Source organism: Rhamphochromis sp. 'chilingali', assembly GCF_963969265.1.
Source record: "Rhamphochromis sp. 'chilingali' genome assembly, chromosome: 3".
In the NCBI taxonomy this organism is placed as follows: domain Eukaryota; kingdom Metazoa; phylum Chordata; class Actinopteri; order Cichliformes; family Cichlidae; genus Rhamphochromis; species Rhamphochromis sp. 'chilingali'.
This window is the reverse complement of record NC_137931.1, coordinates 40195694-40267305: the sequence shown is the minus strand read 5'-3', so window position 1 is coordinate 40267305 and position 71612 is coordinate 40195694. Positions and strand designations below refer to the sequence as shown.

Sequence of the window (71612 nt, the reverse complement as noted above, 5' to 3'; positions counted from 1 at the left end):
CATGTTAAAGGCATTTGTGAGCAATTTATAGACATTAAAGGCATACTGTACAATTCCAGGAAGCCTTCTGCTGACTAAAATAATAAAAACTGGTGGACCCCCTTAGAGCTGTTGTTAATGCACTGTCAAAAGAAAAGGTACAGTCCCTGTAGACATTGGATGCCACTCTAGCTTTTTTTTTTTCTTTTCTTTTTTTGGGAGAACGTTGTAGTCTCAGTTTCAGACAGGCAGTTGAGTTCTGTCTATGAGTGTTATCTTCATAATAAGTGAAGTTTGAAAGAATCAGTTGAGATTACATTAGAAATCGAGTTTCTGTGACTGCCGTGTTAATCAGTGGCAGATGCACAGAATGATAAAGATACTACAAGAATGTATGTGGAAAATGCTGAACACTAATCATGCAAATTACACATAAGTATAAGCACGGGCTTGACTTGCATCTTTGTACATCATTCACAGTGTTGGCTTCTTTGTCTTTTTACCCTATCTTGCACAGACACATATGGGTTAGATGCTTAATGATCTCTTGAGACCTTTCTGCAAGAGACCATGTTCTGCAAATTTCACAGAGTCAGAGATCTGTGTGTGCATGGTTAAGGTCAAGTGCATTACATCAACAATAGAAACGGGAGTGCTTAATGTACCTATAAGTAGAAATGATTTCATTCGCTATCTCATATAATGATGTGGCTTTTCAAAGTGTAGCCTGCAGACCAAAGATGTATGTAACACAATCTCAGTGGTGATAGGATTTAGGACAGGACCACCCTCCCCCAGAGTCTAAATGGTGGTGGTGGTGAAGATGAAGACTGAGGTTTGAATGGACCTCTGGTTTAGGTGTCTGAGGGGAGGTGGGGGAGGGGGGGGGGGGGTCTGAAAGGGAGATTTAAACCATGTGAAGCACAAGCTCCAAGATGATGGGTGAGAAGATTTGACTACAGTACTGATGTCAGTATTGTGATTGACAGCGTGGGAAAGATGTAGTCATGTAAGGAACAGAAAAGCAGCCAAACACCCAGGAAAGCAGGCAGATGAGTGATTACAGATCTACCTTATTAAACTTCATAAAATAGAGATAGTATCAAGAATTCGACCAGCCATCTCAACTAGTGGTTAAAAAACCCCCCAACAACACATGAGCACCAATATAAAATACTAAAAGTGCAGGCATTTTCCCCACGCAGCCTTTACTCATATGCTCATACCACTCAGTCATAAATGAATAATTAGAAACTTGAGCTGTATTTCAGGAAGGCAACTTTAAGTGTGATGATTTTATTGATAATAAATGAGAAAAGAGACAATTTGCAATGTTACGGGAAACATTTTGATTGCTTTTACCAAATGTAAGACTGCTGCACCTGTGCAGTTTGGTGTCTTATAAATCCTTTCATATATGGCACAGCATTTAGAACAATTTAACTCCTGCATGGCTCAACAATGGCACAATTAAAGCCAGTGACAAAAGTCCCTATCGTTTTAAAGTTTGTAAGATTAAGTAATTTAGGACTAGTGTTTAGTTATTCAAAACTTGAACTAATTAACTTGAATATTAAGTAGTATGAAAAGGTGAAGGAAATGCCTTATTAATGTTTATTATTATTATTATTAGTCAAATTTGTCAGTGCAACCTGTCTGTTGAGAATTTTTTTTTTTTGCCCGCCCCGTTTGGCTATTTTGCCATCAGAATTATTGTCTAAAGGCGTCCGTTGAGATTTTGAGATGAGGGATGTTGACATGACTGTAAGTAAATAAGTCTGTCCTACACTATTTCTGCAATAACTCAGAGGTTAACAATACTGATAAATTGTAGCTAAAAGTGGGATGGGTTTTTCAGATCACAGCTACATAAATCAACCGTCAGTCAAGAAAAGACCACAACAATGGAATGATTGCATTCAAATCTGCCAGTCATATTGCTTTTACTTTTTTGATATCACAGAAACCAACCTTTATGCTGTGGGAGGGTGATATAACCAAGTTTTTGTTTACTGCTGAGTAAATGAACCGTTTAACTGTTTTAAATGTAATTAGTGGTGGGCCCCAAGTGAAACCTAAAGGGCAAATAAACTCACTGTTCAACTAAGAAGGTAGTCCCAGCTTTGACGTTACTCATTTTTCATGCTAACGCAGACACACACTGACAAGGTGAAAAAAATCCATACACGTGCTCACACACACCTTCACATATCTTAGAAACATTACGCATCATTTAGAAATGATTTACAGCAACAGTGGGGATCTCAGGTCTGTTTTGACCTCCTTTCAGTTTATTCTTTTTTTGGCTAGGAGAAAGATAAAATCTGTACATCGAATATGAAGAGAGACATTGTTAGCTTAGTTGGAATTTAAAAACTGTCATTATGTGAAATTGCTGCCCTGTAACCAAAACCCCAAAGCCCCCAAATTAATATTTTATATCTAATTTGTTACATCTATATGAAAACCAAAGTTCAATCAAGAGCAACATGGCTGCATAAACCTTAACCCGTAGTTAGAGTCAGGCTATTTCTGACCCACCCTTTGAAATCTTGAGTAAAAAAAAACACAAATAAAATCAGTGATTAAACTAGCAGGTGAAAGCAGCAGCTTCTTCTTTTTCCATTTTTTCTTTTAGCCAAAAATCTTTAAAGTTTAATTTTGGCTTTGATAGTCTGTTGTTTTCTCTTAAAAGCTGAAGTCTTTTTGTTATCTTTGTTAATTCCTTTAATGCCATTTTCCAGGGCTGACAATTAGACTCCTGCTTTGGATATAGCTTACAATCCAGTTCTAGAAGTCAGAATAGAAACGGAGACTATTTTTGTTGCAGGTATTCCAGAAAAAGATACTACGGATGTGGGTGGCATGGTGGTGCAGCGGTTATCGTGCGAAGCAGGCTATCACTTTCCTGGCTGTCTAAGGCCTTCTTCTCCTTCTCTGGAGTTCCTTTTGGTATTCAACCTTCAGTCCAAAGACAATAATGTTTGGTTCATGAGTGACTTGAGATGACTTGACTGTAGATGTACAGATGTATAGACTTCTGTATAGCTTGGCAGCCTTTTCAGGCTGTAGCCCTTCTCTCACCCTGTGACAGCTGAAAGAGACTCAAATCTCCCCATGACCCTGATTTGGATGAGTGTTAAATGAAGGAAAACTGTTATCTTTGCTTGAGTAAATAAAAGAAACCCTGCAATAACAGAAAGCCCACTAATTAAAATGTTGTATCTGAGTTACATTTGTGTGAAAACCAAAGTGTAGCAACAAGTAGCGTGCATATTCTAACATAACTTTGATATTTCTGTTTTTGTTTTTTCTGGGCAATCCTGCTTCCTCTGGGAATCTATAGAAATCGATGTTTGGTTATTCACTGACTCGAGGAATTTACTGCAGATGTGGATGTGAGAGTGTGTGGTGTGTCTCTATTTCTCTTTAGACTTGCAACCCCTGCAGGGTATTAACATTTTGCAGACACATGACCACTAACCAAGAGACATTAACTTAAATTTTGAACAGGTGATAGTCAGGCTGACAGTTTATGGTAAAGTGTCATGCAGGCCTGCAGGCTTTGGTCAGCGGTCCCCTGGCAACCACCCCTTGCTGGAAAAACATGCATTGCCCAACTGGGTGGAAAAACCTTACATTGCCTTGGTCATGCTATCATATTGCTGTGGTCGTAGTTTAAATGAAAGTGATGGATTTTTCTGGAAACTCTGTCCAGCTACACTCCAAGCTGAAAAGTGCAGCACAAACAGGTAAAAAAAAGCAAAAAGTATGCCTTTTGAAACACCTTCTCCGTTATTTATTTTGTGTTGCACTATTTCAAGTTTAATAGAATAGCCTATTATTTTCATTGTAAATGTTCAACAGTTACAGCTGTTGAACATTTACAATGAAAATTGTAAATGTAAAAATTGTAAACCCCCCCCCCCCCCCCCAAAAAAAACAAACAAACAAACAAAAAAAACAGCATCCCCTGTTTCATCCAAGAGTCAGCAAGCTCCATAAAGCACTGGCAGATAGTCTGGAAAGCACATTTTTCCCGGCAACAAGTGGTTGTGTCATGAGGGCCAACTCTTGAGCAAAGTGCAAATTGACATGAGAAATCTCAATATCCCACCTCTATCTATGTGTCACACACACACACAAGCCCCCCACACACACACCCACGCACAGGGCTAATACGTAAGGCTAATTCTTACCTGCTGTTATGAAATACCTTATGATTTTTTTTCTTTAAAGTTTCATTTTGGGATTTTAAATGTAAACATGAATTTTTGTTTAATGACTTACAAAATTTAGTTATCTCTGTTATTTTGTAAAACACTGAATTGTTGTGTGTAATGTCATTTCACATGGCAAACAATAAATACATTTGGAGAACTTCTAATCTTGTACAAACTTGTTCTTGTTCTTGATGCCACAACAGAAAGTGAGAGCATTGGCATGTCAGGTATGCCAGTAAAATATGTTACTGTTGTTTTTGTGGGTTACTCAGTTCCTGGTTTCACCATCCTGGTGGTCTGGGGCCTTTCTATGTGGAGTATGCATCTTTCTGTGTCTCTGTAGATTTTCTGTGAATATTCCAGGAAATCTACAAATACCAGAGGAATAAATGTTTGATTAGTCAGTCATGACTAATCAGTTGATGAGTTTGTAAACTTTAAACTTTTCCTTGTGATTTGGTCTCTTTTCTTTTCACATGGAGATAAATCCAAGTGAACTCCAAGTGAACCAAAATGCACCACTACAAGCCACTAGAGAATGTTCGGCTTGCTTATTGGCCAGGTGTGTAGGACAGGAGCAACAAAAGGTAATACAGGAAGAAGGTGCTGTGTTCCAGACAACTGGAGAAGATGGAGAATTTACATTTATTTCATGGCTAGCTGCCCGAACAGACCTTTGCACATCTATAGTACCTTGTCGTATTCAGAATTAAAAGCATATGTGTCTACAGGAAGTCTTTTTTTTTAGCTCATACTTGCAATGTACACTTGGTAGTTGGGTTGGATCAAAGTAAACAAACAAACCGCACTGAACTTCATTTGGAGGAGACCACCTCCTCCAAAGGGTCTTGGTGCGGTTGTTTTTGTTGGCACCTGAGTGCGATTACTGTGTTCACACATACGCAAGCGAACCACACCAATGGGGAAAATTCACCAGTGACCACAGACCAGCAACACAAGTGACATCACACCAATGACCAAATGACCACTGGCATGGATGTAATTGTGTGTGGTTGACTCTCTCTCTCTCTCTGTTAGCTTGTAATGGACTGCCTACCTGTCCAGGATGTATCCCACCTCTTGACCTATGACAGCTGGCAGAGGCTGTTTACTTTTTGCAACCTACTTTTAGTCTATTGTTATTTGTTGTGAAACTTCAAATTGAACTGAGCTATATTTTGAACAATATTTTTCTGGATGCACACATGTCAACCCACGCTAATGATGTCAAGATCAAAGCTCGGAAAGTTCCAATTCAAATGCCAGATGCTTATCTTAATAATAACCATCTTTATCTTAAAAAGCATCTTTATCTTAAAAATCCGTATTGCATGACTGAAAAATGAAGCAACTCAAATACTAAAAGACAAAACAAAAACTGGAGCTGCAAGCCATAGCAATGGTCGAGCAGAGCTATGGCTCAGGTGTCATGCACACTTGGGGTGCACCGATACACAAAATTCACGGTTCGATATTTTTTTGATACAAAAGAATGTTCATGCCTTTTTAATTTGTCATTTATTAAAATTACAAATATATATTTTAACTCAAAAGTACCGTTTTTAAATTTAATGTTGCTGAAACAACAAAGTAATAAAAAAAAAAATCTATCTGATGGAGAAATCACTCATCTTTGGAAAAGAGAGTTTATTACAGAGAAATGGCTCTTTCCAAAATAAAAGCTATACTATATGCTTCTTCTGGGCTATATTCTCAGCAGCATATTAAACATATCAGGTCCCCATAAGGAGAATCATGTGCTAACGGCTGTCTAAATGACTCGGGTAAAGTTTGTAGCATGCGTGCTTGTTGTTTTTGTCTGCTTCCACTTGTCTTTGCACTAGGATGATGTCGGCGTAAATGTGCCGTCATATTCGTTGTGTTCCCACTAGTGCTGTCAGCGTTAATCTGAAATGACGTTAACGCCACAACACGGCAAATCTCTGTTAAAGAACTACCGCGGATCGCCCCGTGCGTGGGGCTGGACGGCCAACACCTTAACAAGCTAACTGCGCTAACGCACTAGTTCCCACCAATGTAATTGAGCATTGCGTGGCACATCCGACATGCTATTTTACTTTTGTCCATGACGCGCTTACCTTCAGGGTCATACGTCACATGAAAACCAAAATAGTTCCAAACGCCAGATCTGAATGAGGGTGGGGGAGGTTCAATTTGCCATGCTGCAAGGAGAGCTTAACTTCTGTCTCGCTAGCTTGCCCTGTGCTCAGTGAATCTGCGTTGCATCCCTAATTATCACCTACAGTATATTTCTTGTTGCTACTAGGTGGCACTATGACTCTGACAAAATATTGACACCTACACACCTTCACATTTGGAATCTGGAAAACCTATACTTGAGACATAAAATTTCGGATACTGCCACAAATGACCCAACTACCGCCATTACCACATCCTTTCATTCAAAATTTAACAACACTGAGATCTTTAAATTGAACTCCCCAAAGATCATGTTGATTAAATTAAATCTCCGGGAGGATTTTGTTATAGTACAAGGCCTGAGAATGGCAAAAATGTTGGCAGCATTACAAAATTTAAATCAAAATGGCTAACTTCCTGTCGGGTTTAGAGTATAGCTCCAAGAGACTTTTTTTTCCAACCTTAAGACATTACATAAGGCTGCTGAATCTCAGAGACCTTGATTAAACTAATATATATTTTTTTATATTGTAGGTGGCACTATGGAACCAGTTTGCAAAACCCAGAAAAAGCCACCATAAATTTTTAAAGCCATACACTCCCAGAGGGTGTGTGCTAAGTTTCATGACTTTTTAAGCTTTCCAGTCCTCTCCACAACAACTTCTTTTTTCATGGCAAATCGCCATACCACCAGGGTCTGCTGTTAAATAAAAATTCAGAACTTTCACACTGAAGCGCTGCAACTATAGTTAACTATTATCATAGTCATTTGTTCTGGACTGGACAGGTTATCACACTACTATGAGATTTGGGCCTGATTGGATAATGTACATGTGAATGATAGCAACTTAAAATTTCATGGCTGAATGATCAAAATTTAACATTGTGCATTGGACACACTCTTCAATAAAAACAGAAAACTTTCCCAATTTAGATTGATTAACTTAAGCTGATAAAATCACGGGGCCTTGGGATTATTTTGTACATTGGCATTTGTTTACCAAATTTCATGTAGCTCGAACTATGTGTAGGTTATATTCTAGAGCAGTGCTCCCCAGCCCCTGCACCACAGACCGGCACCGGTCGTTTGGTACTGCACAGCGAGAGTTGAGGCTCAGGTGTAAAATGAATGTTTTTCAGGGTTTTTATCAGTTTTTAGCGTCATTTTTAAAAATAAAAAATCTTTTTTATCGTTAACTCTGTTTCCCTGGTTCTTTCCCCTTGTGTTATGAATAAATCTTCTCTTTTTTTGTTGTTGCATTTATCCGCGACATTTTAAAGGCCGGTCCATGAAAATATTGTCAGACATAAGCCGGTCCGTGGCACAAAAAAGGTTTGGGACCATTGTTCTAGAGTCATTGCACAAAGCCCATTTCCAAAACCAATGAAGGAGGTAAAATTTCACCAGACCTGATGTGAACTTTTATGAGTTTCTAAGCATGGTTAGGCAATCTAAAAGGTGATGAGTTATTCCATTGATGTTTAACCCCACACACTGCACTACAAACTGTCATCAAGACAGCAGTTTTATATCTGAGTGTGTGTACAGTAAACATATAGTATCATCACATTTAGTCAAACTCAACATGTCACATACAATTTACATTAAATTTAAAGTTGAAATTGAACATTAGAATTGGAATTATCGGAATTAATACAATATTTATGAAGTAATTTTACATATGCAAAAGAGTTACTTGTGCTTCCTAAATACTGGCTGGCAGTACCAAGGAGTGTTATAAAATGATAATTTGGCGCCCTCTAGTGATAGAACCTGAACTTGCATGTTGACATAAAGTGAATCCAGCGGTGGGGAACCCCAGGCCTCAAGGGCTGGTGTCCTGCAGGTTTTAGATCTAACCCTGGGTCAACACACCTGAAACAAATAAATTACCAGGCCTCCAGAGAACTTCAAGACACGTTGAGGATGTAATTTAGCCATATAAATCAGGACACATCTAAAACCTGCAGGACATCTGTCCTTGAGGCCTGGAGTTCCCCCAGCCTGCATTATAAAGAGCAAGGTTCTGGAATATTACACATTCAATTATTTATTTATTCATTTATTTCAATTTTTAAGTAATTTATGACACATTTCATTAATTAATTATATATGTAATTAATTATTGGCACATTTAATTGTGGGGTTTTTTTTTTCCAAATTTTAATTAATTATTGACACATTTAATACATTATTTAATGATGTATTTATTTAATTCAATTTTTCATTTCTGGCCCTCCATACTGGAAATTTATGGAGCATAGTTATAAAAGGTCCTCTGCTAACTGCCGCTGACAAAATAACATCAGCACAAAAAGGAGCTTCAGGGCAAGGGTTTCTATGGCTGAGCAGCACCTGTAGGCTGTGTCCACATATAGATAATATAGTGGCTAAATATTATTATTAATGCACAGAAAGAAAATTAAATTCAGTTTAAAATTGCACATGCGCTTGTATGTGATAAATAATCACGTTCCAATATTGTCTGTGGCTGAAGTGCTGTGGTTTCTAAACGCTTCCACTTTGCAATATTACATCTTATGGCTGGTTGCGAAATGTCTAGGAGGGAAGATTTAATAGACTGACATGTTGCAATGATGACACCTTATTACAGCACCATGGTTAAATGTAGCAACCTCTTTAAAATAACCTTTACAAGTTGTGTAAAAACAGAATGCATGGACTACGCTCTTCCTCATATCAATGGGAAAGATTCCAAGATAAAACATCTATACATTTATATCTTCAGATTTGAGCATTTATTTCACTGGCATTAATAATTATATTGTTATTCCACCAATCCATCCATTTATTTTTATATATTTAGGGTTTCCAGCGGGCTGGTGCCTATCGCTGTTATCATAGGGTGAAAGGTGGGGTATGCCAGGTCACCAGTCTATTCTCACATTCACACCGATTGCCAATTTAGAACTGGAGTCCATGCATATCTTTGGACTGCTGGTTGCTGGTGCATCTGGAATGAACCCATGAAAGCAGGTGGAGAACATGCACTGGCAGGCGGATTAAACGCCCTGTTTTGTTTTCTCTTTTCTTTTCTTTTCTTTTCTTTTCTTTTCTTTTCTTTTCTTTTCTTTTCTTTTCTTTTCTTTTCTTTTCAGGAAGAGGCTTTTCATTTTCACAGTATAGTTTTAGTCTACCGTAGTGTGATGTGAAAGTAGCTCAGTATGTAAGAATTTTTCTGGATGCACACGTCTGTATAAACACCCACACTAATGATGTCAAAAACAAGGCATGGAAAGTTCCAGTGCTTATCGCTCATAAAATCAGTATCGCATGACTGAAAAATGAAGAAAACTCAAATACTAGGAAAAAAAAGGGCAGTTCATGTGTGATAATGACTTGATATGGGGAATTTTGACATAGCTTTGTATCATGAAGGTGGTCCCGAGCAACTGAAACTCTAGATGTGTCAATAACCGCACCACATGAAATTCCCGATTTAGGCTCTCTTTTAAACAATGTTGCTGTTTAACCCCACTACAAACTGTCAACAAGACAACAGTTCTATATGTGAATAAGTTTACAGTTACTTTAAGTGCAATATTACCTGCCAATCATTTTCATAAAAAACTATCAAGTAGCACAATTTTATCTTCCAACTCAAGTTGTACTTCAATGTATTGTTGTGTTCTTTTCGCCACAAAATTATACGTAGTTTAAACATGATTTTCACTTGGTTGCACGGTCGGTTTGAAGTTTGGTGACTTCATAGTTTCGTGCAAACATCTGCCCACCTGTGGCTGAAGATGAATTACAATCAGTGCCATGATGTGCTTTTTGATAGAGCCAGTAAAGGGCGCCAAAGTACTACTGTTTGGATTTAATGTGAATCAACCTCTATGTTCAGGAGTAACATCATTACAAGCACCGATATTAATATTCGCCTTAACCCCGAAGAAAATGATTTAGTTCGCCGAAACAGTGTAGTGAGAAAAAATAAAGTGAGCCGTAGCCTTTCACTTCTTGTCACAGCTTCAGCCAAATGATGGTGCCAGGCACATGACTCAGTGGCTGTGTGACTTATTTACAGTAACACAACAGAATAGCAAAAGTTTAGAACAACTGAATATCTGTTCTCAAGATCTAGCCTTTTTTTCTTTTAGTATTAATCCGCTATTATTTATTCATTTTGCTTTGCAAACCCAAAATCTTCTTATTCCGGCTGCTCCCTTTAGGGGTCGCTAAAGTGGAGCTCTAGCTGAGATCCTCCTCTGCAACACCAAACCGAAGGGAGACAAGCCATGCCTCCCTTCACTAAACCTCCCCTGTTGTGTTTTCCTCTTACCTGTGTATCCACCATCTCTCCTTTTCACATTTCCACACCATCTAACCGAGCCTGTCGAACTTTATCAACCTGTGTGTGTATATGTAGTAGTCAGTCTTTTTCTAATGGATGTTTATTTTTTGCTTTTAAACCACTTTAACTTCAGACACACACTCAAGCTCTCCTTTTCACACAGCGTGTTTAATCTATGTCTCCAAACGCGTCAGTTCCTACAGCTATTTAATGGTGAATCACATTCACCGTAGGCTGCGCCTTTCAGTTTCAGTTTCCTTACCAGCTAACGTAGAAGTCTTTTTTCTTAAATCTGATGAGTGTTTAGTCCAATTACTGGCTGCTACACCGCCGAACAGACATCGGGAAAGGTTTATTCCTGCAGGCCTACCTTTGATGACTGCAGCTCTGTCAAGGCCACGTGCTGCCAAAATAACTGCTGCTTGAGGCTTCGGACGAGGACCTTTGTGATGACTTTGTCTGTTGATGACTCTTACAGTGACAAACTGTTTGTGCATCAAAGCTGGAACACGTCTCACGTGTAAGCTAAACCTTCCTGCAGCCGCTTTGAAGTCACAGCTACGTGGTTTTGCTTTGTCTTTCAGCCTGATAGATGTGAAACCTTATGAAGACTCCTTTGATCTTCCTCAGTCTGATTTTTTTTTTTAGATGAGTCCATTGCTGAAGTGATCTGTCTTACAAGTACTGAAGGGTAAATTAAGACATAAGCACATAAATAACCTCATTATGATTTGGGGAAATGCTCTTGTTTGAGTCTGATTGCTACAGGGGTGTGTGTTATTTCTTTTAACCAATCTGGACGCTGCTGTGTAACTATGAGATCAAACTTTATTTGATTGCCTTCCTTACTCTATTAAAAACAAAACCCCCTGCAGTTTACTGAATATCAAGCCTGTGGCCAGAGCCGTGGGTTAACCCCTTGAAGTTAGGGGAACTGAAATAAGTGTCTCTGTATTTGTTCTTGTCTGGTGTGTAAAACAGGCAAAACTTAAATTACCTGCCCCACACACTCGAGAAACGTATATCATTACTGTGCCAAAAAGGTGATCCACTGCCAAAAAGTGATTTCCGGTATTTGCCAAAAACTGATTGCCTGTATTTAGAATGCTATAAATGAATTGTTGGCCTATAATGTGTGAAGCATATGCCAAATGTATCCCTATAATAATTCATAATATCAATTCATCTTGAGCCACAAACAGCATTCCTGTCACAGGGTAGAAGCCACAATCAAACTTATATACAGTCAAGCGCATAATTATTCATACCCCTGGCAAATTTTGACTTAAAGTTACTTTTATTCAACCAGCAAGTTTTGTTTTGGGGTTTTTGTTTTTACTGGAAATTACACAGGCGTCTCCCCAAAAAATAATAAGACAATGTACAAAAAGCATCATTGTGGAAAAAATATTTCTCAGCTTTTATTTATATTTTAGCAAAAAGTGTCATGTCCAGAATTATTCATACCATTCTCAATAATCAGTTGAAAAGCCTTTATTGGCATTACAGCAATCAAACGCTTCCTATAATTGGAGACCAGCTTTTTGCGTGTCTCCACAGGTATTTTTGCCCATTCATCTTTAGCGATGAGCTGCAAATCTTTCAGGTTGAAGGGTCTTCTTGCCATCACCCTGATCTTTGGCTCCCTTCACAGAATCTCAATTGGATTCAAGTCAGGACTCTGGCTGGGTCACTGCAAAACATGAATGTTTTTGTCTGCTAACCATTTCTTCACCACTTTTGCTGTGTGTTCTGGGTTGATGTCACGCTGAAATGTCCACTGGTGCCCAAGGCCAAGTTTCTCCGCAGACTGCCTGATTTTGTTGTTGCGAATCTTCATGTATTGCTCTTTTTGCATGGTGCCGTTTACTGTGATTAGGTTCCATGGTCCATTGGCTGAAAAACACCCCAAACGCATTAGGTTACCACCACCGTGTTTAACAGTGGGGATGGTGTTCTTAGGGTTGAAGGCTTCTCCTTTTTTACGCCAAATGAAGGAAACATCATTGTGACCAACCAATTCAATTTTTGTTTCATCTGACGTAGGCTGCCGGGGATTCCCATGCATTGAGTTTTTCCTTTCCAGTCACCTTTCTCACTCACTATGTGTTAATAGACCTCGCTGCATTGAATCATATCTGTTATTAACCTCTGTCTCTCTTCCACAGCATGTCTTTTATCCTGTCTTCCTTCTCTCACCCCAACCGGTCGCGGCAGATGGCCGCCCCTCCCTGAGCCTGGTTCTGCCCGAGGTTTCTTCCTTCCTTTTCCTTCCCACTGTCGCCAAAGTGCTTGCTCATAGGGGGTCATATGATTGTTGGGTTTTTCTCTGTATCGATGAAGCGCCTTGAGGCGACTTTTGTTGTGATTTGGCGCTATATAAATAAAATTGAATTGAATTGAATTGACCATAACACAGAAGACCACAAGTCTTCTTCTTTGTCCAGATGAGCATTTGCAAAGGCCAAGCAAGCTTTTGTGTGCCTTATCTGGAGAAGTGGCGCCCTCTGTGGAACACAGCAGTGTGCAGTGTCCGTTGGACTGTCTGCCTTGAGACATTGCCACCAGCAGAGCCCAGATTCACCAGGATGGCCTTGGTGGTGATCCTTGGATTCTTTTTCACCTCTTTCACTATCCTCCTGGCCAGCACAGGTGTCACTTTTGGCTTCTGACCACGTCCTCTGAGATTTTCCACAGTGCAGAACATTTTGCATTTTTTAATAATACTTTGCACTGTAGCCACTGGAACTTGAAAACATTTAGATATGGCCTTGTAGCCCTTTCCTGACTTGTGAGCAGCCACATTGTGCAGCCGCAGGTCCTCACTGAGTTCCTTTGTCTTAGCCATGTCTGTCCACAAACCAACTGCAGAGAGCTGCTGTTTTTCACCTGTTGAGTTGATTAAAACAGTGATTCTCAATTAACCAGGGTACTTAGGATGCTTTAGAACAGCTTGGACTATTTGGAATGATATAGAACTTTGAATTTTCCCAGAGACTGTGACAGTTTGTGAAGCATATGAATAATTCTGGACATGACACTTTTTGCTCAAATGTAAATAAAAGCTAGGAAATTTTTTTCCCCCATAATAATGCCTCTTGTACATCATCTTATTATCTTTTGGGTGACACCTGTGTCATTTCCAGTCAACAAAAAAAAAAAAAAAAAATGCTGGTTGCATAAAAGTAACTTTAAGTTAAAATTTGAATAATTATGAGCGTGACTGTATCCTTTATTTACCCAGTTAAATAAAGTCTTGTTGACATCAAAAATGTAGTTTTGAAATGTCCAAGACATTAACAGAGATTGCAGCTAATATAACATCATAATTCTATAAAGATATTTTAAGTGACCAAAAGGGACTGGATTGATTATAGTGAAGGTACAATAATGCAGTCATAAAGATACCTCTTTCATAATTTCTTTATTTTATATAGAAATTTATTTATAAATCCTGTTCACTATAGTCTATTTACTAATATAAGTAGACAAAACACATATTAAAAAAACACATTAAAACAATTGAAATCACTTTTTGCCCGGCTTACACACATTATTCTAACACAGGTGCGACCTGGCCCTCAGAAGTTTAGGAGATAAATATCCTGAAATATCCAGAGAGGCACCAGCTTGTTCAAAATGTCTGTAAGGACATTCATCAGGGACGGTGTGTGAATCTCTTTTGTGTCATGGTGGTCGATAACCATGTTTTTAATCCCAAATTAGAGAATGATACTCAGATGAGGGGAAAATTCCAAGAATTTCCAGGGGGATGAAGGTCATTAATCTGATGCTTTTCTAACCTTGTAGTTGGTCTTTAGCATGTAACGTCATTTGAATCAGATGTTGTACACCATAGGACGTGTTTCAGCATCTTTATCTACAGTACTATTGTTTTCACTTTTGCACGGGTCTTGTGATGTCTGCCTTTTGCGACAGGGGGTGCTGCAGACCCCCGCCTCCCTCCTTTTTGGGTTCTTGCATGTGGCACTAAAAATATGATGAAGTGTGCAATTTGAAAAAGGTTCTTAGGCTTTGGAAACAGGGGCAGTTGGCAACACAAATGGTAAGGCGGCGAATTGAAGCTTTAATGAAGTGATGCATCAGGCAGCAATTACTCACACATTTAAATTCACTTGATGAATAAGATCTCGGTTTTTTTAAATTTGTTTTTATCACTATGATCATGGGTTTTAGAGCATCACCCTAACGTATGAGACTTATACATTAAAAAAAGAAACTCAAAATCACACCTTTGCGTATTTGTTAAACGTACCACTCCAAAACCATGCCCACTACAATAAAAACTCCACTCATCTCAAGACTCTGGAACTGCAGAGAACAGTGAGGTTGATGGTGATAACGTGAGAAGGTCGGTGTGATGCTTTGCATTCCATCTGAAACTCAGTCGGATACTCAGTGTTGTCAAGTGGGCAGAGCTTGGTTGGAAAAAGGTGATGACAATGGGTATTTTCCTATTTAATCATTAAAACAAACCTCAGTATTTAGAGTCCTTGTTACTTGCATAAATACATCTCAACGTACAAGTTCAATTACTATGAAGCTGTTCTGTGAGTTGGCTCCTAAAATATTTCTATATTGACCAGAATTCTTTCCTTACTTCACATCAGCTTTGGTAAAACCTTTGGCACAGAGAGTGTAACTTCGATCCTTTGATCTCTTGCACTTATTTGGAAAACACTACCACCGTCACTACTAGTATGCATAAGAAAAGTAGAACAGAGCGACAGTGCGCGAGAATTCATAATAGCAAAAAATAAACCAGAGACTCTGTATGGGTGGCAAATAAATTTTTAATCTTTCTAGTCATCTACTTGACTTTAATTTTCAACATGTTTGTGTCAGCCTCTTTGGTGGATCTAAAAGCCACAGGGGATGTTTTGCTCAGGCAGAGAGTAACCGCTTATCGCTTAGCTTGATCGTGTGATTGAGTTATACATATATCTATATATATATATATATATATATATATACAACACTCTTTTGCCACATACTATCTAATCTAGTTGTCAGACGTATAAGGTTGCGATTAAGTCTTACCGAGGAACTCATTTTAATGTGTGTTTTTGTTTGGCAACTTTTTACGCAAAGTTACAAAAGCTTAAACGTAAGGATTTCAGTTGCAGGGCCACCACAGTGAAATGTGTGTACAATAAAGATTATGCAGTAATGCAATAATTTGGATTTGTTTTATAAAGTGCAGCAATTATATTCCTGTCTTCAGAGGTTTAGAGGGCTTTGGAGGCAAAAGCGAGACTTAGTATAGAGTATTGCTTTCAACAGCCAGTATCGAGATGATTATAAACAGTGAATATTGGAACAAGATGAAACCACAAGCCTAGACCAAGGCTTCACCAGACGGATTTATACCGATGAGTTAACGCTGAACACCTTCACAGCAGTGGTTTGAATAACGCTTTCTAGATAACTCTGTACAGCTGCATCTGGAGGTGAGGCCTCAGCAAAGTAGAACAGACGTGGTTCACTAAATGACGCTGAATTTGTTTAGCACAGCAAAAGAAACACAATTAAATGCACTTCACTTGCTCAACTGTAGACTTCCTTTAAGGACTGCACAGTGCATGAAAAATATGTTTCATTTTTGCTCTTACTGATCAATAAAGACTGTGAAAACAGTAACTGCTGAGATAGTTTAATCCAAATTATGATGTTTTAAAGGATTAGTCAGGTCTCATTCACAGTTGTACAAGTGTCTTTTAAGCACAAAGTCTTTCACATAAATCAGGATGCACGCATGCACGACCCTCGTGATAGTCTCACAGGAAGGAAACACGTCAACCCTGTTTCAGTTTTGTCCCTTCATTTGTGCCCAAGCTGCATTTTCTCACATCTACTAACATGTGTGTTTGTGGTGTACAGAAAAAGAACAGAGCAATGAGGGTGCTAAACTGAAAAAAAAAAAAAAAAAGTTGCAAAAATGCAAGTACAGATGCAGCGTGGTCTCTAAATCATCTATGAAACGATTAGCAGGAAAGGAGCTTTTAATGACTGGCTGGTTTTCAGGCTCCTTTTCAGATTTAACTGAAAGCTTTAAAGAAAATCTCCTGAAGTGTTAAACTGATGCTGAATCTGAGTGGAACATATGGAAATGAGGGTCATTATCAGTAGTAAATTCAGGTTGGTGTCTTCATGTGAATACTTTCCAGTGGTCATACTCAAAACTCATGTAGGTGTTCCTCATAAGACAGACTCCTCACACACCAGATGTCAAATGGAAATACTTTATTTATTAACAAATGTTTGCTCTTTCGTCTCCTGTTGAAAGAAAATAGGAGTATATACTTTATCTGTATATACTTTTAAACTTAAGCATAACAACATTAGTTTTATAGACAAATATTTAGATCAAAACCAAAATAAATACTTAGAAAATGCTGAAATTAAATCAGAACTTTAGTGTCAAGTGACTCCCCCATTATCAACAAAACACACAATACTTCTTTCTGCATGTGGTTAATTTAATGTCACTGCCTTTTTTAAGGTGCCATTCACGAGAATGTGCACTATTTCCCTGTTTTTACCTTCAAAGATCATATTATGCAGAGTGCAGTTATTGTGTATGATAGAAATAACATTCGATATATCAGTCAAATAAAGTAATGAGTAAGTTTCACTTCTGCCTGAGTTGTTTACATTCAGTTGCGTACAATTTCAATATAGGACACAATGCCCAACACCCCGGATTCTTTAGATTTTGTATAGACCAAAGAAGTTGCCATAATGCGAGTGACTAAGATATCTTGGGTGGGATACATTCACATAAACTCTGTCATATTTTTCCAAGTGCTCGACCGAGCCGAGGTAACTCTCTGTGGTCCACGAGTAGCTCGTCTGCTGAGGGCAGAAGCCCCCCCTGTGGGCTTTCATCAAAGTCCAAGGTCGGGTATCTGTTGCTCTCCTCACAAACACAGTGTGATCAAATGAGGATGTACGTGAGCATTGCTTAAAGATCAACTCAACCCGTGAGTAAATGTGGTAGAATCCGGTCTCATTGACCTGCAGAGCACCATCTGCAGTGAGATAAGCCACTGCTCCGGAGATGAATGCCCGACTCGCCCTTGAATCCCATCTTAAAGTCATAGGGTGTTCTGTTTTCTCAATTCGCCCTGCCAAATGAAAGATCTGATGTTAACAAATGTGCAGTTTGTAACAATCAAAGAGCATGGCTTAAATTTAAAAAAAGACTTACCTATCACATGTGCTGCAGATCTTTTGCTTTTGTCCTGACCATTAAGGCCAGATTCATCAAGACCTGAAACAACACACAGATTAGAGTCACATCATCTTTTCTTATTCTTTAATGGGAAAAAAAAAAGCTGTGTGATGAGAGAGGCCTACCGATTTGCTTCTGGGGTACACTAAACTCAGCCGCAGGTTGGTTCACCTTCAGTAAAACAAAAGTGACATAGAAGTCTCAATACCACATCATAGACGCTGTGTCTCAGTGCTTATTTCTAAAACTCGCAGAGAGAGGATATCCTGTCTCACTGGACTGGTGACCACAGATGGAACAATGAAGCCCTTGGTATGCCTTTTAAATGTCAAGGCACAGCTAAAGAATAACACATCTGTAAACAGTGCCAAACCGAAGTTAATTAATTAGTAAACTTTGCTGGTCTGCTAAACTTTCCAACTACTCTTCCATTCTCCCACCTTACACCTACCCATCACTCCCCCTCTATGCATGGGTGACAGTAGTCACCTTTTTCACTTTTGGTGCGTGTCACCAATTAACACATCTGAAAAACCAAAACCGAACATAAAGGAATGTTATTAAAATTATGTCTTTGCAAATGTTACTTACTCCCCTGCTTTGTTAAGAGTCATCACATCATTACTGTATCTCTTTCTTGATTGCACTAATCATTAGCTTATTAACTCACTGTAAGATCGTTGGATTTGTTCATTCTTATGAATTTTCCATGTTAGTCCTTACCTCTCCATCACTGTTCCTCAGTTGGTCCTCTATCCTGGAAATCTTAAAGGCTTCAAATCCCAGGGCTGCAAACACGAGCAGAAACAGAAAGAGCACGACCAATGCAAGCCCGGGGCTGATTCCCATGCAGCCCTTACTCTTCCCACGGCTCTTCATTCTCTCCTGGGCAGGCGGGAAGGACCAGCAGGGTATAAGACTTGGAGGCTGAGCAGAATCCTGCTGTCTTCCTCCTCCTCCTCCATCCACAAGAAACATTTGTGGAAATGGATAGTTCTGCTCAAAGTTCACGGTGCAGGCCATACCACTGATCTGTGATGTGTGACAGATATGTGCATCTATGTCCTCTGCAAAAAGGAGGTGTGTGCTTCTGTCTGAGCACCTCTGACTTAAAAGAAGCTGTCAAGGCATTCACCACCCATAACCCTCCCACACATTGAAGAGAGCATGTCATTTTACATGAAAATTTTAACCACTGCTTATTTCCTCTGGGCTGTTTTGTTGTTTTGGGTTCGTTTGTGTTTTTCAAAATATTGCCATGTAACTTTTTATTTAAACGTTATCAAATAATTTGGTTTTTCTATGCTTCATAGGTCACCTATATGAGTGTACTGTGCAACTAAGTCTGAGAAGAAAGGAAGTTAGAGGTTTCAATTGACCCTCACCTCACTAACCACCTTACAAGTCACTTGAGACATGAAACTTTTTCACAAATTCCACAAAAGGAAAGATTGAGCAACTACAATCACCTGCACTGGATGTTAGAAAAGTGTAAAAAGTCTAGCTGCCCAGTTGACATAGTTCTGAGCTTCTTTACTGGCCTTTCTGGTTTGACAAACTGAAACTTGAAATTTGAACCAGAGAGAGATGTCGCACAAATCTGAATCGTTTTAGAGAATAAACACGTCATTATCAAATGGTATTTTTCCTTTGATTTACTCTTAATGAGACACAGTCTGTTAGTAAACAGTGATACAGCAGTTTCAATAGCACACAGAGTATTCTTGGTGGGATGATTGTGCTGCCACATAAAAGAACGCACATCTCTGCACTGGCTTTCCTGCCGTCTGCTTGTGAAGACTTGACAGCAACGATACTTCAGAGGTGAGACTCAACCCCAACCAATACCTCAGAGATGGGCTTCCAGGAAAGCTGAGCACACACCGCTTCCCTCCCTGCTCAGTGCATTGTTAATAGCGTTGTGGTCTTACTGACATTTTGGGTTGGTTTCCTAGGATATGGAGCAAATGCGCCTGCCATCTCATAGTTGTGGGTGCAGCAGTTTCCATTACCTATTATCTTTCAATCACAAAATTCTGCTTACAAGCACAAGTAACCCCTATTAGTGGGCTCTTGGGACAAAAAAAAGTGTCTTTCGAGTTTCGACCTTGCAGCTGTGAGAGCTGCAAGACATTTAGAACTGCATCGAAGCAAACGATTTACATCAGCTGTGAATTTAACTAATAACGCCCATTGTCTAGATTCTGTAGTCTTTATCTTTTTTTGGTATTGGTATATTTTAATCAGTTCGGTGCAAGTCCTCAGTCCTGTCCACAACTGTTTCATTTTTCCAAGTTCATGCAGAGACAGTGGGAACTCCACCATAAAGTGTGCAATAGGTTCGAAGTAAAATGGCAACTACGTCACACTTAACCATAAATTGCACAGACTGCATTTAGTCTACAAGCTGATGTATCTGTTTCCCAGAAGTGTCATGCTGAAAGCGGTCCTCGCAGCAACAGTAGCAACAGCTTTAGCAGCAAAGAATGGGTTAGGTGGGAGGGTGGGGTTTTGGGGTCTAACCAGGCCGTCTACGCGGCTGCTCCAGTTAATATAACCTGAAAGAGAAGACTAAAATGAATCACTGAATCAGCAAGTGACTCTATCAATTAGTTGTCTTCTCACACATTCTTCTTCTGTTGCATAATGGAAGTTGATGTGGTCAGGATGACTGACTTTGCTCAGAAGTGCCTGAAAATGACAATGAACTTCTCTACCTGAAATCAACGACATTACTCATCCTCTTTGGAAACATGCAATTTCCTTACACAGCAGGTTTTGTAACTTTGTCCTAAAATACTTCATAGTTTTCATAAATGAAGCTATTGTTATGACATTATATGACAAGAGACATTTATATGCTAATATAAACTTTGGATGGATGTGCTAAATGAACACAGGAGATGAAAGAGTTTTCAATAAACCATTGTATTATAAAATATGTAATATAAAAAACAAGTTATGTGTCAGAGTCATCATCAGAAGAAGAATAACAGTCTAGTCCCAAGACATGACCAGTCCTTTTCTCCATTGTCTCAATGTTGGATGACTTCCCAGGTATCCTCCCTGCTGCTCCACAGTTTGAGTTATTCTCTTGGAAGGCAGCTTTCTGCCCAACAGTCTCTGATACCCCATCTTTGCTTTTCTCTGAATATATTTGTCTTGAATGGGAATTATTAAGATTTGGCAAGCCACACTGCAGGATCCTGGCAAGACTCTGCGTTTGAGAGGAACTAGGCTGAACTGGTGTTCCTCTGAATGAAGCAGCAGCCACTGCCAGCCGAGTTTGATCAAAAGAAAGCGGCTGGTCCTGAACTGCGCACATGGCCTTTGAGGTTTCAGAGACCAGCTTAGTGGGTGCAAAACATCCTGCCATTCTGCTAATAAAGACACTTTCATTTTGCTGACTGCCATCGTTTTGTGAGTCACAGGTCCGAGGGTTTTTAACTGTAAATAAAAATGAACACACGTGAGATATATGTATGACCAATACCACTGTCTTAAAGCAACAACAAAACACACAATGTTAATTTCACAGGATAACAATTTGTGTTAAAGATGATTATGTTTTAATATAATTTTTTTACGCTACATCTGGCAATTTAAAAATTGTGTTGTTACTGATATAACTGTTTGTTCTAATTTTTATATTATTATTTTTTTTCCAGGTGGTCTCAAAAATATTATAGAATATTTTACTGAGTATCAATATGAGAGATTGAAATGCATTATGTAGCATGAACGTAATGATGCATTAACCTTCTCTTTCATGGCGTGCATTTTTAATTTCTCTTTGCTATTTGGGCTGATTGGGACCTGATAAAAAAACAAAAAAACAAAACAAAGAACTGACTTTTTACCTGACTTTGCTCTACAAGGGCCTGATATCCACATGAGGACATTTGTTTTAAAATTTGATAGAACAGTGGCAGCATAATGTCCTTGTAGAGCCAAATTTAGTACTGTGGTCTAGACCAGCAGTCCCCAACCCCCGGGCCTCGGACCGGTACCGGGCCGTGAGAGTTGAGGCTCAGGTGTGAAATGTGCGGTTTTCAGGGTTTTTATCGGTTTTCAGCGTTATTTTGTTATCGTTTTGATCGTTAACTCGGTTTTCCTGGGTCTTTTCACGTGTGTTATGAATAAATCTTCTTTTTTTCGGTACCGGTACTAGTTTTATTTTGTTGTATTTATCCGCGACACATTAAAGACCGGTCCGTGAAAATATTGTCGGGCATAAACCGGTCCGTGGTGCAAAAAAGGTTGGAGACCGCTGGTCTAGACAACCCAAAATGTGATGTCCACATATGTGGACACCAGGTCCTAGGAGGTTAATATTTACAAGGTAAACACCTTACATTAGTCAAATGTAATGTCAGCTCAAAATAAAAAAAAGATGTATATGCTAACTCACAGATTCTATATTGTTTAGTAAAGTCTTGTTACAAGGCCTTGCGTTACAGTTGTGGTTTGCAGTTTCCATCCAGTCATCATGAGCATGAATGTAAGGATAGTTGTAGGCTCTTCATGATTTCCTTGAATTGTTTTTTTTTTCCAGAGAAGATTAATTATGTAACATTAAAATTAAATGACTTTAAAAAACAGGAATTGGGGCGCAGAAGTTTAAATTATCACTTATTCTAATTATTATTATTGAATTTCTCTAATTCACACAAGATCAAAATTTAGGATGAAATATATAATTTGATAACTCTCGCTGGATGTTTTACCACTGTTCTTGGCAAAATTACTAGAGTTCATTTAAATTGGTTATTTTCATGTCACAGACCTGGTTATTCAATAGGATTGAGGCTGTGGCTTTGGCAAAGCCATTCCAGGATCTAAACACATCAAAAAACATGTGGACACTTGTGTCCATGTTTCAACCATTTGGCTGTTAAACTGAAGGGAAGTTGTAGAAGTTGAATGTAGTCCCCTTTCATTATATCGTCTACTTTGTGTAATGTACCTGTACCACTGACAGCAAAATGGCCCCACAGCTTCATGCTACCACCATTACCAGATTTACCTGAAGGTGCATATACTTTTGACCCTCTGAAAAGAAAATTCAAAATAAACTCATCCTGGAAAAAGAACTGTTCAAAGAAATCATGAAAAATTGCCATTCATGGTATTGATGGTACCATTCATTCCTCTTATTCATGCCCATGTTGAGTGTATACAAACAACTAAGTGTTTTCACCGTCAACATCTTGGAGTTTTGAAACCTGATGCCACGAGCTGGTGATGGATCTGAATGCGAAACTCAAAGAACACACTCACCAGCTCAGCTTGCCCTGGTCTATCCTGCTTTCTGAAACTAATAATGGCCATCATTTACAAATATTTTATTCAGTATGAACTAAAAGTAGCAAAGTTGTTACTTAGGAGTCACTTAAGCTTTAGCTTCACTTTTCAGACTTGGAAATTATGTATATGGTTTATCTTATTTCCACATTACACATTCAGACTGTATTTTTTGTGACATTCTAAGATGAAATATTCTCATAAGTCAAAAAGAAAAACTATTAGTTTCACTCAAAGCAGAAGATTAACTACTTACCAATTGCTGGAGAATCTTGCATATCTGCTCTTCGTTTGCAATAAGCTCGAGGAGTCCATGGCTTGTGTTTACAAGATGGATCAAGAACTCGTAGTTTGGCAATGAAGCGTTTGTACTCTTTCTCTAAGGCCTCAATGTGCAGCTGAAACTCTCCTATCTTCCTCTCCGGGTAATGAGAAAGTTGTGATTGCTGGAAAAACAACAAGAACTTGGTAAAGTATAAATAAATAAATAATAAAATAAACCCAATCTTGCTTTGTTACAAACACTCACCTGTAGATAATACTCAATTTCATTCTTGATGCTGGGGATCCACTTTTTCACAGCAGCAGCTGAATTAAGAGTAGACTGTGAAAGGAAATGGCTTGATGAAATTAGCCAGTTAAGTGAATTATGGTGACAATTTCATGACTTTTGTGTGTTTTGTTTGCTTCTTCATTACCAGCTTTGGTCGACGCTCGTGAATATCTCTGAGGCGTCCCTCTGTAAAGGAAAAGAAACCAGTGTAGCCAAAGTCCATCTAGAACATAAGTGAGCCCCCCAGCGAGGTGCAATACCATCTTAGATAAAGTGCACAAAGTGCCAGTGAATATCTTCATCAAAACATGGTCAAAGGTCACAAGGAAGATATTACTAATAACATAGATAAATTAACTAACGAACAAAAAAATCCTGCTAAATATTCTTTTCAGTAGCACAACAGTTACTTGCCTTGAGATTCTTAGCATAATGTTGCCTCTTATTAATTATTTTGTTTTCCTGCAGAATAGCCCGCAGGCCATATTTTATGTGTCTGTAATCTAGAAACATGTCTAACCACTCAGCCATCTTGGTCGACCTAAAGGCAGTTATTTGGGCAGTTATTCTGCAGCCTTATGAAAATGACCTTAAATTTCATTAGCCATCTGGGCATGAAATATTTATTTACAGATTCACTTGATGAAAATGCTTCTAGTATCATCCACCTAACTTTATAGATAGATATAGATAAAAGTTACTCCCCTCTTGTTTTATATCTGGGGAAGTTTCTGATTAAGAAGTACTTACTTGTCCCTACTGGGAAATCATCCACAATCACCTTAAAGCTTTTATGTAACAGTCATCTTACTCTTCTTTTTTCTATTTTCTAACATAACAACAGGTAAAAATGCAAACTTATATTTTAGTTGCTTTTGTCTCTGGTTATCTCTGGGTTTCAGAAGGGATCGCTTATGGTCGGATATGCGTTTTCACGTGGGCTAAAGCCTGTGTATTAAACCAAGTGAATATGTGAGAATGAGAGACAGTGGACAAATAATGCTATGTAGTCCAGCAAAACTGCTACTTTTTGAGCTTTGGTGAGTGTGTAAACTACAAGATTTCAATGTATGGTTTTAATTGGACTAGCAGCTGAGGGTTAGCACTACTGTAGTTAACAGGCAGAGCTAGCTGCCCCCAAAGCGGCTTGTTTTTATCAACTGAATGCATATCGCACTAAACGTATTACCCGCTTACCCTCTCTTTCTTTCTGGAGCCACAGTCTGTTCAGTCTGCCCTGCTGTTTTTCCTCATTTCTCGCCATTTCCACTTCGTCCACAAAAACCGCTGCGAATAAGGAAAAACAATATCACGTGACACACAACAGCCCTCACGTGATCTCAACCAACATAACGCGAGAGCAGCAGTTAAAATCGCAAAATACATGCAATCCCTCGTAAAACCAAACCCAAAATGTTTGTCTTGTGGTTCGTTGGTAAGCGAACGAAATGAAATGTAATATATGGGTTAAAGCGTGCAAACCAAGTGCATTTCTTTTTCTTTTTATTATTATTATATTATTATTTTTTTAAATATTATTATTATTATATTTTTTAATCTATTACCTGCAAAGGAGCAGGAAATCCGAATATTCAAGCAGAATCTGTGTAGAAAATAGTGTACATAACAATCGCCCCTGTTACAGATTTATTACATGCAAAGTTGTTAGACATGATTAGATATGTTTTGTGCTGGATAATTATTTAAAAAAACAGACATTACTTAAAAATATCTAATAATACTTAAGTAGCTTTAAAAAGTTCGGGCGATTTAAAATATAATTAAGCTACTTAAATGTAGAATTGCACTTTTCATAATCACAGACGTTATACATATTCTTAAATGGAAATTATTCATTCATATATGTGCATATCAATTTAATGCAGCCGCTGATTAGTTTACTTACTCATGTACTGATGAGTAAATGTATCTATAACAATTAAGTTGACATATCTGCAACAAAATGTAAACAATCATTTATACTGTTTATTTTATTTCAAGCAACTAAGACGTTCAAATGAATTATATGGAGTAGAAAGAACAACATTTTCATCCAAAATATAGAACAGGAAAAGTAACAAAAAGCCCCTTTAAAAAAAGACAGTAGCGCAACATTGAAATACTAATATAAATTACATTAAACCTGTACTTCAGTAAGGTATTTGAGTAAATGTACGTTAAGTTACATTCCTAATCGCTGTCATTGATATCCAGTGACGTTTACCACTGTAAGATTAACAGCACTCTAGTCCAGCCTAGTCAAGCACAACAACTACTGGCAATATTTGGGTAACAAAATACATCCTCAAACATATTCTTTAAATTTGTTATTTACATATTTCTTCACAAGCCTTGACATGATAACAGTCTAGCCTATGGGTGTGCAATCTGCTCCATATATGGTGGCCTCCATAATGTTTAGGATAAAGTCACATTTCTATAGTTTTGCCTCTGAAGTGCAGATTTTCAAATGTAATTCAAGGGTTTTTACATAAATCGTGCATGAACCAGAATTACAGCCATTTTTATAAACAGTCCCCCATTTTCAGAGGCTCAAAATGAATAGGAAAATTGACTGACCAAGAGGTTTCATGGTCAAGTGAAACCTGTTTCACTGTTATTTCATGACAAACAAAGCAGACATACATCTCAGCAACACCAAAAGGCCAGAAAGATCACAGAAAACAGAGAAGTGAATAATTTTGTATTATAAATTATTTCCATAGTTAAGAATAACAGCTTTGCAATATCTAACCAAGTCCAGAACTGTCAAGAGACATAAACCATGAAAGGAAATACTGAGAGTGCAAACCACTGATTACACTCAGGAACATAAAGGTCACATTTGAGTTTTCCAAAAAACATCTAAAGATGCCTGCTTAGTTCTGTTTAAAAAAATTCTTTGGAAAGTTGAAACCAAGTTGAACTTGTGCCAGAATGGGAGGAGACAAATATGCTCATGAACCAAATTGTATTATCTTTCAAACATTGTGGACTTCAAGTAGTCATTGACTGCAAAGGGTTTTTTTTTATCCAAGTATTAAAAAGAGTCTATAGTTTTTACATTTATTTTAGTTTGTCCTATTAATTTTGAGCCTCTATAAATGGGGCACTGTGTATAAAAATGACTGTAAATCTTAAATGGTTCATACAAAAAAATTTAACACCTCGAATTAAAGTTGAACATCTGCACTTGAATCAAATATTGATTGTTTGATTTGAATTGAATTTGATTTAAAAGTTGTATCCAAACTTTATGGATGACACTCATTTGGGAGTTTTTTGGAACCTACATTGACTGAAAAATGGCAGTGTGCGGCCACTGAACCTATAGTTTAATTATAAATTTGTTTAAAAAAGGAGCCGTATCAGACTCGATGACTTTATAAAGCTTTTCAACATATTTTATTTACACTTTCCTCACAGTTGCTGTACACACAGTTAGATGCCGCTCTCCCGCTGCCAGCCACACAACTCCACAACAACAACGACATAGGACCCCAGTCAGTCTTTTAACCCGGCGAGGCGTGATTGCGGATGCCGTTGCAGATGCGTTCGCCTACCCTGTAGCGACACCGCCGACCACGACCCGCCACACCGACACTTTCATCGCGCAGCTGGGGTGAAGAAATATAGAAATAAAAAGAAGAATCTGTGAATTCTTTCCGTGAATCAGATTATAGAACTAGTCCAGGCAGTAAAAATGCATTTAAGCTTTTACATTTCCAATATACCCACTTGATGAGACCTGATATTACCTAAACGTTAGGAAAATTTAGTCTAGTTCTTTGAGGACAGAGCAGTTGACCTCTATCTAATTTGCATTGATCTATATTTTGTGTTAGTAAACTTGTAAAACAGGAGCGATGTCATTTAGTTTTACCCAGTGTAGCAGATGGTGTGAGGGATAGCTGAGCAGTGGAAGCACAGATGAAAGGGCCTAAAGATAAAAGGCCAAAACTAAATACAGCAACTAGGAAAATCGTTCAGGCCCAGTTTATTAGTTTATTTTGATGACTACTAATGACGCTCAAGAGGAGTTGAAGTTCTTGCCTAAATAGTCCAGGAAGGACTCTTCCTATTCCTTGAGACCAAGTAACCATAAAGTAAAGTCCTGTGCATAAGTCTTGAGTCACATCTCTCTCTCTCTCTCTCTCTCTCTCTCTTTTTTTTTTTTTTAATTAAAAAAAATTGTTTCCAATGATTCAGTTTTTCTTGTAAAATTTTCAAGTGCTCTTTTTATGTCTACTTTTCCCTCATTTTTGGCCCATTTTCAGATGATTTTTTTGGAACCACTTTACATTGACCTTTGGGTCATTCATCATGAACAATGCACATAACTCAAGGGATGAACCAGTGTTCATCATAACACATAATAGAAAACAGTACACATAATAGAAAACCTAGTAAAGAATCAATTTTCAATTGTATGATTTGCCACTCTTTTTTTTTTTTTTAGCAATTAGACTCTATATGGAATCCTTACGTTGGGTGAGTGCTGAGTGTTTGTGTCTGTGTGTGCCTGTTTGTCTGTGTCTATATGTCAGGTCGGGTCTTAGACTCCACCTCTCTGGGAACTCCCAGGCCCTCCAAGGCCTATCTCCCCTCACCACACTCCCTGCTGGTGACTGATGCCCTCAGGGGTCGGTGTGTTGGTGGTTCTTGGTGTCCGGGGCTGGGCACTCAGGTATGTACCAGCTCACTCCCGGTGGCTACCTGGCGGGGCCTGGCGCCTGTTGCTCGGTCAGGCCTCCTCCGGGGTGCGGGGGGCCCTCGGGCCTCCGGCCTCTGGGCCTGCGGCTCGGTTCACTCTGGCACAGCTGGCTGCCGGCAGAGCCGGCGGGCACGCCAGTGCAGCCCCCTCTAGCTTCTGCTCGGTGGCTACTGGGTTACACCTCGTCTGGGGATCCTCAGCCCTTCCCATGAGGGTGGCACGGATGCCCCTCCGGTGGTCCTTCTTGGGCTCTCGCACTCTGAGGCCTCTGGATGTCTGGGGCCTGGATCTCCTCCATGCCTGCTTCATGCCCTAGGGGACGGGGCTATGGCTCGCTACATCCTCTTGCAGACCATTACATGTGGAAACCATTTGAATACAAGCGCACAGGTATGCACACGGGTGTTCACTGCTCGTAGACTTAAATTACACCTTTCTTGGCTGCTACTTCAAAGCACATTGTGCGCTGTCTGTCCTGCGTGCTGCACAACAACATTGAATATTTAGTATTTACTGCTGTTTACACTTAGCTAGATTAATGCGATGGTGTTGTGTTTAGTATATTGCTTTGTTTTTTTTTTTTACTTGTTCTCTATTCTTCTTCTCTCAACAGGTGATCCAGGAGATTTTTTTTTCTCCCCCCCCTTTCTCACTGTCCCTCTCCCCTTCTGTTTTTCTTTTCCTTCCTCTTTCTTTCTCCCTTTCCTATCTCTCACTCATGTCTGTCCCATCTGTAACATCTGAAAATAAAATATAATAAATAATAAAAACAAAGGTCGATCAAATGGACCAATACGGCAATGCCACGATGATCCATTTGGCAAAATAAATCCATTGGGTATCCTTGTTGGTCTTCAGACAACAATTCTGATGGCTAAAGAACCAAATGGGACAGGCAAAAAAAAAAAAAAAAAAAGACTATGGAATTATTGTTGATCGTCAGATCAGTCTTTTGACCTTGAAGGAGAGGTCAAAGGTTAAATGGAACACAAGCTTTTACATTTGATGTTGTACTTTCTATATGTTAATATTGTGATGTGAGAGTGGCTATAAAACTGACATTTTCTGAATCTCTGAAAAAATCTCTAAAGAGTATACTGATTTAATTGTGTTTTTGTTTTTTTTTTGGACACATTTTCAGTGAATTATTTTAGTTCACTAGTTCCAGGAGGTCAAAGTTCAGACTTGTGATGTCATCAGTAAGTGCAAGAAGGAAAAAAGTAAACAGCGTGTGGAACGTGACAGCATGGGTTGCTGATGATATGCTATGCTGCCTGTAAACTCCAAACCTGAACTGAGGAAAATAAAGTTGCCAAAAGGAGAACGGAGCCATGTCTGTCTGAGGGTGCAACATTAACAATACGCATCACACTTGTGAATGTGAGAACTGAGAAACTTCACAGACATCTTGTGACTTAAAAGGCTTTTTGTAAAATTTCAACCAACAAATCATTAAGTTGACCTTGCAGACTCCGGTGGATGTAAGCCAAGTTTTAATGGATTGTTAACACAACCCCACTATAAACACCCAAAAAGTTTAATCACAGTTCACTCAAATCTATCTTGTTTATAGATGGAATGATGACACGCATTTGTGCTCACATGCCTGCAAGCATACGAGCACACATGCATGCAATAAACGCTATCAAAAACATAACCACTCAGCAGAGATAAAAATCCAGCAAAGATCTGACATGAGTCCCGAGAGCTGCATCTGGCTGTTTCATACGGTAAAACATAACCATACAGCAGGGGAAAAAAGCTGCATCTGGCGCTTCAGTTGAACCATCTACACTTTGCCAAGCCTAATCAGACCTCATCATGCGCTTAGTGGAAGAGCAGCTGTCAAAAAACATTCTTGAAGAAGAGAAACAGGGACAAAAGCTCAGGTGTGCAAAATTAAACACAGAATGAGCTAAAAATCACTGGCAAAAAATACTGTCAAATTGAATCCTTATATAATTTGTTATAATTCTATTACTTAACACCAAATAATACAATACATTTTTATGATGAATATTTTAGCATTGTCCTACGATATTTTTGACCCTTGATGGAAAAAAGTACATTTTACACACTTTAACAGTTGTTAGTGCGAAGTTTCGTTGACATTTCTTATTCATATAACAGCGTTGGAAAAGTAACAGTTAGCCTGATGAGAAGGAAGCGCACATTTTTCCTGTTGTCATTAAACCTCAAAAAAAAAAAAAAAAATCCCACCCTAGTGCTAATAGGTCTTCAGGGGTTTTGCTGCCAGGACCACAATCACACAGGAAGATCTAAATGACGGTAAATGCAGATAATAATCACCGCTGCACAATCATCTACAACATTTTGCAGCTATACCAAGCTTTTGCAAAGCATTTAAATGCATCAAAATCTGTGTGAGTGAAAGATAATCTAGTGTGTGAAATTACTGTTCTTAGAATTTTCAGGTATTTGTATTTTACTCAGCATTGTATTTTCATAGTTTTTATTTTCTCAGAACTTTCCCCCCAAGTTTTCACACAAATTTCTACTCCTACCATTTGCAAAATAAACTCATTGCTTTAGGTTAAAGACATTTGAGGCAAGTTTATATTTATCATCACTGCAGGCCTTCAAACATCAAAGTGATCTGAGCGTGTATTCTCCATCACTGGAGCTTATCAGACAGAAAGAGATAAAATCATATCGTTTATGCATCATTTATAGCAGTTTTAGAAGTGGAGCGAGTGTAAGAAGTAATGTTTTTAAGTGGCAGGTAATTTTAAAATGCAAAGTTTCTAAAACTTCAACAAAAATCAGCAAAATACAGAAAGTAACTCTATTACAGATCTTTTTGGGTTTGTGCCAAGAATTCATTTGTCAAATCAAATATACGAGCTATCTGTTGTTGTGATCCCTTAAGGGGGAGCAGCTAAAAGAATCTAAGGAGGCAGAAAGTAGAGTAACATAGAAACACTTAAGTAAATTAAACCTTTACTTCAGTAAGATACTCAAGTACATGTACTAAGTTAAATTCCTACCGATCCTCACTATTCCATCCAATGATGTTTGTCAAGATTAACAAGTCCAATGTGTTGGATGAGTTGCTTAACCTAGTCCAACACAATAACAGCAACTGGCAACACAAGTGCCAGGAACCAAGCAATAAGACATAAAGACAAGGACAAAGGTATAAAAAGTACTTTTTGTAACTTTAATTAAATGAAAAATTATTAACTGTATCACTAAAATCCAAATCTGTATAGAGAAAGTAGATAAAAGTAAATGCTAAATAGGAGAAAACTCAAAATGAGGTCAACTAAATGAAAACCCTACCCTACCAAGGTTAATATAACATAGCTGACTTGCTTACCAGTTAGTGCACAAGGCAACATTGGCTAGCCTACCAGACACAAAAAGGGGGCTGATGGTTACACAAATACCACATAAATCTAGAAAATAAAAATCTGCACATGATTACTCAATTGTGACTTTATAGTGTTCGAACACTATAAAGTCACAACAGCAAAGAGAAATTAAAAATGCATGCCATGAAATAATTTGGGTCTTAGGAGGCTAAATAAGGCAACATTGTGCCATCTCATTTCAATATTTATGTGAAAAATAACCACTAACCACTAACTAAACAAAAATACTTACACTGAAGGGTGGTGGTGAAGCCGTCCCAATCGAGGTAATTCAAGGGAAAAATGCATTAACTATTTTAGAATTGCAGCCATATTTATACACAGTTTCTCATTTTCACAGGCTCTCCTCTTCCCAAGGAGGCCCAAATCACTGTCACTTTATAAGGACCCTTGATTTTTATTTTATTCAACTCAAGTGCATGTGTAATTTTTTCCATGACTAATTTTTCTATTCTTTCCTTTTCCTAATGCAAAAATGGTATTGCAAAATTATGTTAATATATTTAAGACATGCAAAACTTTACTTTCACATGATAAAGTCCAGGGGTGGGTAGAAATAACAAAAGAACCAAAAAACGACCTGGCCCTAAAAAAGTAATATTTCCCAAGAAACATATTGCAAATAAGTAGCGACTTACTATCTGAAGTTGAGGTGTTGAATTTGTATTTTATGGATTTTCACTGTAATTATGTCATTGTCATTTTAAATGTGAGACCCAAAAGAGTTGTTAATGCAAGCCATGCTGTGGCCATCATTAGGCTGAAAACTCCAAATAAACAGAGAGAGAGCAACAGCGCTGGAAGTGGACGAATAAACAATCTGGTGCATTGTTAAAATGAATGAATGACTGCACTGACCAGCTCAGCAACACTAAAGGGGCTGAAAGACCACAGAAGAAAACCAACCAAAGTGGATGATGATTTATTTCCATAATATCAGCAAATACAGAAGCTGTTTGTGTGCAATTTTTCCACATAATGTGTCTTCTAACTAAAGGTCGAGCTGCTGCATTTCCCAGAAAGAGAAAAGAATGAAAGATAACTTAATTCAGAGATAAAGACAGATAAAACAAGAAGGAGCAGAAGAAGAGAGTTTATATATAAAAGCAAGGATTGCTCAGTGTGTTTTGTAATGTCTTCATTTTTAAATCAAATATTGGATCTGTATATGATGTGAAGTTATTTTTTTTCTATTGTGAAACATCCTTAAAAACAAACTAAGCTATATCACCTTTGGATTATTCAAATTCTCAGCAGTTTAGTGCAGGGTAAACAGGTTAGTTTGCCATATTGTGGTGAATCTATAGCACTGAGCTGTTCAAGGTGGGAGTTAGGATACATCAAGAGTAGCAGAAATGTATTTGAATGTAAGCTGATGATTAGATTCCTTCACTGAAGTTAACCCTTATACCAGCTGTATGCTGTCTTGTAAAGACAGTATAAACAGAATGCTGCCAGTGTTCGGGATGGAGCGCTGGCAACATAGCATGGGAAACGTGCTTACATCTAGCTGAATTCAGCTGTGCAAATCCACAAAAAGCAGCAGCATAACTGCAAAAAAACCTACTGGAGCTCGCATTAGAAATGATTGTGAGTTGTGATCCTTCCCCATGCTGAGCCACTAAAACTGCTCTCTCCCCACCTGTTCCCCACCTTCATCCCTGGCTGTAATCATTTTTCTGGCTCCCTCCGGGTACTCTGGCTTCCTCCCACCGTCCAAAGACATGCAGTTTGTGGGGATAGGTTAATTGATTAATCCAAATTGTCTATAGGTATGAAGGCGGGAGTGTGAGTGCGAATGGTTGTCTGTCTCTGTGTGTTAGCCCTGTGACAGACTGGTGACCTGTCCAGGGTGTACCCTGCCTCTTGCCCCATGACAGCTGGGATAGGCTCCAGTGAAAAGGATAAGCGGAAGCGAATGGATGGATATTATTTTATTATGTTACAGCATGAGGTTCAGTTAGCTTTGCACAAAGTTCTACAAAAGGGTACTTTTTACTTTCTTACTTTCAGTACATTTCAGAGCCTGAACTTCTTCTTTTTTTTACTTTTATTTGAGTAAATAAGTTGAATGAGTACTTCAGTACTATGACTGGAGTATTTTTCTTAACACAAGTATCTGTATTTTTACTGAAGTGAAGAACGCCCGTGTCACTTCTTGTGTCAACAACAAACCACTTGTTTTCAACAACAACCTAAAGTTGCAGATATCATAACACTTCCTTCCTGCTTTTTTTTTTTTTTTTTTTTTAGATTTAGAGATGGATTAATTTAGTGTCAGTAGAAAAAGAGTTAGGTATGCTTAAGTTATACCTACATAGCTTATATATTTTGATATAACAAAAATATCTTGGCATCAGAAACTAACATTTCCAAGCAGAAATAACTTCCAGGGGTTTGCATTACTGTCAACTATTAAGTTTAGTTCAACATTACTTATAGTGGACCAATTCGGCAGTCTTCAGGGAACTTTATGCTCCAAGCTAAACATGGTATACAGAGGAATACCCTCTATTCTCTTCCCTGGGTGGATGGGGGGAGCAGAAGCTAAACAAAATATCTATGGAGAAACAGCAAACATTACCAGATTAGAAAATGCACAAACTGTGCAAGGGACGAGAACCAAAGCTAAATTGTGTCATTTGCAAATAATATTCTCTAAAATTGGTTTGCTTCGACTCCATCAACCAATACAAATTATTTGAAAGGCAATAGATAGACTATTGTGACTTAAGTTAATCTTTTTTTATTATCTTAGATATTCTGCAGTCCTTTTCTAAAGGCCTCGGAGAGCTCTGTAGGTCTTGGCATCACACTACCCCAGACTCTCAGCAGCTTCACCAGCCTCTTCCTAAGGAGGCCCAAATCACTGGCACCTTATGAGGACCTTTGATTCATATTTCATTTAGCCCAAGTGCATGGGTGTACCAACTTTTTCATCACTAATTTTTCTTTTCTTCTCTTACTGCAAAAAGCTATTGCAAAATAAAATTAATATTTTTTTTGAGTTTGAGTCCCATTAAAGCTGGCTTGAACTAAACTTTAACAGTAGTAATGTGATGGTCTGAGGCTGCTTTACTGCTTCAGGACCTGAAAGACTTGCCCTAATTGATGGAACCATGTACCAGAACTCATTCTTGCTAAAGGGGACAATCATAGCTTCTGAGGCCAAAAGCTTGGGTTTTCCTATTACGTCAAATGATATTTTTATAGAGTATTGTTCAAGTAGGCCACCTCCATATACAGACATTAGACCTTTACTTGTCCAAAAAAAACAACAACAAACTGAAATAAAAATAAATAAATGGAGGAATAAAATCGTTATTCAGCTTGCCATGTGCTCTATTCTTATGAAGGATGTGGTTCAAAATAGCTGTCACCAAGCACTGCTGTCTTTCTGTGCTTGGAGTTTGACCCAACGCTTGCAAACCCAGGCTTGCATACAATTTGCATAACCTTTAAAGAGGATCTGCAAAGGTGTAAGCTGGGCTAGATGCTATCAACATACTTTCCTGTATGGTCGTTGAAGTGACTAACTCTAAAACCACAGGTGGGCAAAAAGAAGCAATGGTTAGATTTTTTTTAATGCTTCACCACAAAAAGGTATCAGTCAGCTTAGCCGAAGGTGTATTCGGTAGAAGGTGCTAGGAAAAGTCTGAGTTTCATTTTAATCTGGATGAAAGTAGAAGAGCAAAAAATAATCGACCTTTAGGTGCATGCCTAAGAATAAAATATGAACAGTTGACTGCAAGAATACATAGCAAACAGGAAGAAATACAATGAATCAAGAGCGATATATGCAAAACGAGAAAAATATAACCAAAAATAAGAGAAAGACACACACTAGAGAACAAGTTGCAAAGTGCTTGGATCAACATCGTTCACAAATTATGATGCTTACTTCATAAGAAACATCTTCCTCTTGAGTAAAATTGCAGTGTTCTCATGCTCTGGTGTGTGTTTAGTTTCTGCAACTTGCAATGGTGTCTTCCCTATATTATTTTTAGCCTGCAGATTGGCTTTATTCCTCCATCCTACATTTCCAGCTTGTCCCCAGTTTACAAGTATTTTCATTACTTTGTGGTGTCCACCACGTGCAGCACAGTGCAGAGGTGTGTCTTTATTGTGATCTGTAGCATTTATCTTGGCCCCAGCTTCCAGGAGCCGCAGAGCTACACTATCATGTCCCTTCTCAGCTGCAGCATGAAGTGGTGTTTTCCTCCATGCATTCCTGTCTTCAGTCCCCTTATTGTTGAGCGGCTGAAGAAGGGCTGTAACCACACTGACGTGCCCACCAGCTGCTGCGTAATGAAGAGGAGTGGAGCCATCCATGTCTCTAGCTCGCCTCTTTGCCCTGTGGGAAAGCAGTGAAATCGCCACGTCTACTTTTCCCTCCATAGCAGCCAGGTGGAGGGGAGTTTTTTTCTCATTATCAGTGGCATCTGGGTCAGCTTTGGCTGACAGCAGCAAGTCCACCACACAACTATCTACCTGGGAAAAGGCTGCCCAGTGCAGGGCTGTCCTCCCCAGCCGGTCTTTGACTCCAGGTTCTGCCTTGTTATGAAGAAGTTGGATCACTGTGTCTGTGTGACCCTGCATGCTGGCTATATGCAGAGGGGTCAGACCATCCTGGCCTACTACATTTACCTATAGCAATGACACACAACTTTGCATTAATATACTGAAAATCTACAGAACTGATAGCAACCGTTAATGCTTTGACAATTACCTGTGCTCCACCTTTTAACAGCAGACCAGTTATGTCAGGCCCATCACATTGAGCTGCCAGGTGGAGAGGGGTGTGGCCTTTAGCTCCCTTAATGTTTGGGTCCAGTCCTTTTTCTAGCAGTGTGTGCACTATGGGCTTGCTACCACTGCGAGCAGCCAAGTGCAATGCTGAAGAGAGGTCAGATAAAGTAGCATCCAGTTTTGCGTTTTTTGCTACGAGAACACTAGAATAAAAAAAGCCAAAATGTAAGATATTACATATTTGGCTTAGCTGCTAAAAAAAATACAGAAAAGGGACAGTTAAAATAGATGCATATGCTCTGCACCAAATATGTACAACACAACATAAATGATGATATATATAAAATTAGAAACAAACATGGAAAATACATATTTGTTATAGAAGGACAATGATGAGCATTTTGCCTTTTCTAAACCCATTTGTGTCATTGCGCCTGTACAGTCGTGATTTTATTCTGCTATTTGACTTGGACCAGCATCTGGTGCCACAAATATCTCACTGCTATTTTTTTTTTAACATATACATAAATTATATTTGTGAATATAAACATTTATGAGGCAGGGTGGATTTTATAAAGGTAGTTAGACAGTGTTCTTCTTATTCTAGTATGTTCTTTAAGTAAACTACATAATTACGTGATTCCCACAATGATATGATTGATTTTGTTGAAATGCTCTTGAGTGTGAGTGTGAAGGCCTACGGGGGCTACTTTATTGCCACTGAATTTATTTTGAAAGAGGTCACCTGAAGACTTCTGAGTGTCCCAGCTCAGCTGACAGTAGGAGAGGCGTATATCTGCGACCGTCGCGCATGTTCACATCTGCTCCACTGTCTATCAGTGCACTCACCGCACCATCAAAGTTCATTCGAACAGCTGAAAAGAGAGCAGAGCCCAGGGCATCTTTGTTCAGGACTCCTCTGGCATTAGCTGTGGTTTGAACAAAACTGACCGTGAGCTTGGATGTTTTGCAGGTTTATTCTGTATTTGTGTAACATCTCAAAAACAAAGCAATGAATTGAAATAGAACTGGACCAAACTCACCAAGCAACAGCTGGAGAATTGATTCTTGATGAAGATTAATGGCTTCATATATGACATCATAGTCAGCTTTAGCCCCTGCATTGAGAAGGACAGTCATTGTTTTCTCATTGCTCTCCTTGACCGCATAAAACAGAGCTGCTTTGTTATGGCTGTTTAAGGCATCAACAGTGGCCCCGCTCTGCAACAGCAACTCAGCCAACCTCCAATCATCTTCCATGGCAGCCATGTGCAGAAACATATTCTGTCTGTGACTTTCAGACTGCCTGGCTTCCTCCTCCTCCAGGAGTTTTACAGATTTCAGATGCCTATTTTCTGCTGCCAGGTGAATGGGAGTTTTGCCTTTCAAATCCAGAGTATGTATAGGGGCCCCAGCCTTCACTAGGGTCTTCATGAGCTCTGTGTGCCCTCTGCTGGCTGCTCTGTGAAGAGCTGTGTGGCCAGCGTCATTCTGGAGGTCCAATCTAGCCCCTTTTTGAATCAAGAGCTCAGCGATGGATAAATGCCCATTTTCTGCAGCTACATGTAATAGAGTTTCTTTGGAAGAATTGACAGTGTTGATATCACTGTCTTTTAACAGCTCCTCAAGTAATAAGAGATCCCCTTTTCTAGCAGCCATGTAAATGAGGCTTTCTGGTTTACTTTGAGCTGGTGTATGCTCTGATGTTGCAAGTACTATGGTACCACTTCCTTTCTTTGTAACACTAGATCCTTTTTTAATCCTTTTAGTATAAGTTCTCTGGGTTCCAGTTTGATTTGTTAATTTCCCCCCCCATTCACAATCTCTCTCCAGCAAATACCCAATCAGCTGTCTCCTGTTATCTTGAACTTGCTCGTTCATACTCCTTACATAGGTCTTGATTCGCTGGTATAGTTCAGGTTCTGCCAGCATAAGACACGGATGGAAGAATTTCCGACATGCTCGTTCACCTCTGGCCTCCAGGATGTCCAGGACCCTGGAGTTCTGATCTTTATGGGTCCTGATGGACAAAACAATAGATCTCCTTGCTGTTGTCATAACCCCCTCTGCAACCAAAAGATTCAGGAGATCCTCAGTATGTGAGATACCATAAACCAAATCCCTTCTCTTTGTCCGGATCACATCCACGGCATAAGGGTTCTTAGAATTTGATGCTGCATGGCTTTCAAAACCTTTGACATTATTCCACATTTTAAATTTGCAGGAAAATAAAAAAAATGTTCCTTCAGCCTTCATGCGCCACAGTTGTTAGAATTTGTTGTTCTGATTTCTGTTTGTGTATTTTGTACCATATTGCTTAGTAAAATACCCCGCCCATAGCAACTACAACAGACAGAAGCCTTTCACTGTACAGATTCAGCCGGCTCAACCTGACCTTTGTGCAATTACGTGGTCAAGTTTCCATTAGATGCAGTTAATTGTTTTATCTAGTAATAGCACTTCAATCCTCAATCACTGTGAAATTATTGTATTAGTATTGTATTAGTAAGAGGTGACAAGAATAATAGCTGTGTAAAAATAACATTGTTTTGCATGTTTGTGAAAGCGATAAAATAGATAATGGTGTGTGGGGGAGAAGAAAGATTCTCCCTTATGTCTGAATCACTCTTGGCCTAAATGTCAAAATCGGTTTGATATATAATAATGACAACTTTTGATTTCCTTTTATCATTTGATGAAGAGATATAGAGCTATTAATAATATTTATGAGTAAAATTAGCAGAAGTTTTATACCCTGAAAGAAACTCCCCCAATACAAGTACAGTTAGACTTTATGCAGCAGAATGCTGCTGCATAAAGTCTCATGGAGACAGTCTAACAGTATTTATTAGCATGAAGCAGCATGTTTTTGTATAACAATCCATTTTATTTTATAGATTAGATGCGTAAATTAAAGACTCTATAGTGTGACTAAGGGAGTGGCTGAAGCCTGTACTATAATGCAAACATTTGCGAAGTAACTTTAACTTTCAAATACATGTAAACTTCTTTAGTAAAAATATACATATGCCCCCTTTGAATGTGGGGAAGTTTAGGTATAAAATAGCCTGGATACCAAGCAACTAGATCGATCAACATATTATTTCTGTTCTATTGTTCCTATTATCATTTATGTGAGCTGTTAGTGAACTATTCTACAGAATGCGGATTTTGTTAAAGAACGTTTGTTTTTATTATGATCTCCTGATATTTAACATCTAGACGTCTGCTTTTAGTCGCCCTTGGAGTCATTTGATGGATTTGCCTGTTTAATTAAGTCCGGTCTATTCTTTAGATTACGTCTCAGGACACATCGTATTATGCAAAGAGGAGATTATGTAGTCAGTCGATTCACTTCCCGTAATAAACGCCTCCTCGGTCCTGACGTGGGTCTTCCGAGCGTTCCCTCTCCTTATATGGCAGGGGAGGGCACTGCTTTCCGGAATGATGTCACAATGCCCCAAGTTTGAGAAATCAGAGCAGATTTGTAGAGAAATCGGGATTCCTGAAGGAATAATTAAAGGGAAAGGGAGAAAAGTGTCTATTTGGATATGTCTCCCACAGAGATTGTCTCTATTAAGGAAAAATAATACAAACAATTAAAACAAAGACAACACCTGAATTCCCTTATTTGACGTGTTCAAACAGGTTGTGTTATAAAGATATTTGATGTTTGTTTGTATATAAAAGAATTAAAAAGCAAACAAAAAATAAAATCGGAAAATATAAAGATTGAAAAGAAAGAGAACATTTAATATTCTGTCAGCCTTAGCATCACAGTGTGTCAGAGACTTCGTTAGGTTTTCAGTCAACAACCCGTTCTGTTTTATTTACACTCTATATGACAGTCTCTATTAATTTCCACAAAAATTAATATCTGATAACCCGATATAAATTGCAACAGATCTGTGGAGATTTCGAGCACTTCAGGCAATTTCACCGGTAATCCACCCCAATGTATGTCGCCCTCCAGTGTTTCATTAAGAGCAGCACACGTGCTGATGTCCAGCAGTATTTGAAAGCCCACTCCTTTTATCTGCTGTAGGCCACGCCTGAGCTGCACCTGCTGCGTAAGCATGAACGAGACTCACTTTAATTGCTGGGTTTAGTGAAGACATCAAGAAAAAAAATTTACGCCTGTTTTTTTATAAGTGAAAAATTTGACCCCCCCCCAAAAAAAAGAAAATCCCAATTTATTTCAAAAGTGCTCATAACATATTTATAGGCCCACATTGCTGTACCGTAAATAAGTTAAAGAATATTCAGCACTTTGAGATACTGAGCTCCAGGCTTGTATTTTCTTTTTTCTTGTGGTTAAAGCCATCACCACAAAGCCTTTGTTTGGGTTATTGTTTGTTCTTTTAGCTGGTACTGACTGAAAGATGACTATGTGATTAAAAAAAAAGACTCACCATATATATACATAATCCCACCAAGCCACAGTTTATTGTATTAATTTATCCCATACAGAGATTTGCACTTCAGAACCTAACACTTCTTTTTTTTCTTTGACATGCTGAAACCTTTTTGAATACTTACAAAAGGACAGAGCAATGGTGAATAACTGAATGATGAAATAGCAAGGGAGATGTCGTATTAATCAAATCAGTTCCAGATTTCTTAATTAAGGGTTGCACACCTTAGCCTATTGTGACTGAGTGTTACATGATGTGAAAATGTTACTTATTGCTCAAAGCAATGGGAGACTTTATAGGGCAGTTACACTTTTCTTCTTCTGAGCCTGTGTGAGCTGAGACACAAAAGTGGAGATCGCAAACTCTACAACCCCAATTTGCAGAACTGGCCTCCATCAGGAGTAAGTGAGCCCGGCCTGCCAGCTGAAACACAATCACTCAGCTTCAATCAATACCAGTACTAATGGAATTTAGCTTGAGGTACTCAGCACTAGCAGCTCTTACAACATGTTGCAACATGTTTTATTGTTTGACTTCTTCGTGGCACACCCACTTTTTATGTCACACTCTTACAAGTACACAGAGGCGATGTTGCTTCATTTTATCTGGTTTATTTTCTTAAATATTGATTAATTGCTTAAGTGCTCAGAAAACAAACATAAAAAATTATACAGTATTCTTATTACAAATGGTAAACATAAGTACTCCAAGTTGATCTTATATACATATAACAATGAGTGAAACCCCATTAACAGCTTTAGAAAAAAACAAGTAAATCTTGAAGCTTTTCTAACTTAATTTCTTACAATTAAGAAAAAAATGTACATTGTACTTTAACTCATGAGTCAGGCAGCATTTGTTGCAACTTTTCAGCCGTTTAGAGTTGACCAACACGCCTAAAAAGTGAGGCCATTAATTATGGCTACAGCAAGAAAAGTCTGTATTGCGTGTGATTTAAAAAAAAAAAAAATCCTCTAATACTGAGTTTTTCCATTGATGGTCATGATGAAGTCCATGCAGGGCTCGGTGTAAATCAAGAAAACGTCAGTCCTGTCCAGTTCTGTAAAGAAAAACAGCACGACACAGAAACAGAAGGGGTTTCTGCCTGTTGCCATGTCCCTTCTGGTTCATGGCTATTGTCACAGTCCTGAGCCCATCTCTAGGACGCGCCACTGGGGAGCGCGTGGCACTCAGTTTGGTACCGTCCCCGGTCCCGCCAGTGTCGCGCCACATCATCCCAAATACCGGAACGATTTCGGGAGTCGCAGACACTCACTACCACAGGAAGCGTCCTATTCTTTCAACTACAGTCTTTTCTCTCTCTCCTCTGTCGCTGACACCACCTCAGAAGGTCTGGAGCTGCTGCGTTAACATAAGCTGGCACCCGCTGTTTACGTGGTTCATCACCTTCTGCTTCAGCTGGGCCACCTGCTCGCGCAACATGTTGGCGGTGGATGCGAGCTCGGAGTTCTGTGACTTTAGGGTCTTCACTTTCTCCTCCAGCCTTGAGATCCGCTCCAGCTTCCTCTTCCGGCATTTGGAGGCAGCGATGCGGTTTCTCATCCGCTTTCTCTCAGCCTTGATGCGCTCCTGACTCTCCATATCGATTGGAGAAAGAGGAGGGGTCTCCCCTGGCATCTCGGGCACGGTTTGGGGCTCCTCTTTGAGCGCAGTGAGCCGGGGGAGCTGGGCAGGGGAAGGCTGGCCGTAGATGGGAAGCTGAGGCGGGGCAGCAGAGAAGGACATAGTGGGGGCTGAGGTGGTGTAGTTTGGTGCCGACACGGTACTGATGGCCGGGTTGAAAGTGTTCAAGTCCTCATAAACCGGCGACTCAGAGCGCATGGCAGCATTGTTGTTGTATACGGTGGCACCGGCAACAGATGAAACAGGCGGCAGCGCAGTGTTGACAGTTGCCGGTGGAGTCGAGGTGACACTCACGTTTGTTGTGCCCGGCATGTTCTGGTGGTGGAGCTCAGCCAGGGCGCGCACAAACCCCTCCGCGAAGCCCTCCTGCTCGTCAGTGACATTCTTGGGGCACAGGAACTGGGTCGGGGTCGGCGTGGTGGTGATGAGTCCGTTGCTGGACTGGATGATCAGCCTCTCCAGCTCCGGAGAGGCCAGCTTCAGCAAACCCACGTCGGGGGAGGTGAGGATGTCGCCAGCTTTGGCGCGGAGGTGAGGTTTCAGAGCGCTCGGCGGGTCGGTGAGGTTCAGTGTCATGTTGTGTTTCAGCGCTTTGGGGTTGCTGTATCCGTAGCCGGCGTTGTCGTGCTGGGAGAAAGCGTTGAGTGAGTCGTCATAGAAAGTAGTTTCCATCTTGGTATACATAGAAGAAAAAATAAAACAAAAACCGAATGTAGCTACACAGTCTTCTACAAAAACAGCTTTCCGTCCCCCCTTCTCTTCTTCCTGGTTACCGAGGAGGAAAACACTGGTTTCCAAACGTCCTCTCTGTGCGTAAAAACTTCCAAACTTTGAGAGCGCACTTTTCTCGACACAGGAATCAGAACTTACTTCTTTCACCAAGCGATGGTCGGTTGTTCTATGTTGAGTGGAAATTGTTCACAAAGCTTTTGTCAAAGTATCCAGACTTATATTGAGTCCGTGAATGAAAAGCGCCTCGCGGCTCTAACTTTTCCTGTCAGCCACCGAGCGTCTCCGGTGTGCTCACCGCTTGCGTGTGTGTATACTCTGAGCGGTCCAGCGTGGAGGCAAACCTTATCTGCTGCCGCTGCCTCTCTAAAAATAACCATGATGTCATGACGGGGCTCTCCCATTGGCTGAGGGGCGTGTCTCTGAGGCGGGGCTGAGTCCTCCGATAAGGCGCGTTGCCTAGACGACCACCACCCAGAAGATTCTTAATCTCGCGGTGGATTGTGGGATGAGGTAATGCTGTAAAGGAGAACGTAAGCGCGCTGCATTGTGGGATGACGTATTGTTTTTGAATATTTGGTTACCCGCTTTACTGTCAGTGGCGGGACAGGCAGCGATCAGAGCAGCGCGTCCAGACCTCAGTCTCTCTTATTACGATGATTTTGTTGTGAACCAGCCCAAATACTCATCTGCTAACTTTTACTGTTACTTTTATTTATGCCTTTTTTTTATTTGCTTAAAGTTTTTTGCACACATGGAAGCTTTTCATTTAGTCGTTTAGAACCACGCGAAAGTAAAAATAAATCATAATATATGATGAATTTCATCAGGCTAAACTTTTCAAAGTTTCTATGACTTTAAAATAGATGATACTATGTGGAGAAGTGATATTTTCCTTCAACACTCAAACTGCTTGAAATTAAATACTTGTCTTTTTATATAGGGTAAGAAAGGTGTATGCACTCAGTAATAGCTCTGGTTTACTAATAATGATAAAGAATATATTGCTGAATTTGAGACAAAAAAATCAAAGTTACACCTGACTCATAATATTTTGTAGCAGGCCTGTATTTGTTTCTTGTTTTTATCAGTTTGTAGAGTTTTATTTAATTTTATCTATGTTACTTTATAAAAGTAAATAAATTGTTTAAAAAATAATAAAATAGGGTGGCTTTAAAGTGTTATATATAGATTATTATTATTATTATTTTTATTTTATTTTATTTTTTACAAATTGAACTCTTTTTATTGCAGGTTTCTTTGTAATTAACCTAATTTCTTTTGTTTTTGTTTAAGTAAAACATGGATAATTCTGAAAACTTACAGATGAAATCACCGAAACCCTTTTTGTATGAACAAATTACAGCTTATTTTTCCATGTATATGCAGACTTGCGATGGAAAGTCTTTGTGACGTTTTACTTATTGGTCTCGGAATATTATGGTGGTCTTGGGTTGGTGGTCCCATATAATTTGTCTTACCTAGCACATAGACACACCCTGCATTTCCTTGTGACTGTACTGTGTACGGTAAATGCTGAGGGAGTTAAAATTTGACACCTAAGAAAGGTTAATATAAACACAGACATATTTAGTCACAATCCACCTAGCACTGCACATTCTGGGTGGATTGGCATCAACCAGTAGTCTGACATTTCAAGACAACTGTCTGTTGATTCAGTCATCAAGAGACATGTTTTAATCAAGTCTCTTGCTTCTGCAAAGACGGCACACTGCAAAGCCATATTTAAGACCTTTTATTTCTGCTAAAACTGCAAGTTGTTAAAGAGATCTACAGACGTCTGTTTGTTCTCATAAAGAGCAAGTATATGTCCTATTATCTGTGTCAGGGTGTGTAATTAGTGCAGTACACTCCATTGTCCCATGGCCCTTGGTCAGAAATCAAGCTGGTTTAATGGCAGGAGGTTAACTGGTGTGTCTTATGTGTCTCCCCCACACTCCCACTGTCTGGGTCATCCACTGCCCTGCCAGCTTTACTGCACACTCTCTCCAGCACATCCAGTCTAAATATGTCCCCCTTGTGTGACAAGTAAATCAGTCCCCTGGCGCTAGCTGGCTCAGAGAGGCACCTAAGGAGGCTGAACTGGATCATAAAAAACCACCACCGTCTGACTTTTTATGGCTGCTAATGTTGTCTTTATGTACTGTTGTATGTGTCAAACTCGGGCTATTAATAAAGTCAAATATAATCTGATCTAACTGGTTGGCTTAACAGATCTTATTTTGTTTCAGTTATGAGACAAATTGCTTTTCTTTAAGGCGACGGGACACATTAGGAAACGCTTAAGATGAGTTTTGCAAAGTAAATTTATGCAGTGTTTCCTATTATGTTACGTTCTGTCAGTTTCATTCACTGTTTTGTAGTTTCATAACAATCACTCTAGTAACAAAATAAGAGGAAGCAGAATATGTACGAGTTCTTTAGATGCCTGCTTACGATGTTCAACCAGCACATTCTGAAATATTTATCCATCTTTGCTCATTAATCTATTCATGACTTCTTTTCATTTAAATTAAAGCACACACACACACAAAAGAAATCAGTGTTCTTGTGGTCGCCACCAGACAGCAGGGATCCATGTGTATGGCTTCACCCATTGTCCTGAATAGACGAATTAAGTTAAGGCAAAACATATGATGTCATTTAAAGTTATTATCTCATTTAAATTAAAGTGCTTTTAAGAGTCAAATCCCATGGCAAAAGTCAGGCCTTGGTGAATTCTGTTTTATATACTTTCAAATGGTGTTTAATACAGAACCCTTAAATGCTTCAATATGACTGAAGCCTGGATGAATGAATTGGGCCTGCTTTTCTTCCCTGGTTGCCATGCATAAAAAGTTATAAAGGGGTAACCACAGCATGGTAGTTTGCCAAAGTGATTTTCTGTGCAGGAACGTAATTGGCTGTTCCCGGACCTGGACATTTAGGCAGCAGTGGATGCAAACATCAAGTAGCCATAATGGTAACCATAAAAAATATATAATGTTTGACCTGTAATTTTTACATGCACTTTTGCAGTCATTGTTGAGCATATTTAAAGATTAACATCCACAGTTTCTTATATGATTTTCCTCATGCTCACTAAAAGAATACATGAATATGTTAATAAGTAAATTTAAAAAAGAAAAAGAAGCAAAACAAAACAGAGGTCATCAACATTTTTAAGTGAAAAAAAAATAGGATGTCATCGTAATATTTAATCCAGATGTGAAAACAAAAACAGATGTTTATTTATAGGACAGATTTTACAGAAACACTTTGTTTTATATGCAACACAAAGGCCAGAGACACTTTCCTGGCTGCTTCTGGGGTTTATTTTCAAGATAAAGAATCAACACTGTCACACAAACATGTTTTTTTTTGTTGGTTTTTTTTTTTGTCTTTCTTAGTGCTTTGTTCCTGCTCAGCTGCATCCTGTCCCGAAGTGGTACAATTGTGCCTTCTAAGTTGCCTCGTCTTTCCTCTGGTTAACTAACCCTTGCTGCTTGCTCAACATTTGTGTATTTTATCATAACCTTTTCCTCTCCGGCCTTTCATTCGTATGTTTCACCCCCTACATTCTTACGGTACCTCTGCGCTGTTTTCCCTCTGGACTGGATCACAGATGTCCTCCTCACGTATCCCCCCACACTTTGCTTTTCTCTTATCATTCTCATCCTCCTCTCTCACTCTTTCTCTCGTCTCACTCCTATCAGTGGCCAACCAGGCAGCAGGATTTCCCCTGTGATGGAAACAGGCTGTGGCCTAATTGTATTGTTACAGCAGCTCATTTCAGTAAAATCTCAGACTGCTCTCCGTGTTTGTGTTGGTATCAGTAGCTTAAACTGAAACACTGGCCAAAGCACCACACAGTGAGAAAGAAAAGCACAAGTGCAAAAGCAGTGAAACGTTTTAGAAACTTTTGCTCTTTACGTCAAACTGGGCATCCCTCGAGATTTGCAGGGTGAGTGAGAGACAAACTGTTGAAGCGTTTGAGACAGTGCACACACACAATGGTCTTACGCTGTGAGAACAATTGTTGTTTCAGCTGCTATGTGACGGAAAAAAGCACCCAGCTGTGGCGATTGTGTGTGTCCTGCTGGACTGTAAGCAAGCTCGCACATTCGGCGTATGTGTGTAAATGTCTGGGTCTGTAGACTGAGGCCATCATAACACCTGAACCACACAATTAGAGTGCAGTAAAAGTGCACAAAAACACTGATCAAGCAGATAAATCAGTTGATAAACATGCAGATGAAAAGGAAAGCTAAACTTTAGATCCAAATGGCTGAAATATTCAGCTGAAAGTAATGGATTAAAGAAAGAGCAAGCATTTGCTTTAGAGTACAGATCCAGCTCTGGAGACTCCATGTGGTAGTACTCTCAAATGGACCCGGTTTACAAAGGAACTGAAGTTAAAAATGATCACAATTAAAATATTTCATGCACAGTTTCTTTGGGATTTTGAGGATCATGTCAGAAACTTTAGCTTATACTTCTTGAGAAAGTCATTTACTTTATTTTAAGGTATGTTTAGGATCTGTATGTTGTTTTAGAAGCCATTCTATTCAGCTTTTACATGCATTGTGATGTTTGCCTCCAGGATTTGCTGTGGATTAATTTAATCCTTCCATTCCATGCTACTGACTGCACGATCCATGCAGCCCTGTCCTCGGGATTTGAAAAGGTGTTGCTTTTATACATTTCCGCACCCCTTTTCCCTCAAAACACATTTGCGTTCATTGCACGCCCTCTGAAATTTCATTTTACCATCATCAGTCTACAGGACTGTTTTTCAGAATGCATCAGGTTTGTTTAGACTTTTATTTGCAGAAGTCTGGATGGAGAATTTTGGGTTGTGGATAGTGGAAAGTTTTTCTTCTGATGATTCTTCCATGAAGGTGGCACTCTATTTGTGCAGGTGTCGCTGCTCGGCAGAACTGTGCACCACCACCACAGAGTCTGCTAAATGTTCCTGAGGGGCTTACTGCTGTCAAATGGGTGCTCTGACTTTTTTTTTAAGACGTCAACTTGACCTCCACTGTTTCGTGTTTGCATTATGAACTGAGGAACCAGTGTCCTAAAAATATGTTGCTTCAGCTCTTCTGGTTTACCGGCATCAGTTATTTAGTCAGTTTAATTTTGTGAGGCTTAGAGGAGTCTCGACGGTGATAGTTAGGCAGACACAGCATATAGTTGAGGACACACCGTATTTGGAAGGCTTTGAAATTTGCTTCGCCTGGACTTTTTTAAATGATAACTGTGAACAGATCATAGCCCAAAACAAGCCATTCAAAGTTTGAGATCTTGCTAAAAAATTTCAGAGAGATAAAATTTTCTCAGGACCTTTCCCCTTAATGATACACCAATTTTGGTAAATATGTTGAAAAGAAGGTCTGAATTCTGACTTTGGGTCATTTGGGGAAAAAAGGTTAATCTTTTATTTACATAATTGTTCAAAGTAACACAATTTCTAGTTTTGGTTTCCAAATTTTGCAATGCACATGGATGCTTAATTGTTAGATTAGACGTAACTGAGTGAATTTGAAAAATAGATCAACTTGAGCTATTTAAGTTTATGTTATCTGTCACAAGGATGCCAACCGCTAATTTACTGGTTTAAGAGTGGACAAACTTCACTACAAAGTTTAAACTGAACCGAGGCTCTGAGACAAAAACAGTGGCACAGTTCATCATCCATAACAATGTCATTTTCCCCCTCATGCTCTCCTTTGTTAGCCTCTGCGTCTTTATCCTAGAAAAGATCTCCCCCCCCCCACCCCCCTCCTTGCTTTTTTTTAACCACCATTTGAGAATTATGTTGGGTGCATGCACACTTTCACGTGGACCCATCTTTACACATGCTCATAGCTCTTACACGGTAATAAGATACCGTAGCAGCAATTTTTATAATGAAAGAGGAAAGACAGTGCTAAATGACAAATGTCCCTCTTTCCTTTCTAGATTTACAACATGGAGTAAAGGAAGGAATCATTGTGTTTGATTATTACACACACTCAGACACACATTGAATCTCCCAGATTGATGTCTCTTTGTTCTGCCCTTCCCTGAGTGTACAATGACTGTTTGATGCCGGACTTTGACGGGGATTTTTAAGGCGCCGTTTTAATTAATTTGCTCGTAAAATCAACACGATTCCCAGCAGCCTCTCTGGCACCCTCACACTCAAAGGACTTTATTAGCTTAGCCAATTAATCGTCGCTAACTACCCTGACTAATCACATCTTAGATTTATTGGTCAGAATCATATGGAATATCGATTGGCTCTCCCTCATTTTGACCCTTTCAGATCACTGTAACTCACTCACAAGTGTGCGATGACGTCATTGGGTGAGGGTGGGCACACTGCAGGTTCTCAGAGTTGACTTTTTCTTTACAGTTGCTCTTTTACCACGGCCAAAGCAAAAGAACAACTCCAGTGAAAGGGTTACATACTGAGATTTGTATGTTTGTAGGGGTGCTTGTCTGTATTCATTTTTATTTGTTGTCTCAGAGTAATTCAATCTATGAGAGTGAGCCTGGGCCTCATTATGTAAATTAAATAACCTCATCTAAAAAGAAAGGCAGAGTGAGCCGCAGCAGGTCTCTTTCATTTTCTCTCCACGCACGTTTACACACGCACACACACAGACCAAAAAAAGGGCTTTTTGGTACTGTATTATTAGGTTGTGTGCAAATGTGCAGTGTGTGCCTTTGTGTATACTCTTGGGGACCTGTATGAGTCCTCAGCTGGCTCTGTTTGGCCTGTAACAGGGAGGTGAGTGTGTGAGTGTGTCACCAGGGAAAATGATCGATAGCTATTAAAACCCACCAGTGCCTCAGTCCAGATGGAGCACTATTAGTGTGTGTCCGTGTCCATGTCTGTGTCTGTGTGTGAGCCTTTTTAGCCACGATCAGGCACTGTGTTTGTACAGGTGGGACACTATAAGGCAGCAGTGCTAACCTGTTCCACTCCATTTACCTCTGCAAGCTGGGGGAACCTTACCCAACCGCACAAGGTGCGTGTGTGTTTTTGTTTTAGTATGTCTCGGGCTGCATTTGTGTGTTGTTTGTGTGTACAAGTGTGACTGGGAGGTTGTCAGCATGTGTTTGGACTTGCTGGTTATTCCAGCCTGGCTTTTCAGAGGCAATAAAAAAGTAGAGGGAAGGGGGAGGGAGAAGAAGGTAGAGGGAGGGAGAAAGTGACAGGACTGAGCGATTGTTTTAAGCTGAGCAGCAGTTTTAGCCTGTGGGTGAAAGAAGGAAGAATGGATGTTTGTTCTTTTGTATTTACTGAAGAGGAAAGAACATAAATGCAGGGTTGTCAAAAAGCTTAAGATAAATACAGAGTTACTCAGAGCACAGTGAATGTTTTGTTTAAATTATATTCAGGTCTACCTGATATATATATGAATATACGCTATCTCTATCTTGCTGAATGCTCTCCTATGAAACCAGAGATGTGCAACAGTAAAAAGAGACTCTCTTCTCTCTGTTTTCATCTTCCTCTCTCTATCTCTCATGGATCCACACATGTACAGGCCAGCACATTAACACACTCCAGCACATAGAGATCTTTCTCAAAACACTCCTCTGAGACGGCTATGAAACCTGATCATAGATCAATATTGAGTGGTATTATGATTTTAGAGGAGGAGGCTCAGACTTTGATCGCTCTTTGGCTGTTAACGATGCTGTATTAACACTGTAGCAAATACTTCAGTCATATTGGCTTACATGTGTCCATTAAAATGACACTCTAGACCACCAATTTAAATTTATTTTAAACAGAAACATAAGCATTTTAAAGCAGATAGTAAGTTTCTATACTGTAAACTTTCGCAAACAGCCACCGAAGTTGGAACAAGACAAAATTACAATAAATAATAAAACACAGAGTAGCAACAGCAACATGACAGGGTAAGTATTATCTTAGATAAGTTGCTTGTCATACTGATGTGGCAAGATCTGCAGTTGTTCTGAGGCTAGGTCCAAAGCCAGGTAAGCTCCCACAGACTAGAAATTAGTACTAAGGGCCCTGAATTAAAGCAAGGAAATATCTCCCACACTATTACACCACAACCAGCAGGCTGAACCGTTGATACCAGGTGGGTTGGATTCATGAAATTGTGACTGTGGCATCAGAATATTGCAGCAGAAATCAAAGCATTTTTCCAAACTTCTATTCTGTTCTGTTGACGGGAGAGGCAACTGGAGTATTCTTCTGCTGCTGTAGGCCATCACAGCACATCAAACCTTCATGGGTGCTCTCCCAGAGAACTGGATATTTTCTTTGATTTTCTCTGTAAAATGTTAGAAATCGTACCCAAGTAGAGCAGCAGTTTCTGAAATATTCAGACCAACCTGTCTGATGCTCTCAGCCATGTCGCATTCAAAGTAATCTAAATTGCCTTTCTGCTCTTTGCTGGTGCTCAGTTTGAAAAATGTCTGCACGCCCAAATACACTGAGTTGCTGTCAGATTAGATATTTGGATTGGCAAGTAGGTGATCAGGTGTACTGAATAAGGTGTATATGTTGTCTACAACAAGGTACAGAAAATGTTTTGGTGTCTATAGTTAATTTCCCTGTTAATGAACCCTATATGTCTGTCATTGGAATTGTATTAACTTGTAAGATTATGCATGATTAAGGGCGTGGTAGCTTAATCATTACAGTGTGTGCTGACACTGATTTCTATCATCTTCATCAGTTTATTCTATATAAACAGATTCTGCATATCATAGGGAGAATCTGTAGGCGAAGGACAAAATTTTAGCAGCAGAAACTTTCTTCTCTGTAGCTTTGGTTGCATGAATTAGATTTACTAAAATGCTCAGACAGCCATTGGTTATTGTGTGATGGTAATTTGGTTTTATAACAGTTTTTAAATATTTATTTGTATTCCTAAACAATTACTGTTCAATGAAAATACATATCTTGGTAACTACAGCACAATTGGTCAAGAGAGTAATCAAAGGATTCACAAATGACTGATCTGGACTTCTTGGCCATGTTTTTGATTTTTTGAGTATTTTTAACCAGCAGACCACCCAAGAAGTCTTTCCTCCAGTGTTTACAGTGCGTGGAGCTTGTGGGGATGAACAAAAGCTCTACTTTCATTTTTATTATGTTTGCACTAATTAACTGGAATCTGTGTGTCTGTGCATTACAGACATTAGAAGATAACGAATTTAATGCACCGAGTGTTTCTTCTTCACTCACGGGTGCTATATAAATAAAATTAAACTGAACTGAATTGAATTGAATAATAAAAATTAACAAAACCAAATGATATCAGTGCCAAATTTTATATACGGTTATCAGATTATACGATTGGGGAAACCTGCAGTCAGCTGAGACTGAAGAAGTCACTTGGATGAGTGACAACACGTTTCTCCTACAAAACGCTATGTCCAGATGAACAGAATCAACTTTTGGAGATTTACTTACCTGGATGATTGAGCACGCATCAAGACGTGAGACTGTCAGTTTATTGAACTGAAAAATTGTATAGCTTTGCATTCAATTTATCATTTTTGTTTCTCAAAGGGATAAAGACTCCCAGAATCTATTTTGTTCTTTTTTGCATTGTTAACTTTCCACAGTGTGCGCTAGTAATGGAGCATTACATTTCCTAATTTGATCACCTTGCTGTATGCATCATCATATATGGTGACAGCAGACAGCAGAGAACTGGGAGAACATGGGAGATTTCCCTCCTTTGTGTGTGTTTAAGGCTAAGTTGGGCCTCCATAGTTGAGTGACAATAGTTTGTTCTGTTCGCCATGTGTTGCTCCACTTGCAGCTGTGTGCAGCTACAGATACCTGTAGCTTCCACTGTACGTGGTTATGTGAACATGTTGGTATTTCCACCCTGCATTTACCAATGTAAAGTCAACAATGAAAGTCACAGGCTGTCTCTTTTTATTGTTCAGCCCTGTTGTGTGTGCGTTTTTTTTTAATGATAACTTTTTGTTATCATTCCTTTTCACTGGGTGTTTCCTCTACTTCTCTGGACTTGCTGGTATCGTGGTAGGGATTTGCTAATAAACACGACGGTTGTCCTGTTGCCGTGCCGACAGAGCAACAAATATTTTGGAACAATGTAGCACCTTCCACCAACATTCCAGGATCTGCTGTTTTGGAAAGTCTTTCTGTCAGTCGTCTTTCTCTTCTCTGTCCTCGCTCTCTGTTAGTCTTCGCTGCCTCCTCCTTCTCTCGCTGCCTCCCCTTAGATAAATGGACTCTTTGTCTGCTGGTAAAATGAACTTGAAAACAGTAGTTGGGACAAGTGGTTTTGTCTAACAGCAGGAACACACACTATGACTGGGCAACAGCACAGATCTGGGACATCAGCTGCTTTGTTATTATCTGCATCTGTACTGTACAATTTATCTGAGAGTGACAGTTATACCAGATAGAGGTATATGGATATGCAATTTCATGCTTTTCTTGAGTTTAGGCTGGGGAAATACAGCATCACTACATGGGGTATTAAAGGGTACTTCAGATTTAAAAAAGTCAGTACATTTAATCCAAGTAGTTTTCTTGTAGTGTTACCTTTGAGTCTACTAGAATAGAAGCAAGCTATTTTTTTAGCTCCTTTTCCTCTGTTAAGCCAGCTTTGTTCTGATTGGCTGCCCCCTGCAAACCGAATATTAGAACAGTAGGTGGGTGGGGCTTCTGTGCTTACAGCTTAAAGAGTTGTGCCTGAGATGACACTGCTCTCATTCAAGCTGATGTCAGTGAAAAACTTTATGATTAGAGCAGCCCAATACCTGAGCATCCATTACTTAACTCTATATAAAAAAATATATATAGTATATTTATATAAAATACCATATTATGACATATTAGGACATTATGACTCTTTAATTATCCTTGTGAAATTCTTAAGTGCTGCTTTTCAATTTTATGCTACTTACTTTTTGTACATTTTGACAGATAGTGCTACAATAGAGACTTGATGGTTGAAAATATGAAGTCGAATGTTTCCAAGGTTATAACGTTGCAGTTAGGCCCACCTTTGCAGAGAGCTGGAAATACAAGCATATGGTATGTAATGACTTCGAGCGAGGTAAGACTGAGATGACAGATGAGAACTTCCCCTAACTGACATGCTGCTTCGATTTCATTTCGAGTTTTCCTTCCTGTTCGTTCTTTTTAAATTTAAATCAGTGTTGGGCGGCTCTTTGGTTAATCATTGCATTACCTAGCAGAGCAATACTGGGTTGCTGGAAGGCAATCAATTCCTTGTGCACGAAATCTGAAACTTCTTGCATGTTGTACACAGCTGGTCCCTGAAAGTGTGCCCGCTTAAGGATTTAGATGCAAGCTTGCACATATACTGTGCACCCATGTCAGATCAGTTTGAGGAGTACGTGCTATAACTTGCATGCACAAACATTTGTAAGTGTTGTAATGGGCAATAATGCAGCATGCTGATGGAAGCCTGAAGCAGTGGAATTCTGCAAAATTCCAGTTCATCTGGTCCATCTTGTACAATTCATCTAAAAGTGTTACACCATGATTTTACAAGTGTGTGCTAGATGAATTTTGCTTAAATGTGCAGAAAAACAATGTATTCTCTGTTTATTGCTGTACAGAAGAAACAACAGTGACTGTTCTTGTAAACTGAGCTTTTTAGCATCCTGTAACTGCTCAGGCTACAGAATTTATGGGATCAATGCATCTCATTTTCTTTGGCTGTGTGGGGTTTTTTTTGTTGTTGTTATTGATGTCCTCTGTGTTTTAGGACATACATGCAAGTTTTCTTGGTGACCTTAAATCTGTAGGAGACCTTAGTTTATGTGTCTCTAATTAAACTGTGTTTGCAACCTAGTCCAGTAGGAAAATGAAGGAGCTTAATGTCTACCTACTTCCTACAGAGTTGACAGAAGAGATAGTAGTCTTGCAATATGCAGCATTAGTGTGCATTTATAGTTTGTTGTGCACACTGGCTAATTCTGTGGAATGCACTTCCAGCCTCTCTACCAATCAATCAGTATTTGCTCAGTGCAGACCGGGGCACTCTGGCCGTGAGAAATCTTTCACAAATCACCTCTCTACTTTAGCACACTTGTATGCACATTTTTGTGCATGTGTTTGTTTCTACTAGTGTGTGTGTGTGTGTGTGTGTGTGTGTGTGTGTGTGTGTGTGTGTGTGTGTGTGTGTGTGTGTGTGTGTGTGTGTGTGTGTGTGTGTGTGCGCGCGTGCGTGTGAATATGTGTGCAGTCAGACTGGTTTGTCAGAGAGAAAAAGAAACACGTCTCAGCCGAAACTAACTCCGATACATTCACATGTAGGCACACACTGTCCATGTTTCACATACAAACACACACGAGTGATTGAGAGAGCAGTAGAATTCCTGTCTGCACTTAAAGTTCTCCCTCTATCTCAGAGGGTTAAGGGCTGCAGCACTTATCACATACTGCGACTGTGAATGCACATGCATGTGTGTGATCGTGTGTGTTTGTGTGCATGTTTGAGAAAACACAGACTGACCCACGGGACTTGCTCAGGCTGTATGTTTTGGCTCTGTCAGGCAGACCATTACTATGGCGTCGAAGGTCAGGTGGTCTGGCAAAAAGGCCCAGATATATTTCTGTGTTTGAATTAGATATGCTGGCTGATGAATAATCTCACTGGGAAGTAGATGTGCACTTCCTTAGTTGCTAGTTGGGTTTGTGGGACTTTCAGGACCAGCATGTATATCTTTTAACTGCTTAAAGGTAAATCTGTAACGAGACAATTCACCCTGGAAGTTAAAGCTTCTTCTTGATCCATCAGCTATTATTTCCTTTGTATGCCATTTTGTTATCGCTAAGATGTGAAATAACAGGGACAGGGACATATGAATATATTTATGTCCCTGTCGTTTTCGTTAAAATCACCTTGATTTCCAAACATTTAATTATGGAGTTACAAGAGAGTGACAAAGTATGTTTTCATTACTATTGCTATTTTCTCAGTGTTTGTTTGGCATTTCTTATCAGATCATGATTAATAAGAAAACTTGAGGTGATTGATCACATATAGCAATGCAACAATCAAAACCAAATACTAACAGTAATACTATTAGTTTGATTAGTGGGATTTCTGGCCGACTTTACAAATTCAAGTTGGGACCCATCCTACTTTACCCAAGGTGAGCGTGCTGAAAGGCTAATATTACTTCTTCTTCTCTCAGCTCGTTCCCAATTCTTCAGTGTTTCAAACTGGTGCTGTTATGCATTTTAGCTGTCTGCATTAATAATGAATGTTCAGAGGCCTCCGTTTCTCTCTTTGTTGTTTCTGTCTTTTTAAATCCAGGTCAACAATCATGTAAATCCTTGGCGTTGAAGGCCTCAGTGGTGCTTTGCAACACTGACTGCCTCACAAGTTTCAGCACGCAAAGGTAAAAGGGCAGATATTATCAAAATAAACGTCTTGAACTTACCTAAGCTTCTAAAGATATCTGGAATATTTGATGCTATCTTTTAATTCAGAAAAGATGTTCACTTTTTGTCAGTGTTTTTCTCCTGTTCTTAAATGGGATCATATTTATTCAACTTATAGTTGGACGTTTTTGATGAAACACGCTTATTCAGTGTTCTGGCAGAGAGTTAGATAAGTTCTTTGCCTCCAGGGTTTGAGTTAGATTAGCTAACAGGCTCCTGGCAATAGCTTCCTAATAACTGCAAATATTTGCATCAAGCTGTCTGCAAAAATTGACAGAAGACTCAGAAAATTCAACAACTCATTAAGAAATTCACATTTATTAATAAAACATGGCGCAAATGTAAAAGATACATTTTAAAACATTTTGTGTCCACTTGATGCACCTGTGACGGGAAAATAAACTAAAACGTGGTCATTTAGACTATGATTGTATTCTTTCTATTAGAATGTGTGCAGGTTGTAATGACCTGCTGGATGTCAGAGGTTGCAGCTGAAAATAAATGCCGTATTTAAGTTTTGTCAGGACATCAGCTCTTATTTGTGAAAGCATTTGAGAAAGTAGTTAGTAAGTAAAATGCACGTGATTTACATTAATTGCAAAATTGTGACTAGTCTGCCAAGCCCACATGCTTAAATGGTATTTCCACACTGATGTGCATTCAAATGGGCAGTGGAGGAAGTCATTTTGGTGTAATAGCAACAAATGAGTGGGCTAACTGGCAGTAATTACCCATTGTGCATGTATGTGTGTCAGAGTGGGTGAGTCTTTGACAGGTTGTACAGACACCAATGATAACACAGCTGTGTCTTATTCCCCTGGGTCTGGGAGTGATTAAACTGAAACTGAATAGTCCCCTTTTTATTATTGCCTTACCATTTTTATTTAATATTTGTCTTATATTTTAGCTTTATCTGCGCTCATGTTGTTCCTATTGTTCTCCGTCTGTCTTGCACGTGGGATGGAGAAATGGAGAAAGAGATGGAGGTGGAGAGAATGGACAGACGTCACTGTCAGTCGATGTAGGAACAATCAGACACTCACACACTTTCATTCAGCTCATCACAAGCGCTGCCTTTAACTGTCTGGGTGCCATGCCGGGCAGCAGTGGGCGTGTGACGTTATAGGGGGAGTAGGATTCCACTCTTTGCTCTTGACGTACGTCCGCCCTCAGCCACGCTTGTGTGAGTGTTTGTGTTGACGTGGTACTGTGAGGGGACGTATTTGTATGTGTGGTTTTGCAGAGCGGAGAAGCGAAACCAGTGAAGCCTCAGAGCAGGCACCATCCTCCCTGTATCAACCAGAATATAAAATTCACAAATCGAAAGAGCTTCATGTCACGTACAGCCACCTCACAGACCTGCAGTATCTGCTGGTTATTTTGCAGCAACAATTACAATCTTGCACCAACAGCAGAAGTTATAACCATGCTAAAATAAAGTTTATGGATTGCATCTTGACAGTGACACAGAGATATTTCATATGAAGAACACAAAATGTGAGGAATGCACTGCTACCCAGAAGACCAACCTATTTTGTCAGTAAACCATCACACTGGCATTTTACAGTGCCATGCCAGTTTTGGGTAGCATTCTGCCACAACACTTAAATGGTAAATGGTAAATGGCCTGTATTTATATAGCGCCTTACTAGTCCCTAAGGACCCCAAAGCGCTTTACATATCCAGTCATCCACCCTTAACAGCTGTGTTTCTGGTATCTTGGACATCACTGGCAAAAAGACAGGCCCAGTAAAGCATAGTTATGCCTTTCGAGAACTGCAGGAAGGACTTACAATACAACTACTCAGGCTGCTTCCTTTCTGTGCAGAGGCTCTGAAAGAGAGGCACAGGGCCAATTTCTCCTCCCCTCGCCTGAGGTGGGGTTTTTATAGTGTTCTGCTCGAGAGTTTGGGAACATACAGAACAAATAGCGTGATAGGCTGTTGACTGATTGATTAATGACCGTGTTTGTCAAGGTGTTGCAAAAACGGTTCAGGTGTGGCATTAATACACATTAAAAACAGACCACGTTATTACATGGCTGTTTTGTTTTATTTCCTATGTGCAAACTGTTGAGTGAATTTTCTTGCATGCACCTGGTTATACGGTTAAAAATAAGGCAAGGTGCTGATGCACACACTCGAGTCATTGTGCTTCTGCACCTGAAAGCTGTGTTTATTTTCACTGCTGCTGTAAATGCAAGATCTGTTTTGTGCTTCAGTCCTGAGAGTCACTTCCTGAGGTTCCCTCCAAGCTTCCTCTCGGAGAAGTCAGAGGTTATCTGCAAATACCGCCCCTTTCAACCCACACAGGTCCACGCAGATGTTTCCTCAGATGATTATGGATCAGCCTGATTCACACACACATGCATACATGTACTGGGATTTAACAAAGGCTGCAAGAAGCATACACATTACTCAGAAAATTATGTTTCTGCAAAGTTGCAATGCCCTTTCATGTGAGGGGGGGGGGGGGGGGGGGGATGCTTTTCTGTATCTGATGTGTTCCATAACTTCCCTTTTTTACTTCAATTTGAGTTTGTACGTGTTTAGAAGAGGTGAAGCTGTACTTTCAGTTCCAGGACAGGAACTACATGCTCCAAATGTGTGTTTGCATCAGTGTGTCTCTGCATGTTTTCTTTAACATCTGCTCCTTGTTGGCTCTCTTTTCTGTATCCTGCATGACCCACCCCTGCAATGGGTGCCTGACTCCCAAGCTGTCTTATTGGCTTTCTATGAAAAGGAGAGCAACAGAAAGGTGAAGTAAGGGAGCGAGATAGAAATAAATCAAGATGCAAGTTTGTGCAGTTAATTTTTTTAGTAAGGTTTAGGTGTTTCTATCTCATCAGGTTATGAAAGCTGGTTTCTGCAAACTGTAGTGTGCCATTCAACTTTTTTCCTCTTCATACTTTCTTCAGTACACTTGGTCTCTGTGTTCAACTTTGTTATAATAGCAGATGTTGGGTCAGTGTCCAGATGTTTTATGTTTATCACTCTTCAATCACATCTGTAAAAAAAACCCTCTCATACAGTAAACATTTACGGAGGTGTCTCGTCTACTCTACTGGACAAGAACAGTCCCGAGAAAAGAAAGAAAAGCAATACTGACATGACACAGGCAGCAGAATAGAGCAGAGTGTGAAAATGAAAAAAATTGTTGTCACCTGCACATTCATATTCTTGTTGCTAAGAGCTAAAGCTGTCCTTGATTTTCTCAGTTTATAAGATGAACACACAGTGTACTGAAGCACACACAGACACATGCACGTACACGTGGAAAGAAGTGTGCATGCTCCTCACAGTTTCTGTACTTGTTTGAGTAAAACTTTGCTTTGTGTTTACTTAACAACAGTCAGTCGCCTGTTGTCAGACAAAAGGAAGTCTTCAGATCTTCTTTTGCACTCACTCCAGAAATCATTCATTTCACTCTCTGCTGGCTCCCCTCTTGTTTTCATATCTGTGGCTTCCCCAGATATGAAACGAGAGGGGAGTAACCTTTATCGATTTCTGTTTTGCATTTGACTGACAGACATAATAATTGTATCCCTGCTGCTCTCTCACACACAATTATGAAATGTAGCATCAGCTATAAATTTTAAGCAACTCAGCAATGATATACTAATAATAAGACGATAAATAATTCTCTTGGTCACCTGGCTGAGACTATATGCTAGTTATTAGATATGCATGGACAGAACCAGCAATAATAAACTTAGCTCCTGTACCCCTCCTTTGCTGCTGTTGCATGGACAGAGTTGCTTTCCTTTGCTTTCCATTTTAAAACAACTGCATGTGAGGATGGTTGTGGGTTTGGGGGTGACATCCACATTTCTTGTTACTTTCAGTTTACCCCAAGGCTGACACTGTAACACCCCTTTCGCTCCTTTTCTATAGCCACTGCATTGTGCAATCATCTTTTACATCACAGAGCTAAGATGAAGCCAAAAACAGGTCTGTAGTCAGTGTTAAGCAATAGCTTGTAAATGTCTTTATGCCTGGCAGTGTTGGTCTGACAGCTGGCCACCATTGTGGTCCAGATATGACACTTTTGATACCCAGAAAAAAAAACAATTATTCGTTTAGGTAGTGCCCTGACTTTTCTTTTGTCATTACACTGGTATTTGTGGCTTATGTGGCTTAAAAGATGTTTCCCATAATTTCAACATTTTAATTTGTCCTATTCTTTAGTGCATGACTCATCAAATTTTTTATTCAAACAAAGATTTTAAAAAAAGAAAAGGGGATACTGAGAAAGATAGAAAAAGTAGACAAGAGTAATGGCATAGGTAAACAGCAAAGTGAGACGCAAAAAAGAGGCTTAACGTCAGTTGCACGTGATGCTAGAGATGAACAGATAAGTTATATCAATTAACAAGGGAGAAAAGGAGGTGGAAAGGATGTGCAACAGATTAGGATGATTAATACAGAGCTGAAAATGTACTAATGGGTAATGACAGCGTGCTGAGAAAGTGAACAAAATACTTTGAGAAGCTGTTCAGAATCCTAATCAGAAGCAGAGAAACTTTATTAATCCCAGAGGGAAAGTGAGTTGTCTTAGCAGCAAATATACAGCAAACAACAAGCACTCCTATAAAATGAGTGTAGAAACATAGTTATGATAGATAAATATTAAGATAAATAGATAAATATAGAGATATAGGTATAAACATAAATATACAAGTATGTGTGCAAATATGTCATGGTGTACAAAAGTGACAGTGTGATTAATTCTGTTCCACATGTGTGGACCCAAGTGGATGAATTAAAGAGTCTGATAGCACCTGCAAGGAACGACCTCCTGTAACGTTCCCTCAGACAGCGAGGTTGAAGGAACCTGTTGCTGGAACTGCTCTTCAGATTGTCTAGTGTGTTATGGAGCGGGTGCGAGTCATTGTCCATGATTGCCAGCAGTCTTGCCGCCATTCTGTCACTGATCACCTCAGCTCAAGGTGCTGAGCTTCATGCCAACAACAGACTCGGCCTTCCTGATGAGTTTGTTCAGTCTGTTTGCGTCCTTTGCTTTGATGCCTGCACCCCAGCATGCCAACAGACTGATAAAACCTATAGAGCATCTAAACATATAGATACATGTGGAAACTAAGGGGACAGTTAGTAAATCAGGAGGTGTGAAGGATTAGAAAGGAGGACAAAGACTGAAGAGGATGAAGAGCGAAAGAATACCTCAGGGTGGTATGAAAATGTCTTGGAGAGAGTGGCGTGGACTTTGCAGGACATGTATGAGAATAGTGAGACACTGGTGAGGTTTGTGCTCGAGTACCAGATGACTTCAAGGAGGGGGTGGGACTACATCAGTGATCGGCTCGGAGCCCCTTCCTGTTTGGGATGGTGATGGACAGATTTACAGATGAGGTCAGGCAGGAGTCTCTGTGGACTCAGATGTTTGCAGATGACCATTGTGATTGTAGTGAGCTTAGGGAGTAGGTAGGGAAAAATGGAGGTATGCACTAAAGAGAAGAGGAATGAAAGTCAACAGAAACAAGGACAGCAGGAAGAATGAAAGGGCAGCCAGGGAGTTGTCCAGAAGTACTTGCCAAAAGAGAAACATTAACAGAACATCATCTCAAGCTCAAAGCAGAAAGGCGCAAAAAGAGGTGGTTGTTGGAAGAAGGTTCATCAAACACACAGACTTTAACAAGAAACGGCCTGATTACCACACTGGTTAGGCAGACAATCTGGAGACCGGATGCAAGAAATGACACTGAAGTATTAGTTAACTGATGACGAGAATCTGCAACAGGTGCAGCAGCTCCACCCAAAAGTGAGGCCCGCCTTGCCCATCCCAACCTAGTCCTCAGGAAGAAACAAAAGACACAAAAACAAGCACAACCATTGACAACCATGACTACAACAGAGGGCTGTGATGAAACAGGAGGATGCTGTACAGAAGGTGAGATGGAGGCAGATAATCTCCTGTGGCAACCACTAAAGGCAACGTGAAAGAAGAAGAATAATTTAGCGTGTCACTGAAACACCAGTAAAATAAATGACATTCTTATCAGCCTCAGCCGCACCTTTTTAGCCTGCATAAAAAACAAACAAGTAGTACGGAGCTTAAACAGATAGGTTGGTAACATGGTAAACCTCATACCTTGTTACTATGTTTTTAATGCTAGTTTATGCATTTTAACATTTGCTTAAAAGGGATTGTATCAAAAATATTTTTTTACACAGGTTGTGACTCTTTGTCGTGTTCTGTGAAAGCAACTGTCATTGTTTTCAAAAGAAAAAGATACCTTATCAGTCATTTCAGCATAATGACATTTTAACATTCAAGTGCTCTCTACCAGCTGCGGGACATACTGCTATTTATAGTGCAACAAAGTTTGTGTAAAGACGAGGTTGAGATGGTTGCACGAGTCAACAACACAGCAAAGTTTAATACACAAGGTTGTCTTGCATTCTGAAAACAATCTTGTGTATACATACTGTATGCATATAGTATAACTGCAAAATTTCCACATGTTAAGAAGCAGTGTTAAACTTTTTAACAGTGAGTTGTTCTGCCGACAGTAGCATCAGAAAAACACTTTTTGTCTTATTTATTGCAAATAGACAAAATCGCATGGCTAACAAGTCAAGGTGCAAAGTATATGGAAAGCAACAAGGGTGTCAGCCTGACAGGTCAGCGGAAAAGAAGCTAAAGGAGTGGCAAGCAAAGTGACAGCAACTAATATTCCAGTGAGTAACAATGCTGAACCTCATGTTGCTGAACTTGACCGCAGGCCCAGACTCTGACATGGAAGTGTGATCCTCGGCTTGACGACATTCACAAGGTGCTGCCAAATACAGGGGATTCCCTCCATCTCCTGCTCGCCTTTCCTCTGCTCCCATTTCACTTTTTCTTGTGTTCACCTGTTCTGTTTAATGTCAGAGCTGACGAATGGCCAACGGTTTATTACTTCCACAGGCACTGCAGATATGGACCCACCTCACCTCCTTCTACAACTGCCTTCCACCGCTTGTTTTTGACAGAAAGCATACTTCTGTATCATACCTTTTTCACTCCTGGTTTCTCCTCCTCTTTTTGCTCTCAGCTCCTCAGCACTTTGGTCATTCATCTCATCGCCCTCCCAGGTGATGACATTCATCTCATGTCGAGTCAGACTGGCTGCTTTGTGTGAAGTCCAGGTGCTTAATCCTTTACTTATATTCAGTTAGCCTCTGTTAGCCCTGTGACACACCGGGCCAGGGACATGGAGCCAGGGTGTGAGCACATCAGACAGACACCTGCTGCTTTTAGGGTGGCAGCCCAACCCCATGCAAAGGTCTCTCCAAAACACAAAGGCTTTTTTTTGACGTATAACTAGATGAGGACGGTACATTGCGTACCTCTTGATAATCATAACCTTATGCCTCACAGCTGAATAGCTAACTCTGCTCTGTCATTCAAATCTTTCCTCTGCAAAGACATATAACGTGTATTCAGTATAAAAACATGAACAAAGGGACTGCACATGTAGAACATGAATATTTTAATAAAAGGGGAGGAAATCCAGCAGACCAGACACCAAAAGATGTACCAGTTGGGGGTGTCGGATTTGTTAGTTTTATATTTCTCACTGAATTCATCTTTATTTGTCATATTTGACTACAAACAGACATTCAGGCTAGACAGTAGACAGTTCTATTAGCTGGAACAGCTCAATACAATTCATAGAAAATGGGAATGCAGCAGCAGTAGCACTTGGCCTTTATAGGGAAGCTTTTCACTTCTATGTGACTGGAAATGAATGATAAGAAATAAGTGATGACTTTCCTTCTCACACTTTTGCTGGCAACATCTGCCTCCATATGACAGGAAATAGTGAGAGGTTTAATATGAAAGCTTACTGGAAGAAAAGTACCCAGGATGGTAAGATGTTTGTTTATGGCTGAAAAAAAAAAGAGTCTGCTAGTAAACAAGACTGCATATGAGGATACAGAACACACACATACACACACGCATGCACGCACGCACGCACGCACGCACGCACGCACACACACACACACACACACACACACACAGTAAAGCACATTTACTTCTTCCACTTAGTGGTTCTGAGAAGGAGCTTTGCTCCCCATAAAGTACTGAGTCATGAGTATGGCCTAGAATTCAATCGTCACTTTCCCTCTGCTTTCATAGCTTGATTCCCTTCAGGCACACACACGCATATACATGCACATACACACGTATGGTGTCTTTTTCCTATCAAAACAGACTATTGTCCATTGGTGTTTAGTGGCTAATGAATTTTTGTGCCCACCAAGCGATGTGCTTCTCTAGTCTCTTATAAAACACAGGGCCAAATTGGGTTAGTGCATACCCCTGGGTATATGAATAATTAAATAAAAGGGCTGATTTTATAGTAATTGCTTACAGTACAAGGCCCATCCCATAAAGTGCCTGGCTTCCATTTTGTTTATTGTTTTAAATGGAAATAGCGGAAAGGAGTGGAAGGATGAAATCTAGAGATTAGATGTAAAACTGTAAATAAAACTCTGGAGTTGAAGGAAAAGTGCTGGGTTGTTAGATACCAAGAAAATGGAGTGGAAGTATAGAAGGTCAAGCTGGGTTGAATTTAGAGACTTGCGTAACAGGCGAGCTACCAAAGTAATTACCTGAAATCCAATTTGTATTATTTTCTTTCCTTTTTTGGTGTCCAGAGTGGGACAAAGTACAAAAACTACTGCTGGGATTTCTTGCTTGTGTCAAATATGTTTTGAGAAAAATGTCAATGACAGTTGGCTGAAAAAAAAACATATTGAAAGAAGGCATAGAGAAAGGAAAGTGAGAAGATGCACTGATAGAAGATGTTTGGTGGGTTTCAGTTTAGGGGAGGCGGAGGAGTGAGATAGGATGATGAGGAGTATGTGAGATGCAGAGGTCATGGAATGAAAGTAGGGGAAGTCCCTCAGGGAGGCTTATCTGTCCACATATGTAATGAAAAGATAGTGATTCGTGTACCAGCCTAATGTAGTGTATTGATGAACAGCTAATAGCTGCTCTCTCTCTTGCTCGCTCTAATCATTTGTGTTAGCTGAGAGGTTACAGGCTTTGTTGAGGTCTCCCTGCTTGGAGGCAAACCAGAGCAACTCCGTGGATTGTGGACCACCCTGTCCCACAGTGTATGCACTCTATTCCTCTCTATCCCCAGCTCTGTATCATAGGTCACGGGTCAGGAGCTGGCAGGTGATTGGATGTTGTCGTGGTAAGGGAATACTGCACCACTAAGTGCTGCAAAAACACCAACTGTCTCTGATATTACTGCCCACAGGCCTTTAGACTGCCTGTAATGAATGTGTATGAATGTGTGCATGTGTGTGTGTGTGTGTGTGTGTGTGTGTGTGTGTGTGTGTGTGTGTGTGTGTGTGTGTGTGTGTGTGTGTGTGTGTGTGTGTGTGTGTGTTTCAGGTCAAGAAGGGACAAGGACCAGATTTTGCTGATTTTAGTCTTGAACTAGACCTTGTAAACTCCCCCTCCACCTGGAAACTAACAGGATCCATGTGTCTGTGTGTGTGTGTGTGCACATGAGACCAAATAACTTCACATTAGTGGATACCAGATCATTTTTTGCCATTAGGTTGTAGTTAGAGCTTTAAACAGACAGGCAGTAACAGCTGGATACATACATGCATTCAGACAGCTTGTTTTCTGGACCTGTTAAGTCAGGGGGAGAGCAGACAATCTCTCCAGTAATGTTTTTGTTGACCCAGCTGTGATATTGTAAAGTAGAACCAGTATGGGGGTGTAAAGGGGAAGATACAGTATATTAAAGACAAAAAAAATAGCTTGTTGAATCAACTGCCTCAGGAAAATATTTCTTGAAGTGCTACCTAACGTTTTGCTTCACATGCTATGTGGTTACTGGGATGCTAGGTGTTAAATGGTTGCAAGTCAGCTGTGGTTGCTAAAGGCTTACTTGTAGTAAAGACTACTACAAAGATTTATAGCACTTTCCTGTTTTAGCTGCAGGGCGTGATCATCTTTAATGCGTAAAGTTTAATGCATAAAAGACAGCACAAAAAAAAGTTTAACTGATCAGAATTTGTGTGTGTGAGTATGCACAATGAACAAAAAGTAGACTCTCGCCTCGCTTGTATCTACAACTGATCAAGTTTCAAGTTTTGAGGAGCTGTGGTCTGTATCAGCATGTGTCAGCGTGTAAATGAAAGCAGCAACACACTGATGACACGTGATGTGACATTTATAGAGTGCGTACATAGATTTTGAGATGTGACTCAGAGTTTGGTAGCTAGATGAATGACACGTGTGTACGCACAATCACTGTTTTTCCAACAGAGGTTGAAGAATGAAAGAATTCTCTAGTAATTGTGGGTCTGTTCTCATCACTCTTCATCTGAAGGCTAAAGTGCTCTCTTGGCATTCCCTTCTTCTTTTTAGTTTGATTGAAAAGCCTCTGGTTTAGCTGAAAAACATACATTACATACACACAGAACATGCAAGTGATAGAAACAAAACACAGATGCAAACGCACACCGCAGCTGTTGTATAATATTTTTTATTTTTTTATTTATTTTTTTTTTTTTGGCCTGTCCCGTTTGGCTCTTTTGCCATCAGAATTGTTGTCTAAAGGCAAAGAAAGATGCCCAACAGATTTACTTTACCAAACTGACCATCCCAGCCTTGCCGTAATGGTCCATTTGATTCACCTTTTATTTGTTTATTTTATTTTCACTTACTGAATACGGGACAGACTTGACTGGGGGAAAGAAGGGGAGAAAGAAAGAGGGAAAGAGAAACAGCTGAGAAGAGGGACGGGGGAGAAGGGCAAAAACCAAAAACCAACAGAACGGGCAGAGAAAAAAAGAAAAAAAAAAGAAAAAAAATGCATATATCAATCACCTGGATCACCTGCTGAGAAAGAAAAAAGAAAGCAAGCAGAAGAGAACAAGAGTAATAGAATAAACAACATCACAATGATATATGGGAATATGACAGTAAATACTAAATGTTAAACATTATTGTGCAGCACATAAGATCAACAGAACACAGTGGGGGGCCACAGCCCTGTCCTCCAGGGCGTGAAGCAGGTGTGGAGGAGATCAAAACTCCAGACATCCAGAGGCCCCCAGAACACAAGAGACCAAGGAAGACCAACAGAGGGGCAGCTGCGCCACTGTCCCGGAAAGAGCTGAGGAGAGTCCCAGATGAGGGCTCACTCAGCAGCCGCGGAGCAGAAGCCAGGGGGAGTTGCAGTGACGCGCCCGTGAGCTCCGCCGGCAGCCAGCTGCGCCTGAGTGACCGAGCCCCAGGCCGAGAGGCCGGGGGCACCCCACCTCCGAAGTGGCCCGAGCGAGCCCCAGGCTCCAGGCCCCGATAAGCGGCCGCCAAGGAGTGAGCCGGTGTGTACCTGGACGCCCATCCCCGGACACAAAGAACCACCAACGCACCGATGTCTGAGGGGGTCCGCCACTGGCAGGGGAAGTGGTGGTAGGGGGAGATAGGCCTCCAAACCTTGGAGGGCCTGAGATGTCCCCAGAGAGGTGGCGCCTGACACCCAACCTGACATATAGACACAGACATACAGGCACACACAGATACAAACATCCATTCCCACCCTCATGCTCTCATATGCACTTACTCCACACTCAACCAACGTGGAGACAGACATAAAGAGACGTTGTACACACGATCACACTCCCCAAGCGTACTCTACAAACCGGGTCTAGGTACCCTTGCCCCTGGAGGGGGGAACTGCACCCAGACCCAGCTGGTGTTTCCCTTTTCCCTGCGGTGGGGGGAGGCAGACCGCCCCGACTCCGCAGCAGCAGGAAGGCTCCACACTCCAGACCGCAGTCGGACGGCCAACTCCTCCTCCTCCTCCTAGCCCCCCTGCTCCAGCAGGTCGCAGAGAATGGGGGTGAGAGAAGACTCCAAACCTCCCTCCACCCGCTCATTGTAATGTTGATGCATGTGTGTTCTAAGGTGCATTTAAAACCCAGGAGGGCTTGGAGCTACCTGCCAGAGAGCAGCAGGTAAGTGCATGGTCCCTCCTGCTAGCCCTCAATGTCTACGTGTATTTAAAATTGAGAGGTGGGCAACGATGCCAGGGGTGGGGTGTACACCCTGATGGTACTTTGGACTCCGTGTATCGTGCCCACCCCCAAGATGTTGTATAATATTTTTACGAGTGCACAATGCTCTCTTGGCAGCATCTTGCTTCATCAAAGTTCAAGCACCCTATAGTTGATATTCTGGGTTAATGCCAAACTGACTCACTACTCTCTCTTAACACACACACATACACACACATACACACTCGTACGCAGCCCTTAAGCTTTGATTGTTCAGTGCCCTTGCCAAATGTTTCACTGCAACAGGGAACTGACTCCAGCCATTCCTCATGTAAGCTGCACTCTTCTCTCACCTTTTCTCCACTGCTCTGGCTCAACACTCCCTATGCGCGCAATAAATAATCACAAAGTGATGCTCAATAATTAGTTGGCATTGGTGTGAGAGGGCTATCAAAATGAGGAAATGCCCATAGGAGTGAGGTGATACTGAGGGAGGGAGTGGAGAATAACGGTAGACTGAGAGGAGACAAAGATTAAGAGGTGATGGAAACACACAGGAACAACCAAACGAACCCAGTGACCTCTCTTTTCATCCAAGTGCTTTCCATTTCTGTTGTTCTTCTATTTTGGCAGCAGCAAGACATCTCCATCCTAGTCTGGCCTTGATCATCCGTTGAGCCTCACCTTGTGTACCAAACACTGGTCCAGACCAGAAGAACAGCGTGAGCCAGCCCCGCCCGACAGCTCATCCAGCCCTGCAGGAGGCAAAGCATGAAACCTCTGCTGCTCACATGAAGCAAGCGCTGGAAAACTTTTATAGCTCCATATTAAACCTCTCCCCTCAACTCTTTTTTCCACTTCTCTTATGAAGGAGTCACATTCTTTGTTCACGTGCCCTAGCTTTCCTGCCTTTATTGTAGCACTCTTACTGCCATCTCATTTTCCTCTCTATCTCTTTCCCTTTCTTTGATTTCTCTTTCTCCATCTTCACCCCTCACACCCACTTCACCACAATCTCCACCATTTCGCTGCCTCTCTGTCTCGCTGGCTTGCTATAACAGGATCATGGGCTTAGAGAGCAGTCAGCACTGAGATCCTGCACAATGCAAAGCAGATGTGTGACACACACAAACACACACACACACACATTCACACACGTGGAAGAGCAGCCTAGAGGATTTTGGGCCAGAGGGTGGAGAGAGAAGTAAGCAGAAACAGCTCTGTTGCTAGGATATAGCAAAATAAAACAGACTCTGACGCTACAGTCTCCAGCTGAAACAGGCGGTTTGTTTCACATACGCTACTAACTGTCAAGAGGAGAAAACAATGTTTTAAAAGAGTCCTGGGAAAATGAACGGGTTGAGCCTGTAGACTTTTATAAAAGTTGTTGTGTCAGATGTCGCGTACAACCCCCAACTCCACAAAAATTGGGACGTAAATGAAAAGAGTGCAATGATTGGAGATTTCATAAACCTGTATTTTTTTTCACAACAGAACATTGTAAACAAATTTGTTGTTTAAATTGAATAAATATTCCATTTAAAGAAAATTTTGATGGCAGCAACACGTGGGCGCTTTTAGCAACATTCCGTAAACATCTGGGAACTGAGGAGACCCGTTGCCAGATTTTTGGGAGAGGAATGTGGTCCTGTTTTTGTCCGATAGGGGATTCTAGGTGCTCAACAGTCCTGGATCTGCTTTTGTACTTGTAAAGTCTGAACTGCAGGCAGGCTAGTTCTTCACCTGGACTTTTTTACTGCAAAGCTATACTGTTGTGATAGCTGAGGTACATGGTTTAGCATTGTGTTACTGAAACATGCAGTAACTATGTTGCCTGGATGGCAACATGAGCATCTTTTACGTCTTTGAGTATTGACGGTGCATTTCCAATGTGCAAGGTGCTAATTCCATGTGCACGAATGTGCCCCTCTTTTCTGAGATGTGTTTCAACATCAAACAAACATTTTCCTTTCTTGCATTCTGTTTTTATTTGTATTTTACACAATGTCCCAACTTTTTGGAATTGTGGATGTGCCTTTCTGTCTGTGTCAAGTGAAAAAAAACCTGCTTGCTTTTGCATTTTGTTGCTGTTTATATTTCACAGTCACACTTAAGAATCTGGGAGAGTATTTAAGTGTGTTGTGTTTAACAGATTCCTCTGTTTTGGTGGATCAGGTAAAGGCCTGCTGCTTCATGGAGAGCATGGTAGAGCAGTGTGTGAGATGCAGGGTGGCAGATGTTCATTGTTGTGTGTCATTCTTTCATAGGTTTTCTATCATCCACCTCTATATTTATCTTTCTTTTCCTGTTATTTTCATTTTTTACACCTTGCTCCAAAGTCTGCAACAGGAGGAGGTATACAACACAAGAGAGGTGTTTATCCCCAGTGAGGGGATATGTATGGGCAGAGTAAGAAGCCACTTATTTAAACCTAGTCCACTCCTTCACACAGAAGTCTTCAGTTAGTGACAGCAGCTACACACCAGGGTATGGATCTCATTCCTGCAGATTTATACACAAGATGTCCTCTGGTGGTGTTTCATTATGCATTACATCAGTGATTTGAGGCTGTTACCCCCAAAGTTTGATAATCGTAAGACAGGGGCAGCATTTTACAAAACACTGGTATGTGACTTCCAGGGATGAGATGCATTGCACGCATGGTATTCCTTTTAGATGTTTGTTTTTTGTTTTTGA

At 40.0% G+C, this 71612-nt stretch overlaps 4 protein-coding genes across 6 annotated transcripts; all 4 read right to left on the bottom strand.

The window, feature by feature from the left end:
* Positions 1-16974: 16974 nt before the first annotated feature.
* On the bottom strand, positions 16975-18982 carry faslg (Fas ligand (TNF superfamily, member 6)). The gene is made up of 4 exons (XM_080878812.1): positions 18660-18982; positions 18062-18107; positions 17913-17975; positions 16975-17829 (listed from the first exon to the last, which is right to left on the bottom strand). Exons 1-4 carry the CDS (start codon positions 18957-18959, stop codon positions 17411-17413), a joined length of 828 nt encoding a protein of 275 aa, XP_080734938.1. The 5' UTR covers positions 18960-18982; the 3' UTR covers positions 16975-17410.
* A 1774-nt stretch (positions 18983-20756) lies between these two features.
* LOC308394452 (uncharacterized protein) lies at positions 20757-25121 on the bottom strand. The gene is made up of 5 exons (XM_080878811.1): positions 24991-25121; positions 23939-23979; positions 23770-23844; positions 23497-23686; positions 20757-21383 (listed from the first exon to the last, which is right to left on the bottom strand). Exons 1-5 carry the CDS (start codon positions 25055-25057, stop codon positions 20896-20898), a joined length of 861 nt encoding a protein of 286 aa, XP_080734937.1. The 5' UTR covers positions 25058-25121; the 3' UTR covers positions 20757-20895.
* Positions 25122-34052: 8931 nt separating this feature from the next.
* On the bottom strand, positions 34053-40150 carry caiap (CARD- and ANK-containing Inflammasome Adaptor Protein). 2 transcript variants are annotated; one of them, XM_080878305.1, is made up of 4 exons: positions 37695-40150; positions 37397-37580; positions 36632-36854; positions 34053-36549 (listed from the first exon to the last, which is right to left on the bottom strand). In XM_080878305.1, the coding sequence occupies exons 1-4, from the start codon at positions 38905-38907 to the stop codon at positions 35800-35802; spliced, it is 2370 nt and encodes a 789-aa protein (XP_080734431.1). In that variant the 5' UTR covers positions 38908-40150; the 3' UTR covers positions 34053-35799. The 2 variants fall into 2 exon arrangements, with proteins under 2 accessions (XP_080734431.1, XP_080734432.1); XM_080878306.1 differs by having other exon boundaries at positions 37397-37526.
* Positions 40151-42019: 1869 nt separating this feature from the next.
* On the bottom strand, positions 42020-43782 carry jun (Jun proto-oncogene, AP-1 transcription factor subunit). 2 transcript variants are annotated; one of them, XM_080878803.1, is made up of 2 exons: positions 43581-43782; positions 42020-43337 (listed from the first exon to the last, which is right to left on the bottom strand). In XM_080878803.1, exon 2 carries the CDS (start codon positions 43284-43286, stop codon positions 42411-42413), a length of 876 nt encoding a protein of 291 aa, XP_080734929.1. In that variant the 5' UTR covers positions 43287-43337; positions 43581-43782; the 3' UTR covers positions 42020-42410. The 2 variants fall into 2 exon arrangements, with proteins under 2 accessions (XP_080734929.1, XP_080734928.1); XM_080878802.1 differs by having other exon boundaries at positions 42020-43782.
* Positions 43783-71612: the final 27830 nt, after the last annotated feature.

What these genes read in the sequence shown, in the direction of transcription:
- faslg (XM_080878812.1), bottom strand. Translation starts at nt 18,959, where the DNA reads ATGGCCTGCACCGTGAACTTTGAGCAGAACTATCCATTTCCACAAATG. An exon ending in TGAGGAACAGTGATGGAGAG is followed by an intron (nt 18,108 to 18,659) that starts GTAAGGACTAAC and finishes GTTTTACTGAAG; the next exon opens with GTGAACCAACCTGCGGCTGA. An exon ending in TGTACCCCAGAAGCAAATCG is followed by an intron (nt 17,976 to 18,061) that starts GTAGGCCTCTCT and finishes GTGTTGTTTCAG; the next exon opens with GTCTTGATGAATCTGGCCTT.
- LOC308394452 (XM_080878811.1), bottom strand. Translation starts at nt 25,057, where the DNA reads ATGGCGAGAAATGAGGAAAAACAGCAGGGCAGACTGAACAGACTGTGG. An exon ending in GCTCCAGAAAGAAAGAGAGG is followed by an intron (nt 23,980 to 24,990) that starts GTAAGCGGGTAA and finishes TTTCCTTTACAG; the next exon opens with AGGGACGCCTCAGAGATATT. An exon ending in ACGAGCGTCGACCAAAGCTG is followed by an intron (nt 23,845 to 23,938) that starts GTAATGAAGAAG and finishes TTCCTTTCACAG; the next exon opens with TCTACTCTTAATTCAGCTGC.
- jun (XM_080878802.1), bottom strand. Translation starts at nt 43,394, where the DNA reads ATGTATACCAAGATGGAAACTACTTTCTATGACGACTCACTCAACGCT.
- caiap (XM_080878305.1), bottom strand. Translation starts at nt 38,907, where the DNA reads ATGAAGGCTGAAGGAACATTTTTTTTATTTTCCTGCAAATTTAAAATG. An exon ending in AATTCTCCAGCTGTTGCTTG is followed by an intron (nt 37,581 to 37,694) that starts GTGAGTTTGGTC and finishes TTCAAACCACAG; the next exon opens with CTAATGCCAGAGGAGTCCTG. An exon ending in TGTTAAAAGGTGGAGCACAG is followed by an intron (nt 36,550 to 36,631) that starts GTAATTGTCAAA and finishes TCATTGCTATAG; the next exon opens with GTAAATGTAGTAGGCCAGGA.